The sequence below is a fragment of the Microtus pennsylvanicus genome, chromosome 1 (assembly GCF_037038515.1).
Source record: "Microtus pennsylvanicus isolate mMicPen1 chromosome 1, mMicPen1.hap1, whole genome shotgun sequence".
NCBI classification, from domain to species: domain Eukaryota; kingdom Metazoa; phylum Chordata; class Mammalia; order Rodentia; family Cricetidae; genus Microtus; species Microtus pennsylvanicus.
Window position 1 is genome coordinate 114,744,289 of NC_134579.1, and position 55,802 is coordinate 114,800,090.

The window sequence follows — 55,802 nt, forward strand, 5'->3', positions numbered from 1 at the left end:
AAAAGTCCTTGCCTTAGTGGGCTTTTACTTCAGTGCCAAGACGCAGAGAGCAGACAATGCAGATAAGTCAGAGGCAGCCGGGGGAAGTGCTCCGGTTCATAGCCGTGTTTGGAGCAGTCTTGGTACTTTAAAGACCTTCTGTGATGTTGTTTTTCTTAGACACATCTCTATATTAATAATCTTTTTATATGACCAGCTTTTAGTTTTGTTTTCTCAAACTTTCATTTCACTGATTTCTACCCTAGTATTTCCCTTTTATTTCTTATAGTTGGTTCTATTATTCTTCAATGTGTTATGTTGAATGTTTAACTTATCTTTTCCCCTATCTTTCTAGTTCCCGGATGAATTATTTAGAGCTGTGAGCTTCTTTCTGCTTGAAGGATCTCTTTAATTGTGTCTACCTGTTTTGACTTGTAGTGTTTTCATTATCTTTGGTTCTACTTTTTTCCAGGAATCGTTTAGCAATAACTTATAGGGGCTCCAAGTATTTTTTGAAATATGTCTTTTGAAAATTTATTTTTAGTTTCATTGAAATGTACTTGAAGAACCTGTCCTGTGCTATATTGAACACTGTGATGTACATGGCCTGATGCGTGACAGCCTATTTTTATAAATGCTCCATGTACGTCCTAGAAGAGAAAGTACATTCCTGGCAGGGTGCTGCATTCTCTGTGTATCTGTTATCTCGGAAGAGGCATGTTTGAGTCATTTATTCTGATAATCTTGCGTGTGTTTGTGTGTGTGTGTGTGGGGGGGTGACATTTAGGCAAAGAGAACAGCAAGGATGAAGGTCGTGAGCAGGGATGAGCTTGCTGTGCTCCAGGAACAGAGAGAGAATGAACTGAGCACAGTGGGCTAGGAAGGAAGCGGTGGTGCTCAGGCTCTGAGGGGTCATCAGTGGCCAGAGCGGGTGGGGCCTTGGAAGCCACGGTGTGGACTTTCGCCAGCAGATTCTTGACCGTTTACCAGGTGGCGCGCTAAGCACCTTGTGTATGCTTAACGTCAAGCATAAATCAAATCCATTTTATACAACAGAGAGAACATTTTGAGATTAAAAGAGCCCAAGAGGTTCTGTTTGGTCCAGTCTCTTCCTTTTGCAAATAGGAAAACTAAGATGAATTCTAGACAGGTTTCTGTAGTTCAGAGCAGAGCTCTGGATGGATAGCCCCCGTCTTTGGAATTTTATGAGCTCCAGACCATTCTGGGCCACATAGCAGGTTCTAGTCCAGCCTGGGTTAGATGGCAAGACCTTGTCTCTAAGGACAAAGAGTGGGTGTTCACAGTTTTCTCCAGATGCTACTGAAAGGAATCCGTCTCGTGAACGCTGTTGTCCCCTGACCTTCACACGTGTGTACACCATGGTACACGTCATGTGGGAATCTTCTGTTTTGTGTTGATTTCATTGGTTAAATAAAGAAACTGCCTTAGCCCTTTAATAGGACTGAAAATTAGATAGGCAGAGTAAACAGAACAGAATGCTGGGAGAAAGAAGCCAAGTCAGGTCAGTCGCCATGATTTTCCCACTCCAGACAGACGCAGGTTAAGATCTTCTCTGGTAAGCCGCCTCGTGGGGCTACACAGATTATTAGAAATGGGTTAGATCAATATGTAAGGGCTAGTCAATAAGAGGCTAGAACTAATGGGCCAAGCAGTGTTTAAATGAATACAGTTTCCGTGTAATTATTTCGGGTATAAAGCTAGCCGTGCGGGCAGCCGGGTGCCAGGAACATAGCCCGCCGCTCATATTACAACATACGTGTGCACCCAGTCACACACACACACACAAAGTAAAATAAAAATGTTAGGAAACAAGCAAATCACCAAGGGGTGGAGAGATGGCTCGGTAGTTAAAAGAGCTGGCTGCTCTTGAGAGAACCCAGGTTTGGTTCCCAGCACCCCATGGGAGCTGTCAAGTGGCTGGAACTCCAGTTCCAGGAAATCCAGCCCTGCTCACTTCTGGATGCATGTTCTGCTTCCACAGGCACCAGGCACACACATGGAGCACAAGGTATACATGCAAGGCAAATACCACATACGTTTTAAAAATGTAAAGGAAAACAAACGCAACAAAAACAAGGCTGGAAAGATGGCTAAATGGTTAAGAACACTTGCTATTTTTGCAGAGGACCTGGTTCGATTCCCAACACCCACGTGGTGGTTTACAACCATCGGTAACTCCAGCTCCACGGCATCTGACCCCTTCTTCTGACATCTGATGGCACCATGTACACATGCACACGCACACACACATGCACACACGTACATGCTCACCTACATATGCAGGCAAACACTGATCCATATAAAATGAAACAAACAACTCAGTGCTACAAAGTGCTCACATGTGCACACACGCTCAGCCAGAGGCACTTCTGCCCATCACTTTGGTCTTTTACCCAGGTTCTCCATGACACTGAAGTAAGTGCACCCAAAAGTCCTTCTACTGTCTTTTCTTTTTTAAATCATGACCTTAAACTGAGCGTCTTCAAGAATGGACTCCTTAACTCGGCATGCTCAGGAACAGACTCCTTAAGGGAGCATGCCTAGAAATAGGCCCAGCCCTGTGTGATGTGTATAGACCTCATGTTTTCTTTGTTCCACAAGGTTATTTATCACTTTGGAAATAACCCTGGTCTCCTTGCCTGCTGCAGGCAATACACCCTCCCATCTTTCATGCTCTGACTGTTATTTTGGTTTTACACTCACCAAGATGTGACTCCATTATGTTCGGTTACAGAGCCACTTTGCTTACAGGGATACAGTAGCCAGTCCAGGTGAACCTGAGCGAGCAAAACTACTCTTGTAACATGCAGGAGTCCTGGACTTTGTGGGCGGGTTCCGGGCACATCTGCTCACCTGCCTACTAGCCTGGCTCACGTTCAGGGAGCTGAACTCTGGACTTGGCCCTTAGTGCCCTGTCTGAGGAACTGCTGGATGAAGACCAAACCAGTACCTCAGGCAAGGTCCACCCCACAGTCCCACACCAACAAAGCCAAGAGTAAGGTTGGTACCTTCCCCACAACTGGTCTATCCCACCTCTGTAAGTACCTTCTCTGTCATTCCTAAAATGTCTGATTCTCCCCTTTTCCTGGCTTCCTGACCAAGGGATAGTTTCTAGTAGACTATTTCCAAATGAAATATGTTAATACGCAATATGCATAGTGTACAAGCAGAGCCAAGGCCAGGATTGAGGCTCAGAAGGAAAGATAACAAGATTCTGAAAAGAAAAGGAAGCCTAGGGGTGTTGCGAGGAGGGGCTGCTTGTTCGTCCCAGCTGCCCAGCTAGCTTAGCTTTGAAATAACTACACAGAAACTGTATTAATTAAATCACTACTTAGCCCATTAGCTCTAGTTTCTTATTGGCTAATTTTTACATCTTAATTTAACCCATTTCTATTAATCTGTGAATCGCCACGTGACAGTGGCTTACCGGGTAAAATTCCCAGTGTCTGACTCTGGCGGATCCATGGCGTCTCTCTTATTCTGCTTTCTTCCTCCCAGCATTCAGTTCTGTTTTCCCCGCCTACCCAAGTTTGCACTATCAAAAGGCCAAGACAGTTTCTTTATTCATTAAGCAATGAAAGCAACACATAGACAGAAGGACCTCCTACACCAAGAGGAAGAGGGTAGAAAGAGGAGGAGGAAGTAGTATCCTGTGAGTTGGAGGCTAGTCTGATCTACATAGTGAGTTCCTGTCTCAAAACAGAAAGAAAATCCCCTCCTTTCTTTGGGGTTTTTGTTTTGTTTTTCCTCCAAGACAGGTTTTATCTGTGTAGCCCTGGCTGTCTTGGAACTCACTCTGTAGACCAGGCTGGTCTCGAACTCACAGAGATCTGCCTGCCTCTTCCAAGTGCTAAGATTAAAGGTTTGTACCACTATAGCCCTGCCAGGTTGTTTTTACTTTAATTTTTTTATTTATTCTTTGAGAACTTTATACAATATATTAGATCAGATTCTTTCCCTTCCCCCAAACCTCCTGGATCCGGTTGTTTTTATTGGATTCGTTGCTTCAGCCCGAGGGTGTGTGCCTAGCAGAACTGATGACTCATAGAACAATTCTGCTTTCGTTTCTTTAGGGAACTATTAAACCCAAGTATTAGATTCCCAGAATTATTTGTCACACAACAGGTCATGATGGCACACATCCTGCAGTTTCAGCATTCAGGAGCTGGAGTCCTGAGGAGCTAGAGCTCAAGGCTAGCCTGGGCTACATAGCAACACCTGTCTTAAAAAACTAAGGACTCAGACTGGAGAGATGGCTCAGCAGTCAAGAGCTGCTGCCCTTGCAGAGGACCTGGGTTTAATTCCCATACACATATGGCAGCTCACACTGTCTGTAACTCCAATTCCAAAGAATGTGGCATCCTCACACAAACATGTGGGCAAAACATCAATGCACATAAAATAAAAATAAGTAAGTCTTTTTTTAAAAAAAAAACCTAAGGACTGGGGACTGGAGAGATGGCTCAGAAACTTGCAGGTCAAAAATATATTAAAAAGAAGAGCTGGGCAATGGTGATGCACACCTCTAATCCCAGCACTCAGAAGGCAGAGATAGGCGGGTCTCTGTGAGTTCAAGGCCAACAAGGTCCCAGGTTCCCTGAGATACCCTGTCTCAAGGGATACAGTGGAGAGTGATGACGCAGGATGTTCAGCATCAATCCTCTGGGCTCCATGAGCACCTGCGTGTGTATATGTGCCACATGAGCACACACAGAAAAACAAAAACTAAGGGCTAAGGATGCAGCTCAGGCATAGAATGTTTGTTCAGCACAATTTCGTTGACCTACACAAAACAAATCGGTATCAGAAAACTTAAATGAGAGCCTTTGTTAGATTTCTGGATATAAGAATCTGCTAACCTAGCCAGGCGGTGGTGGCGCACGCCTTTAATCCCAGCACTCGGGAGGCAGAGGCAGGAGGATCTCTGTGAGTTCGAGGCCAGCCTGGTCTACAAGAGCTAGTTCCAGGACAGGCTCCAAAACCACAGAGAAACCCTGTCTCGAAAAACAAAAAAAAAAAAACAAAAACAAAAAAAAAAAAAAAGAAGAAAAAAGAATCTGCTAACCTTTTCTGAAATCTCTCAGTGATTGAGTTTGTCCTTATCCATGATACATTCATATTCCAGTGAAGAGCTGGGCTATTCTTTATCTACCCAAATGTGTATTCAATGTTGTTTTGGTGGATTCTCTACAGTAACAGAACTTACAGAATGACTCTCTCCTATCTATCTATCTATCTATCTATCTATCTATCTATCTATCTATCTATCTATCTACCTATCTTCTATCTAATGTACATATGGGATCTATATGTCTATCTATCTATCACACATATGGGATCTATCTATCTAATGTACTTATGGGATCTATCTGTCTATATATCTATCTATCATACGCATGGGATCTATCTATCTATCTATCTATCTATCTATCTATCTATCTATCTATCTATCTAAGTTCTATCTAATGTACATATGGGATCTATATGTCTGTCTGTCTGTCTATCTATCTATCTATCTATCCATCCATCTATCTGATGTACATATGGGATCTATCTATCTATCTATCTATCTATCTATCTTACATATGGGATCTATCTAATGTACATATGGGATCTATCTATCTATCTATCTATCTATCTATCTATCTATCTATCTAATGTACATATGGGATCTATCTATCTGTCTATCTATCTAATGTACATATGGGATCTATCTATCTATCTAATGTACATATGGGATCTATCTATCGTACACATGGGATCTATCTATCTGATATACATATGGGAACTGTCTGTCTGTCTGTTTGTCTGTTTATCTATCTATCTATCTCCCCATCTATCTATCTGTACATATGGGATTGATTAGAATGACTTCCGGGCTGTGGTTCAGCTAACCCAACAATGGCTAGCTGAGAAAGGAAAGTCCCTGGGGGAGGAGACATCACTGAGAACTCTGGGATCACATGGCTGACTCATAAACCGCCTGGTGCCACTGACAGAAAGAGAGAGAAGAATCTGAAAATACTTTCAGAATATCTTTTGCTGGGCATGGCAGTGCACACCTTTAATCCCAGCACTTAGGAGGCAGAAAAGCAGACGCAAATGGATCTCTGTGAGGTCAGAGTTCCAGGACAGTCAGAGCTACACAGTATGATCAAACAAACAAACATCAAAAAAAAATCAATCAAATCTTTTCTTTTCTAAAGATTATTTAAAGATTATTTATTATGTTCAGTGTTCTGCCTGCAGGCCAGAAGAGGGCACCAAATCTCACTGTAGATGGTTGTGAGCTACCATGTGGTTGCTGGGAATTCAATTTTATGTAGTAATTTTTTTTCTTTCAGTACTAAGTCTTGAACCTGGGGCCCCAAAGTTTATCAAGTGAGGTCTAGCCTCAGCTTCAGAATGGCTTTTCATTTTTATGTGTGTGTGTGTATGTGTGTGTTGAGACAGAGTCTCATTATATTCCCCTGGCTGCTCTGGAGTTTTCTACGCAGACCAGGCTGGCCTCAGACTCAGAGATCTGCCTGTCTCTGTCTCTAAGTACTGGAAGATGTGTGCCACCATGCTCAAAGTGAGCTTTTAAATAGTAAATGTGATCTTATCAGGCTCTTGCTTACAACCCTTCATGGCTGATTTTAACAGAACGGCTTGCTGTCTGTGAAGAGCATCATGGTCCCTGTCCCAGAGCATCATGGTCCGTCCCGTGTGTCCCCCCCCCCCTGCAGGTCACATGCTGCTCAGCACAACTTAGAATGCTCCACCCTGCTCCACTCTATGCTCCTCTGCGTCGGTTAGCTAAACTGTTCCTTTCTCAGGTAGAACTCTCGATGTCCCCACATAGGTCAGATTTTCCCATTTATGACTTCAGAGCATCGCTTGCCTTCTGCAACCACAGGTTGCAAGTTCCCAGTGCTCAAATCATTGACCACTATCTATATTTATATCGATATCTATCTGTATCTCTATCTGTCTGTCTGTCTTTCCTCAGGAGGAGCAGCCTCATCTACTAGGAAAAATGAATGAAATCATTGAGACTCAGGACTCTTCTGGAAAAAAAAGAAAAGAAATCAAAGAGAAGACTTAAATAAATGAATTTAAATCAATTTTTATTACTAAAACAGTTAAGAAAACTTACATTGCCAACCTGAAATTAGGAAAGGCTTAGAAGATGGCTCCCTTGAAAGAGAGAAACAGATCCATCTCAAGTTTTGCATGAAGTCGCCATCTGTATCAAGAAGCATCTCTCCCTTCTGCCGGAAGAAGGCATGAGTACTGGGTAGTGGACAGAACCGAATGTATCTAACAGCAAGGAACTGGATCCTGCAAAATGGGCCCCAGACCATGGCATTACCTATGCAGTAAGATACACACATGGGCCCAGCTTCAGCAAGTGTCATTTTATACACAAAGTAGAGAGTTCCCCTCACCAGAGCACCAGCGACCAAAGCAGGAGAAAACACTGGGAAGACCCAGAGATTAGTGACTCACTGAGGCCTCCACAAGGTGACGTGAGGACACTAGGAAGGAGGCATCGGGACAAAGGCTGAGGCCACAGAACCGAATGCCTGTAGTATCCTTAGACTAAAAAGCTCAACTCTGAAGTCAAATACAGCCCACTTCTTAAACATATCTCCAAAAAGGTAGGAGAGATGAAAATCCAAGCTAGTGCAGCTGGTACGATCCCTGAGTTTAAAGCCAGATAAAACTCTGGGGTTAAAAAATAGGTTTCCTCCGTGCTGTTTTATAGCACTACAGGAGAAGTCTCTGTTTTCAAAAGTTACATCATGTTTTAGGGGATGGTCATGTGCCGGTGTTCGCATGTGGAAGTCAGAGGCAGCTTGTGGAAGTCGGTTCTCTCTGTCCACAGTGTGGCTCAGGCGGGCCCTGCAGCTGTCAGCAAGCACCGTCATTCATTAAGCCATCTCAGCCCCACCCCCTCAACTTACATCTATTGCCTCTAGCTTTTAAAAGCCTCACACTGTCTTGGAGTAGCCGTGAAGGCCTCAGACCATCCTCACAGTCTCTGTCCTGCACAAGGCAGGACCCCAAACCTGTGACTGTCCTCGCATATGCTCAGCAAGGGTAGAAGACAGCGAAGGGGACCGACTTTCTTCAAAAATTAAATTTATTTTATTATTAGTACGCGTGTGCAGCATGTGTGGAGGTCAGAGAACAACCTTTAGGAGCTGGTTCTCCACTGCCCCCACAGGCTCCAGGGGTTGAACTCAGGCCATCAGATCGGGTGGCAAGTTCTTCCCCCTCTGAGCCAGCTCTTTCTGTGGATGCTGTCCTCATGTTTGCGCAGAAAATAATGCTTTTACCCTCTAGCCCCTCTCCCCCCTCTTTTTAATGATTCCGATTATTTTATGCTTTTAAAGACGTAGTTTTGAAGCTGGAGAGTTGGCTCAGAGGTTAGGAGCCCTGGCCGCTATTGCAGAGGACTCAAGTTCAGTTCCCAGCATCCACCTGGTGGCTCACAACCGCCCGCCATTCTAGTTCCAGGGGATCTGACACCCTCTACTCACCCCAGACATCAGGCATGCACACGGTGCAGGAAAACACTCGAACATAAAAAAAAGGCATGGTCTTGCCATGAGGCCCAGGCTCGCCTGGAACTCCCAGCCTTCCTGCCTCGGCCTTCTGGGCACTGAAATCACTCTGCCCCTGGCCGTCTGGGCTGCCTTTGAAAGGAGCGCTCAGACAGCCTCCACACTCGAGTCCAGGACGTCAAAGACACAGAGGTGGCTTCTACCAGTCTCTGACAATAGTCACTTGGAACCCTCAGATAGCAATGAGGATCAGACTATACCTTGTATAAGTTAGATTTGATGGCTTCTAAATTGAGTTAATGAATCCTCTTACAACTGCCCAAGAGAGCATTGCATTTTGCAGCGACTCCAGGCCTCAATGTCCTCCTCTTGTCCCAGTCACCCGTTGCTGCGTGCCAAGCCCCCTCCCCTCAAACGTAAGACGGGAAGGTGTTCCTCTGGGTTGACTGCGCAGTTGGCGCTTAGCCTGTCCCCTGCAGTTTCAGTCCCACATTAGCAGGGTCTGGAATCACCTGAAGGGAGCTTCTCTCCACGTGTGGAAGCTGGGCTTAGAGGCGGTGAGCTGGCAGAGGCAGCTCGGGTTTCCCTACGGCAGAGGCACCACAGAGGCACCACGTACAGCCGACTCTCTACTTGGGCTGACTTCCCCTCAGCAAGAGGTCCAAGGACAGGAAGTGGAAGATGTTAGCCTCTTAAAACAAGGTCCCAGAATAGATGTAAGGACACACCCCCTACTGGGTGGAGCCCAGAGCTGCCTGTAATGGGGAGGGGAAAACAATGTCTTTGGGTCTTGAAGGTTGGTTTGGTTTGGGGAAGGGGATGACAGAGAATTGGTAGCCATCTATTTTATCTCTCAGGGCATTCTCAAATCCCAAAGGGTTTGTTTTTAGGGTTAGACCTTTGCATCCATGGAGCTATGTAAACTTTTACAAGACATCCACCTACATCGTCTCAGTCTTGTCTCAGGCTAGTTCAGGGAAAGCAGGCTGGGAAATGAGAAGCCTATGTAGACTTTAAAGCCCAGGCTCAGACTCCAGGCTCAGGTCCAGGTTCTCATCCCTGTAGAGAGGGCTTGTGCTCTTGCAGGTTGATCTAATCGGGGTCTTCAACACACAAAGAGCTTACACGGGAGGAAACCTGAGTTCCCTTTGTCTGAAAATGTGGCTCTCGGTCTGCAAAGAGAAGCTGCTCTGAGCCACCATAGTGTGACAGCCATGTCAGTAGGGATACTTGAAGCCACTGTACTGCCCCTCAGTCTTGGGGAACTCCTTCCGGATCCGCCAGCGGCAGCAACTGGGCAGGATGGCAAAGTCCGCCATGTCCTGGGAGCCGAAGCGCCAGACGGCATAGCACCTGTAGGCACAGTGTCGTAGGCGGCGGTTGGTGGCCTCGTCCTCCAGCACCAGCAAGGGCTCCTGGTAGAGCAGGAGGAGCTGCAGGGCCTGTCTGGACAGCACGAGCTTCCGGAAGAGCTCTGAGGTGGTGATGCAGGGTCCCGGCTTCCTGCGGCAGCATAACTCCTCCAGGGCCCTGCGATTCTCTGGGAGCCGTGACGGGAGGCAGTTTCCACACTGGCACCAGCCTGGGCTGTCCTTGGACCCGGGGGTCACCTCTCTACGCAGCAGCTGCACTTCCTCAGGATGTCCAGGAATGGGAGGTGAGTCGTGGAGAGAGAGGGACAGCCTAGACAGGTTCATGATATCCGCCTGAGGCCTCTGAAAAAGTCAAGGTTCCAGATCCTTCAACAACAGCAATCCCTTGGGTTTTAGGTTTGAAAGCTGTATCAACCTATGTAATCACATTTCCTATTACAGAGACTGGAGGAGCTATCACTTCTTTAACTGTATCAGGACTAGGCAGCTGCTTCTGCCCTTAGTATGTTACGAACCTCTTGTAAGACAAACGCTTGTCTTACAAGCTATGTCTGGAAAAGGAAATTCAGAAAAGCCAGGTATCAACTGGGACCTGGCCCCTTGCCCTGGCTGCCTTTGGAGGGTGTGTCTCCTCCTGGGTGCTTCCATCACTCCCAGACAGAGGACAGCCTCCCCCTTGGAAACAGATCTCGCTAGTTAATATGTTTCTTTGGTGACTGTTGTCTTCCAAGGGAAAGTAGGAAGGATGTTTACTTGTTACATACTGTGGGGCCTGGGGCAGTGCCCAGTACACAGCAGATGGTATCTGTTGACTCAGTCCTACTATTACCATGCCTGCCAGACTCTGCCATACTCATTCGTTAGCTCCTAAAGTTGCCGCAATTGTCATGCCTAGTCTATGTGGCATGCGCCTTTATTCTGGGTGAAGACCTGAGTCAAGTCATTCAAACCGCATAGTTCGAATACGTGAATGGTCGCAGGAGCACTATTTATGAAAGGCCGAAACAACCCCAGGATCCACCAACTAATGGGTAGAAAAACAAAAGGTGACCTAGGCAGGCAGTCTGTCTGTCCAGGAATCCTATTGAGCCACAACTCGACTGAAACAGCGGCAAACAGTCATGTGGATGAGCCTTGAAAGCACCGTGCTAACCGAAAGAAGTGTGACACAGGATCTCACAGCGTGTGACCCACCTTATGCAAATGTATAGAGCAGACAGACCAACAGGAAGTAGGCGAGTAGTTATGGGGCAGCTGGAAATGGGACGGGGCTACAGACGGAGTGGGGTTTCTTTCTGAGAAGATACAAGAGTTCTGGAGTTGGTGCCATTGGCTAGGTGGCACTGGAGCATACAGAACATCACTGAATTATGTCCCATCAAGTGGCAAACGTGTAGCGCCTCAAATACTAACTAGTTTTTGTTTTTTTTGAGACAGAGTATCTTGTAGCCCTGGTTGACCCCAAACACACTATCTAAGGCTGGCCTTGAACTCCTGATATTCCTGCCTGTACCTCACAAACACTGGAATTACAGGGATTTACTACCACACTCAGCCAAACAGTTCACTTTCTACCCAAATTCCTCAAGGACATTATAAGAAATGAGAATTTTGATCAGTTCCTCCCAAGATGAGATATAAAAATTCTAAATATTAACCAAATCTATGAATAAATACGAAGACTAGCACATCATATTAAAATGGAAAGTTGTAAGATAAGGAGCTGGCTTGGTGGGTAGAGTGCCTGTCACGCATGCATAAGGACCTGTGTTAGGTCCCCAGGGCTCACGTAAGAAGCCGCCCTGGGTGCACCTCAAGTCCCAGTGCCAAGGACACAGAGACAGGAGGCTTTCTGGAGCTCACTGGCCAGCCAGACCAGCAGAATTAGGGAGCTCCAGGTTCAGTAAGAGACACTGTCTCGAAACAGTAATGGCGGAGAGTTATTGGGGAAGACAAGTAGTTTCAACTTCTAGAGACCATAGACACTTACACACACATGCGTTCACACAAACATGCACACATGCCTACACGCATTCCTAGCTGTGGGGGAATATTAGATGAAGAAGTGTTGCATTTGTGTATGCTGTGGAACACTTGTTTGATGGTGCAGAGATGTGCTGCATTCTTTTATGTTGCATTTGTTTAACTCTGTGAAGCTGTGCTACTTTGCCTGCCTAAAACACCTGATTGGTCTAATAAAGAGATGAAGGGCCAATAGTGAGGCAGGAAAAAGGAGGCTGGCAGGCAGAGGGAATAAATAGGAGGAGAAATCTGGGAAGGGAAATCGAGGAGCAAGAGAAAGAGAGGAAAACCTCAGGCACCAGCCACCAGCTACACAGCAAGTCATGGAGTAAGAAGTCAAAAAAGGGCTCCAGAAATAGAGATAGACAAAAGTTCAGAGGCAAAGGGGAGTGGGATAATTTAAGTTAAGAAAAGCTGGCAAGAAACAAGCCAAACTAAAGCCAGGCATTCATAAGAAAGAATAAGCCTCTGTGTGTGTATTTATTTGGGAGCTGGGTGGTGGGCTCCCCAAACGTAAAAAAGTAAAAACAGCGGTAATGACGACAACACCTAGCCATGGTAACCAGTAAGTTCCAGCAGCTTAGAAAGCCGAGGATTCTCCCTGGCAGCTCACCAAGACTTTGTCCCGAAGTCACATGGGCTGTAGTTCTCAGTAGTACCACATCTGCCCAGATATTCAAGGTCCAGGATCCCCCAACTTAGATCAATCATTGAAATTCACCACATAGCAGGAAAAATATACCTCACAAATTATTTCAAGAGAAGAAAAAAAAATATTTTAAAATTCTACATCCATTTATGATTAAAAAAACAAGCTAAGCACAAAAGGGAATTTTCTTGAATCGAATAACTACATTGTTAAAACATTTACCAAAAACCTGTGGCAGAGACAAGCTGGCTGCTGAGATGGGAGATGAGGTAGAAGCCTGTGTTTCCCACACTGGTAGCCTAGCCAGGGCTGTGGCTGCTGGCTGGACCGAGGGTTCTTCCCCGAAGCCTCCAGGGGGAACCAGAGCCCTGCTAACACCTTAACCTCAGCCCGTTGGCTTCCAGACTGCAGTGCAAACCGGCTGTTTAACCACCCGGTTTGTGGTCACTGGTTGTGGCCACAGAAATCAATACAGCTGGCAAAGATGCCCAGTGACCGGAACCGTGGGGAACACAAATGCTTACAGCCCTTTGATTCTTGGTACCTTTTTTTTTTTTTTTTTAAATATTTATTTATTATGTGTACAATATTCTGTCTATGTATATGTCTGCAGGCCAGAAGAGGGCACCAGACCTCATTACAGATGGTTGTGAGCCACCATGTGGTTGCTGGGAATTGAACTCAGGACCTTTGGAAGAGCAGGCAATGCTCTTAACCACTGAGCCATCTCTCCAGCCCCTCTTGGTACCTTTTAACACTGAAACATATGCTGGCCGTGACTCAGGCAATCATCCAACAGATGTTTGCCATCATGGCATGATTAGCATTTGCCCCCACACTAGAAACTTCCCAAATGACCTTCCATGCTGGAATGGGTAATGTTTATGAAGCAGAAATTATACAAAAATGAGAATGAACTATCACCATATGCAATGTCAGATAACTCACTAAAAGTCTGAGTGACAGGTGTCAGACTTTCAACAGACTGTGTCCACTCAGAGTCTTTACTATACAACTCAATTTTCTTTAGCAGTAGGGTCTCATTGGGTTTCCCAGCCTGGTCTGAACTCCTGTGTCCAAGTGTTTTCCCTGTAACCTCTCGAGTGCTGGAACTACAGGTGTAGACAGCTGTACCTTGCTTGTACAGTTGGACTTTTATAAAAGTCTAGAATCAATCAAACCAATCCTTAAACTGGGTGTTGTGGCACACCTTTAATCCCAGCCCTACCCTCAGGATTCAGAAGCAAGTAGATCTCTATGAGTTCCAGTCCATCCAAAGCTGCATAGTGAGACTTTGCCTCAAAAGAACAATAACAAAAACCTGAAATCTAATCTTTAGATGTAGGATAAGGGACTGTTTACAAGGGAAGATGGCAATTCAGGAGAGGCATAAAAGGGACTTCTGGAATATTCAGTCTCTCCTCCTCTGGATAAATACTGCTAAATCCGGCTGGAGAGATGGCTCAGAGGTTAAGAGCACTGACTGCTCTTCCTGAGGTCCTGAGTTCAATTCCCAGCGACCACATGGTGGCTCACAACCATCTGTAATGAGACTGGTGTCCTCATATGGCCAGTAAGCATACAAACAGAACACTGTATACATAATAAACAAACAAATAAATAAATCTTTAAAAAAAAGATTTACTTAAAAAAAATACTGCTAAATCCCAGCACTCGGGAGGTGGAGGCAGGCAGATCTCTGTGAGTTCGAGGCCAGCCTGGTCTACAGAGTGAGTTCCAGGATAGCCAAGGCTACACAGAGAAACCCTGACTCAAAAAACAAATAACCAAACCAAACAAAACCCCAAAACTCTACTATGAGCTAGCTATCCCCCTAGTCCAAAACATATCATTTTAAATCATTTTATTAGATTTATTTTTGTGTGTATGCATGCTTGTGTGTGCATGTGTGAATGCCTGCGCACATGTACCACAGGAGATCAGAGACTAACGTGCCTAAACTGGTCCTTTCCTTCCCCATGACTCAGGTCATAGCCTTGGCAGCAATGGCTTCACCCTCAGAGCCATTTTACCCCCTCATCAGCTCCCAGACAACTAATTTTTCAATCTGGGTGCTGGTTCCGTGAGTATGTTCACTTCGTTAAAATTCATCAACTGTGATTTATATAACTATCTACAAGTGTTTATATTTAAGAGAAAAATCTCCTAAAAAAAGACGAAATGTTTTCACTTACTGGAACTTCTTGGCCTTTGACGACTTGCAGACTCTTCCCGAGCAGCTGCTGGTCCACCATGCGAATGTGGGGCTCGTCCACAAAGGACACATACTTTAACGTCTAGGAAAAGAAGGGTAAAAGTCTGCCCTGTGCAGGTTACAGGAATCGCCGGTGCTGACATACGTGATATCTGCTCACCTCACCGACCACATGACAAGCAAGCTAACAAGACCTAAAGGGGAGTCAGACACAGAATCCCACGTGCCCTAACTGGAGAGCCGTCCTGGCCGCAGTCCAGCGAGGCCCCAGCACAGTGTAATGGCCCATGCTGGGCTCTCCTGAGTTCAGTGTCCTTAGACGCTGGGGGCTGTGGTGTTGTCCTTAAATTGTTTATGTGTTTGTTAAATTTCACTCATATGAGTGGGGCCGTGTGGAGTTTTTAATTACAAAGGTAAACTAAACTCTCCCTTCCTCCCTCCCTCCCTTCTTCCTCCCTCCCTCTCTCCCTCCCTCCCTCCTTCTCTTCCTCCCTCTCTTCCTTCACTCCCCCCCCCACTCCTTTCTTCTCTCCTTATTTTCTTTTTTGAGGCAGTGTCTTATTCTCTAGTCTGGACTAGCCTCAAACCCGCCATCCTGCTGCCTCAGTCTACCCACTGCTGGGATTGCAGGCCAGTGCCACCACGCTGAGCTTGGCTGGACTTTTATTCCCATCATGAACATGAGGACAAGGGACAATAAACAATGAACTGTGCTTTCGACTGCTGGAAAAGGACGGCAATGCTCCCAGGGGGAAAATAAGTAACCTTCTTTCAAGGAGCCAGCAGTTTCTCCTGGGGAGCAGGCAAGTGAGTGGGGTGGACCCAACTCACAAAGTCCAAAGTAATAAAAATCAAAACAGGACAGGTGTGGCTTCTCCCCTACCTTAGGCTCTTGGCTAGAAGTCACCAGCACCCACTGCTGCCAGCACTCTTGTGTGGGTCCAGGACACACATGTGCATGTGTGTGTATCTATGTGTATGAAATGTACATGTGGAGACTGTACAGGCAGAGATTGCGTGTGCTGTTGTCTTTTTAGGCTATAAACTGGGAATCTTTTATTCACTTTGTGGACAAAGCATCTTGGATATCTGCTGATGTCATTACCTAAGCTGTTGTGACAAATTCAGAGGCCGGGCAGCCTCAGGCGCAATCCCAGCTCGACCATGTACTCTGTATGACTCCAGACAAAGTAGTGGCCAGTCTCAGTCTTTCCCGCCTCCCTCCCTCCGTTCATATGAGTGTGTGTGCGTGTTTTGTTTTTGGTTTTTTTTTTGAGACGAGGTTTTACTCTGTAGCCTAGACTAACCTTGAACTCGTGGCAATCCACCTGCCTCAGCGTCTCCAGCGCTAGGACATGAGGCACCACATCTAATTTTCCAGGTATGTTTGTTGCTCTTATCTCTAGGTTGACCTGGAACCCTTATTCTTCTTGCCTCGGCCTTCTGTGCAATGAAATTAATAACCTCACTGTTTTCAGAGAGTGATGTGTGTGTGTATTTAAGTAGCCAACGGCTTTATTTTCTTCCTTGCTAATAATACCTGAGTGAGGAGAATTGTTTACTACGGCGTCTTTCGCCATTCATCCAGTGGACATTGGGTAGATGTTGTTCTTCCTGTTAGTTATTCATTTATTTAGCACTACTGGGGATCGAACCCAGGCCTCACACATGGAGCAAATGCTCTATTTCTAAACTAGTTTTTGATTATTAATTTAACAAACATTATCAATAATTTAACGAAATTTAGTGACCCATCCTAACACATGTACTATGTGCATCTTGTGTAAAGGTTTCTCTAAAAATGTATGGAGAAATGGAAAACCCAGGATATTAAACACTCCTATTTAAATATTATTATCACTGCCAAATGATTTGTTCTCTGAAGCCATTGTATTATATGGGGTCAGAAAGGGACTGTGCCAATTTAATAAATGACAAAAGCCAGAACATAAAAAATTGCCTTCCTTGTATTTCTAGTTTCTCCATTTTTGCTTCTTTTCTTTCTCAAAACCAAAGAACTCATCAGAGAGACAGCTGTTTGGGGTTATCAAGGAACCTACCCACTTAGGGATGAATGATCTATGTTTTTAGCTACCTAGAGGAATCTGTGTGTGTGTGTGGGGGGGTGTCTAACAGGAGCAGTATGCCTTACCGACTTCGGCTCCATGACCAGTTCATACTTCTTCCTGTAGTAGTACTCATTGACCGCACAGAATTCACAGCACTTACAGCAGGGGTAGACGCCGGACCTGCAGAAGGCGCTTGAGTATGTGTTGATGAGCAAGTCGATGAATACAGTGGCCTGTGGACCGCAAACACCACGCCAGTGAGACCTCTCCCACCAAATCAACATTTTTTCTTCTCTCTCTCTCTCTCTCTCTCTCTCTCTCTCTCTCTCTCTCTCTCTTTCTTTCGTTTTGTTGTTATTTCCAAGTGTTTCAATACTGGGTCTCACCGTGTAGACCAGGCTAGCCTCAAGCTCACAGAGATCCCCCTGCTTCAGTCTCCCAAGTGCTAGGGTTAAAGCTGTGCACACCACTGCCCAGCCTGAATCACTTTCGTTAAGGATGGGGAAGAGAATCTCTTACCAAGCCAAAGTAGGACAGTGTGGATCCAATGTACACAACCAGCTGGATGATGTCAAATTTTCCTCCCTGAAACAGAGCGGGAAGTGTTACTCAGCTGAACTCAGACCTGGCCCTTCTCTTGTTAACTTTCAGTCGGTGCAGAAGACGGTGAAGGCACTGAGGCACACATTCGAGTGCTCAACTGTCACAGAGACCACAAGACATCATGTGTCCCTTTTCTGTCATCTAGAATGCTCTAGAGAGATGTGGTCAGTAAGGGGAGAACCTCCACATGAGATGAGGGTTTCAGACACACTCTCCCATAGTGTGGGATAACTTGGGGAGTAGATATGTCCACACCCATATGGGTTCTTATTGGTCTCTGCAAGGTCCACTCTCAGTGGCCTTTCCATTCGCTCAGTTACATTTTATTAGTTCTTGTCCCTTCCTTCCTCCTTATGTATTTTGAGACAGAGTCTTAGTTATGTAGCCTTTCCTGGCCTGGAATTTGGTGAGTAGACCATGCTGCCCACAATCCCTGGAATCCTCCTCTCTTTACCTCCAGTATTGAGATTACAGGCACGCATGCACTGCCATGCCCAGCCTTTTCCCTGAATTCTGGAGGGTCTGCATTGAGTTCCTCATGCTTGCCCTTCACCCTCTGAGTCATTTCTCTAGCTCAGTATTAAAGTATCTGAACGTTGAATATTAGAGCTAGGTGTAGTGGTGCACACCTAAAATCCCAGCATTTAGAAGGATGAGGCAGGAGGATTGAAAATTCGAGGCTTTGTAGCAAAAGCCTGGCCCAGAAAAAAAGTCAAACAAAGGTTGGATATTTGAATTTTTCCTCAGTTATATTCCATGTTTTTTTCAGATGGTTTGTTCATCAGGAGAAACCCAAATGCATTTCTTCCTCCTGTCATTCCACAAGTGAATTACACGGAGCCAACTCCTGATTGTGGCCGCTAGCTTTCATGCCTCACTGCATCCACAATTAGACAGTCACAGGAAGGAGAGACTTACCGTGCCAAAAACCAGGATGTCAAAGCGGATCCCGAAGGCTTTGATCAGTGTCCGCTTTTCCACATTGTTTTCCTTATAGTACTTGGCGTATCTATGGAAGAAAAGCAGCCACATTTACAACAGTATCGCTGAACGTGCTGGTATTTTCTGGGGAGAAAGAGCAAACCAGCAGCCAATCCAGTCTTCCTCATCGGCTTTTGATGCCTGCACAGTTGGCAGAAGAGAGAGTACAGTCCAGCCCTCGAATTACTCTCTGACCAATTGGAACCAAAGAGCGTCCTCAGGTTACCTCACCTGCTTCCACCATCACAGAGGAACAAAAATTGGCTTTTAGTTTCCTATGAAAACATCCAACTTTTTTTTTTTTTTTGGTTTTTCGAGACAGGGTTTCTCTGTGGTTTTGGAGCCTGTCCTGGAACTAGCTCTGTAGACCAGGCTGGTCTCGAACTCACAGAGATCCGCCTGCCTCTGCCTCCCAAGTGCTGGGATTAAAGGCGTGCGCCACCACCGCCCGGCTGAAAACATCCAACTTTTAAGGCAATATAAGATCAACAATAAGCAAAGAAACGTTAAAGAGTAATTCCAGGCAATGTGTTTATTTCTCTTTTTTTATTTTTAGACATGGTCTCTTTTTATGTAGCCCTGGCTTCCTGGAACTCGTTATGTAAACCAAGCCAACTCAGAGATCTGCCTGCCTCCAACTGCTGGTGTTAAAGGTGTATGCCATCATGGCAGACTTTTATCGCCCTGTCTCCCTCTGTTCTGGTCTTTTAAGACTGGGTTTCTCTGTAGCCCTGGCTGTCCTGGAACTCACTCTGTAGACCAGGCTAGCCTTGAACTCAGAGATTCTCCTGCCTCTGCCTCCCAAGTGCTGACAGGCATGGAAGGAGAGTGAGCCTCAGCCCTCTACTGCCTACCGGGGAGAGTTCAAGGATCTCCATAACTGTGCTGTCTTAGATCCTGCACTCGTCTCTCTGCCAGTCATTAGCCACACAGGCAAACCGAAGGTCATCTTGTGTGAGCCTATGAAGGCCACATCCAAACCTTCAGGCCAATTCTGGCTACCCTGCCATCGCCTTGTCTCTCTAATTCTCATAGCAGCCAGAATTTCTCTATCCTCAGGCACACAGAGGCCTGTAGGACCAGGGCCAGACACAGTTCACGAAAGTTCTTGTAGCCCAGTGCCTGATGACAGTGTTCAAACCAGCAGCTCTCAGCCCTCTCCCCAGCCTGCCTCTCCCTTCCTCACAATATGGGCCTTCCCTTCCCCCAGCTCTTCTCTTGCAGCCCTGGGTGGGGTGGTCTGCTCCCATCCTCTGGGATTTGTGGGCTTTAGACTTAAGTCCGGTGACAGTGACTTCTCCATGTCAATCCCCTTGAGCTAACCTGTCACAAATCACAACCACCCCAAACAGGTACAGAAGCTAAATGTGTGTGTTTGTGTGTGTGTGACATTTTATTTTTCATAAATAATCAGGAAGATTTAAAACTACATGTTTAGCAGGACATGGTGGTACATACTGAAGAGTTCAAGAATAAGAATATAAAAATATAGATTCCAAAAACAAGTAGAAATAAAAAAAATATAAAGTTGTAGACCTAGGAGAATGAGAGCGGCTGTCAGCAGCTTTCTCAGCAGCTTAAGGATTGACGGTTAACAGTGGGCTACTCCACTTTACAACCCATAGCTCTATTTGCGAGGCTGAAGCGGCCTCTGCAATCTTAGGGTTACTCAGCAAACTGAGGATCAGCTTTTAGATACCCCCAGCCACTCGTGACCAGCAACTGATGTGAGCTGAGTTAACTTTTAAATGATGGGATGTACGTGACTTTTTGGTTGTGCATTTTCCATACCCTTCCCTGCAGTGCCAGGGGAGGTGCAGAGCCTTGGTAAACACTGACAAGGAACGCCAGGGAAAACAATGGACTAGATACAAACACTAGCCTAACTGAAAAACTCTGTTAATGGAAACTGCAAAGAAGCACAATTTATATCTGATTTTTACCTTGAGATTTAAAAATTCCTTTGTTCATGCCTAATGCTTGCTATAAAAGGAGGGGTTTGAAAACCAGCCTTTGCCACAGCCTTACAAGTCCATCTCTGGCTGTGCTCTCAGCTAGCTGATAAGCTTTTTGAGCCCCATGGAGATTTATTTTTTTATGTTTTTTCCTGAAACAAAGTTTGCCTCTGTTTTATTACACCTTGGTGGCCTGTCCCCATCTTTGCACGACCCCCATGAACCCAACAAAACCTATTATCTCCACACTTGGAAGACTGAGGCAGGATTGCTTTGAATTTAAGGACAGCCTGGGCTACACAAGGAATTCAAGGCTAGCTTGGACTGTATAGTCAAAGCCTGCCTCAAAAAAGCAAAAGAAAACAGCAACTAAACAATACAGTCCAACGTGTTACAATAAAACCACAAACCTCAGAAGGCCTGAGTCTCTCTGTCCTTTATAGGTGGATCTTACATAAAAACACATTTTTTTCTGAGTTGTTCACATCCTGTTTCCGGGTGTAGGAAGAGAAGAAAACAGAAGACAGATGCTCCGCCAGAACATCACCCGGAAGAGCCCAGATCCTTCCTGTGAAAAGTCCTCAAAACCGGAGACTAAAGCCAGGTGGTGCTGGTGCACGCGTAATCCCATCACTCAGGAGGCAGAGGCAGGAGGATCTCTGTGAGTTTTAGGCCAGCCTGATTACATAGCAAGTTCCAGGACAGCCAGGGAAACCCTGTCTTGAAAAACCAAACCAAACTAAACCAACCAACCAAACAGAAAACCGAACTCCCTGAGACCGAATCAGCCAATCTCAGGCACTTCGGTGCCTGCTTCTAGCCAAGGGGTTCCCCTTGTCTTGAATCTGATTGTTTCATTCGAGACCGGCCCCTCCTTCCTGCTCTGTGGAATGACTCACTTTCCAACACACAAGCCAGCATGCGTCAGCACTCCATGCTTGTGGTTGTTCTTCCTGGGAAAATTAATTTTGTAAGTACTTGGATTTCTGCTTCCGGGCTCCTGCCATTGTAAATCACTACAGAGGCAAGGATTATGCGGGGAGACTTTTCTGAAGGGGGGCCTCTGGGCCTGAATGCCATAGACGGGTTTCAAAAGGTCTGAGAAGCTCTAGGAGTCTGTGTCAGTACAGGCAGCTGGGAGGTCAAGGAGGAACCCTGGACAAGAATGTTTTTCTGCCCCTAATGGATTCAATAGTGGACCCCAAGAAGATAGGTCCAAGCCCCTGACCCCAGGCTGTCACTGTGAATTTGATCTTATTTGGAAACATGGTTTTGCAAATGTCAAGAAGAGCTTTCCCTGCTTCTGGGCAATCCTGCATCCCCTGGTTAGCAGCATCCCTATAAACTAAAGGGATGGAAATGAGACTCAAAGACCATAGAGAAACCACTCAGGGATGAAAGCAGAGATTGGAGTGGTTCAGCTGTAAGGTGAGCGATTCCTGGAGCTGACAGAGCAGGAGAAGCAAGAGAAGACCTCCCCCCCACCCCCAAGCCTTCAGAGAAGACAAGGCCCTCTGACTCCCCTCTGGCCTTAAGCTGTTTGTGGCAATCTGTTTCAGTAGCCACAGGAAACTAATCCTTATCCATACATGCTCTGGACCTGAGAAATGGTTTTTTTTTGTTTTTTGTTTTTGTTTTGTTTTGTTTTGTTTTCCGAGACAGGATTTCTTTGTAGCTTTGGAGCCTGTCCTGGAACTAGCTCTTGTAGACCTTGAACTCACAGAGATCCACCTGCCTTTGCCTCCCAAGTGCTGGGATTAAAGGCGGGCGCCACCACCGCCTGACCTGAGAAATACATCTTATACCCCAGTATCACACACATAAATCAGTGAGGATTAGGGCTAGGCTTACCAGAGGAGGATCTTCTGTGTGTCCTCTTTATTGAGTGTGTGTGCTGTGCATGTGTGTGTGTGTGTGTGTGTGTGTGTGTGTGTGTGTGTGTGTGTAGACCAGGGGGCTGTATCAGGAATCTCTCTCCACCACTCCCTATTTTATTTGGTCAGACATGGTCTCTCCCTGAATCTGCTGCTCACTGGCTTGGCTGGACTGCCTACCCAGCAAGCCAGGCATTCTCCTGTCTCTGCTTGCCCAGCACTGGGATATGAGGCAAACACCACAAGGCCTGGCTTTTTACATGGGTGCCAGCGAGCCGAGCTTACGTCCTCTTGCCTGCACAGCAAGCTCTTTACTGACTGAGCCATTGCTTCAGCCCCCATAAATCTTTTTTCTTGAGGACAAAGTTATATAATGTGAACTCTTTAACTTCCTGTAAAAAAGAAAGCTATATTTTCCCAAATTCCTCATATAGCCTGTAATTTCCTTCTCTTTTGTGATGCTGTTTGAAAATAACTTGTTCTCTTGCCTATCAGAGCTCCACAATTTATTTTTGGCCAAAGAGTTCTCCTGGTGCTCATTCAACAACAAATTTGCTAACATTCTATTCTAAAAGAAAACTGACGTCATAACCCTTCAGGCCTCTGGAGAGCTCGATCCCACCAGGGGCGGATGTTCTCAGGTTCGGCTCAGAGAACAGGAGGACATTGGCCAATGTCTGATTGGTACATTGCCCTGCATGCTTTGGCTGACTGCTAAATAAAAATGCCCAGGACAGTCGGGGGACCATTCATCGTGTCCTCTCTTTCTTGCCAATGGCCACGGCCTCTTCAGAACCTCGTCCTATCCAGCGAGGGTAATCAAACAGTGACCTGCACCGAGAGCCTCTTCCTGAGCCCGGGATGAAACGCCGCTGACCCAGAGCAGTGATGCTGAATCAAGGCTCTCTAACCCGGATCTCCACAGGGGCCAGGCATAAAAGATGCAAGTCACATTGAAGGACATAAAGAAGTGGCAAGGGCAGTGACACCGCCAAAGCCACATACACACTCTCCCCAGCTCCAGCCAATGCTGTCACACGGCATATGGGCCCAGTGTTATTTAAAGTTTTTAAACTCTGTGTTAAATGCTTCAGCTTTTCAGGAAAAAGAGGAAGCCAGATGTTTGTGTAGAATATCACAAGGTTTAAAATATTCTACAGGTACAAAGAACTAAATGGATAATATAATGATAAATAAATATCAATATGTAGTATGCTGTATAATTAATATATAATATTAATATGTTATAATAATTGATAAATACATAAATAAATAAAAGTCTCCAGGGGACCTTGTTCCAGTGTGGGTGTTTGCTAAGTTGGGGTGAGGAGGCTCTGTGATGCTCTGCACCATGCCAAGCACCCAGGCGGGTTCCAGAAGGGAGCTCTGAGGATAGGCGTCTGCGTCGGCAGTGTTCGGATTCGAGTGCACAGCAGAGTGCCACGGAGACTTGTGAAGACACAGACCACAGGCCACTGCTGTCCAGTCTGAATCGGGAGGTCTAGGCCGGGCCCGGGAATGTGCATTCTGAGTCACTGTGTGGTGCTGGTACTGAGTGCTGCACTTTGAGAATTGCTAGTCTAGACTGCATGGGAAAGGGCCTCACAGATGTGAGTTTATTTCCCAAGTTTCTTCTCAGAGCCCAGGCTCCTGTCCTCCCTCTTAACTAGAAAGGGGAGCCATGCCTGCAGGGTCCCTGCCTCCTGCTTGGAGAGGCTTCCCAGGCCACATCTTCCTATCACAGTAACTTGCTCGATTTTTCCAGAGCACTTTGCCCCCATTCGAAATGCTCTAGTTAGATTTACCTGTGTGCTCTATTGAGATATCATTTACGTATCTCACAATGCATGAGTCTTAAGGGTTCTGTTCAATGGTTTGTTTGTTTGGAGGCAAGGTTTCTCTAAGTAGCTCTGACTAGCTTGGGACTTGTTGATGCACCAGGCTGTCCTCAAACTCACAGAGATCCACCTGCCTCTGCTGTGTGCTGGGATTAAAGACATGCACCACCACGCCTAGTAATGGGTTTTGAAGTGGTTTCCCCCTTCCGTCATCTGGATTCTGTCTGGGGCTTGAGCTCAGCCACTGGGCATAGCAGCACACACCCTTCATGCTGAGCCCTCCCAACAGCCCACGTTTTGCCTATTGAACATCATCTAAATGGCATCAAGTCACGTGGCACATACCACTTAGGTCGACCTTTCAACCCAACGTCTGTAGATAATACCTGTAACTCTCCCAGGTATCCCATGTATCGATACTTGGTTCCTTTCTTATTCGTACTGAGTAGCTCTCCACTGCACACATACCCTGCAGGGTGGCCATTCCTCTGTGCTTGACATTTGGCTTCCCAGGGTTTTTTTTTTTTTTTTGCTGCTATAAGCAAGACTACTATGAATATTTGTGTACAAAGTTTCTTTTGCTTGATTTTTAAAAATTTTATTTACTTTTTAAACAGAGCGAATATAGATTCTTTAAGAAAAAATGAGAGACTTCCTGAGAGTGGGAGGGACCCCAGGGGAATTCTTTTGCATTATGTTTTTTTTAAAGTTTTCATTTCTTGGTTTTATTTTTATTTTTTTAATTTATTTATTTATTATGTAGACAATATTCTGTCTGTGTGTATGCCTGCAGGCCAGAAGAGGGCACCAGACCCCATTACAGATGGTTGTGAGCCACCATGTTGGGTTTTGGGAATCAAAACTGGGTCTTCTCAAAGAGCAGCCAGTGCTCTTAACTGATGAGCCATCTCTCCATCCCGTTTTATAAAATTTTAGCCATTCTCTCACTTTTTTCAATTTTAACATTATTTAGTGTGTGTGTGTGTGTGCATGCATGTGTACACGCATACACATGGCCTACATGTGTAAGTTAGAGGACAGCTTGTGAGAGCCAGTTCTGTCCTTCCACTGCGTGTGTTCTGAGGATCAAACCAAGGTCTCTGTGCTTAGCAGCAAGCACCCTTCCCCACTGAGCCATCTTCTTTGGCCCACAGATTTATCTTATTGTGGTTTTAATGTGCATTTCCCTAATGACTAACAATGTTGTTTTATTTACTTACGTTTTTGCCAGTGTGCCGCTATTGGTATATAGCAGCTACCTTGTCTTTTCTATTTGCTTGTTCTGCCCATGGGCACATGTGGTACTGTTACCTGAAGTTGTAGCCAGGGATCAAGGACTTATTGGTATACTTGTCATCCAGGCGGCGGAAGCTGTATTTGGGACGACAGCGATGGGACCAGCTGTCCAAGTTACAGTCCCAGTAGATCTCAATGCCCATGATTCCTCCCTTGGGGGAAAAGCAACAACAAGAGTCACGAAGCCTGTTAGGGGGTTATGCCATCATCAAACACTGTCCCACTCAGTAATATCCTCTTGAGGAAGATTTTCTCTCTGTGGGGAAATACTCATTAAAAGGTTTCAGTGCAACCGGGCAGTGGTAGTGCGTGTCTTTAATCCCAGAACTTGGGAGGCAGAGGCAGGCGCATCTCTGAGTTCGAGGCCAGCCTGGTCTACAGAGCAAGTTCCAGGACAGCCAGGGCTACACAGAGAACCCTATCTCGAAACAAAAAAATAAGTGGGGGAAGGGACCCTCAAGCAATAAGTGAACGCAAGAAGCACCAGTGGGGAAGGTAGAAATGCAAGCACGCATCCTTCCCTGCACCTGCTGTTGACACCGCATTCAGCTCTGATGCTGGACTCCTGCTCCAGGCACAGAAGCAAACGTGTGGTCTTTTAAGTTGGCACATTAGTGGTGATTTGTTCCTGCAGCCACAGGAGAAACACACCAAGTAGCTTTCTCAGGACCCTGGGATTCCCTGAAGCACTGGGTATGGTTTACCACATACAAATAAAGTGAGCCGTGACTTTAGGAGCCAGACCGTCGGCCTCTCCCACCGGACACTGTTATTTGTCATTTGACAACCTCGACCCCTTGACACACGTATAAATGCTCCACCAACCTGAATTGCTACCTCTGAAAAGTTCTCTCCTGCTTCTTGGAAGATGTCCCCTAGCCGGAAAATGGGACACTGAGGGTTCTGAGTCTTATGGAAGGTACAAGGGATCTTCAGATCTGGAAAAATGTTTTTCCTGTGCAGAATGGCAAAGAAACAGATGTTTTAACAACCATCTCTCTAAAGGGAAGACCAATGCCTGCTAAGTAGTGCTTGCTGATTACCGGGGTGTAAATGCTTCCATCACTGCTGGTGTCAAGCTCCCAATGGGACACTGTTGAACTTGACATTGATCTACTACCAACAGGTCCATTGCTCATCGACATGAGCTGTGTGGCAGCTCCCCTGTCCCCTGCGGACCCTTGTAGAATGTCCTCTTACATTGTGTCATGAACAATCTTTGTGACCAACAGCATATTGCAGAATTGGTTGGGTATCACTTCCAAAGACTGTGGCTTCCATCTCAGTTACCCTTGCTCATCCACTATGCAGACGATTTGCTCTGGTGATGCAGCCACCATGTCCTAAGGATACTCCCACAGTCCTTGGGTGAGATGACCATGGTGCTGCCTCAGTCACATGGGTAAGGCTGGGAAAGGACTCAGCCCTAAGCAAACCTAGAGCCAACAGAAGCTCTCACTGACAGCTCTAGAAAGACCATGAACCAGAACCACCCAGCAGAGACACTGCCAGATTCCCGATCCACAGATGTGAGAGGGATAAAGCTCTTGTAATTTCCAGGCTCCCTAGGTTTGGGATCTTTTGTTCCACGGCCTAGATAACTGATGCATACCGCCAGGCGTTTGCGATGCTTACGTCGTATAGTTGTGGCCGGGGAAGTCAATATTGTTCTTGATGAGTACAGTGAAGTTTTCAGCGCTTCCCAAGAGTGCAGGCCTGAGAGAGAAGAACAAAGAGTCCATGGGACAGAGGGTATGGTTTTGTGCTTTTGAGTGAAGAGAAATGAATACAGCAAAATTCTCCGTAAAACCTGTAGCTTCCCCCAGAAGCCTTCACCCTCCTTGAGACCCCCATGGCAATTATGGTGTCACGTCCAACACTGACACAATTGCATGTCCGCTGTTGTGCGGTGACGTGTTACCATCTGACAAGACACATGCCACTAGCTGATTACCATGCCGTAAATGCTCCCACTGTGGCTGGTGTCGAGCCCCCATCCACCAGTAAACTTGAAACCGAGACCGAATGAGCACAACTGGCCTTTAGTCAGCGCCAGTCAGCTCTTGAGCAGCCATGTTTGAGGCTTCCTGGATCGGCCTGAAGTCCCTGCAAGGCTGAATGGCAATTTATTTAGGTATGCCCAGCCTTTATCACAGGACCACACACAGTTATCGATATCATTCATTCATTCATTCATTCACCAGAGGTGCTGGGTAGCCTTTAGTTCTACACTGAGTTAGAGGAACCAAAATTCCAGGCCACAGGAAGGCCACCCACCCACCCACCAGCCTGCCAGCCACTCATTAGCAAATAATTATGCCACTGGACAGGGAGCAGGGCCCTGGGATACAGTGATGAACAAGACCACCAGCAATTGGTAATCTATGAAAGATGAGACAGGCTGAAGGTTCAAAAACAAAAACAAGTGCCAAGTGGTGGTAGCACACACCTTCAATCTCAGCACTCGGGAGGCAGAGGCAGGTGGATCTCTGTGAGTTCGAGGTCAGCCTGGTCTACTTAGAGAGTCTGAGGCTAGCCAAAGCTACAAAGTGAAACCCTGTCTACAGAGCAAGTTCCAGGACAATCTGGGCTACACAGAGAACCCTGTCTTGAGAAACAAAACAAGCAAACAAAAAGAGATATTTTAAACTTCATGCTTTGGGTAGACAGTGCTTCTATTCGAGACATGAGTTATTAAATAAAAATTTAAATGAAAATCTCAGTACCAGATGTGGGATACTTCCCTATGGGATTGGTTCCTATCACACAGAGTTGATAAGACTGTATTTCTGAAGTCATAACACACTTGAAGGACATGAGGGAATCAAGCTGGAACTGGGGTTTTCTTCCTTGCCCTCTAGTGCTGGAAAATGCTAGTCAGGCCACTGGGGGAGAAAAGCCATCAATGGTATTTTTTAAAAATACCATACTTAATTTTAAAAAAGGGTTTGGGGGACCATGAAGGTTGAAGAAGAAAAGTATTTGAGGAAGAGACCCAAGGAGAGTGTGTGTGTGTGTGTGGGGGGGGGAATCTGAGTTAGATATAATCAAAATACATTATATATACAGTATGTATGAAAGCGTCAGAGTAAGTTTTAAAAATATATGTGCGTATATAAAGAATAAGTAAAGGAAGTCTAAGAGTCAGAGGCTGCAGGATCCTCTCACTTGACATTTGTAGCCTTCTACTTTGAATTACAGCTTTCTCTGCATGTCTCGTCTCTTCTGGCGCAGAGCAAGAGGCTGGGGAGCCACTCCCTGTCTGGCCACCTGATGTTTTAGATTTTATGTCATATGAAGTGACACACAAGGGAAGTCACTGAAGAGTGCCAAGTTCTTGGTGGCTGTGTTGGATGAACCATCTCACCTGGTTCACATACCACAAGAGGAGACGGTTTGTCCAATTGTGTCAAAATGTGCTTTATGCCTGTAATCCTAGAACTCAGGAGGCTGAGGCAGGAGGATTACAAGATGCAGCCAGCTTCAACTCCACAGTGAGACCTTGCCTCAAAAAGTAAGAATAAAAGTGACCGCAGGTATTGTGACGCACACCTTGAATCCCAGCATGCAGGAAGCAGAGGCAGGCAGATCTCTGTGAGCTTGAGGCTAGCCTGGTCTACTTAGAGAGTTCGAGGCTAGCCAAAGCTACAAAGTAAAACCCCGTCTCAAAGACAATGGCAATAAAAACAGCAGAAAGAATGAAAAATAAAGCTCGGGACCGGCATGTGGAGACACACGGTGTTCATCTGAGGAATGAGTTGGTGGCAGAGCTGAAAGTGACAATCACAAACTCCTGTGTGAATCCAAGTGGTGCTGTGGCGGAGTCCAGGGTCTCACCCACAGCATAGTACCTTCTGCACACAGAAACTTCCCGACCTAGAAGTGAAACTGCTCTGACAACCGAAGGCCGAAGGGCGGTACTTCCTCCTGCCTGCACCCTGGCAGTGGAAGGCAGGATGGACCTTGGCCTAAATCGGCTTGGCCAGCCTTCTCTCTGTCCCACATACAGAGTGCTCCTGAGGCTGCTTGGTCTGGGAAGTCTTAAAGGGAAATGGATATTGAGATTAAAATTAGGGCCAGTGAGGTGGCTCATGGCGTAAAGGTGCTTGCCGCTAAGCCTGGTGGGACCCACATGGTGGAAAGAAAGAACAAGTTTCTGCAGGCTGTCTTCTGAGGTCCTGATGCACGTGACAGCTCACAAGCACCCACATATATGGGCAAGCAAATATAAACGCAAATAAGTATAAAATAGAAACATACATTTATTTATTTATTCATTTTTGGGTTTTCAACATAGGGTTTCTTTGTGTAGCCCTGGCTGTCCTCAAACTCACTCTGTAGACCAGGCTGGCCTCGAACTCTCAAACTCATAGAAACCCACCTGTCTTTGCCTCTTGATTGCTAGGATTAAAGGCACGTGCTGCCACCTCCACCCAGCAAATGTATTTTCTTTTTTTTTTTTCACAGACCAAGCCTTGACCTTTATTAAAAAAGCCGCACGTTTATTTCACTTTCTGACTCTGCGCTTGTGCCTTCAACACTTTCACAACAATTTTCTGCTCCTCAATAAGGAAAGCCCGCTTGTTCCTGTCACGGACACACTTGGCACACATGGAGCCACCATAGGCCCGGCTGACATGCTTCTTTGTCTTACACAATCTCATGAGGACTTTCGGTCTCACGCACGAACCCCTCGGAGTCGGCCTGGGCACACACCGCATGCTGATTTAGGTGCTTTTCCAACCTTCTTGGTGTAAAGGTAAACAATCCTGTTGTCAGGGGTTCGAAATAGCCTAGTTTTGTTGGAGGCTGTGTTGTAGGAGAGCCTACGACGATATGTCAAACGCTGGACCATCCTGAGTGCCTCTAAGCACCGTCCCCGGAAGAGTAGCAAATGTATTTTCAATTAAAATTCCATTCCTTATTTTATGTGTTTAGTCACCACAGGTAGCTGGCAGCTGCCATGTTGGACACCATGGGTACCAAACATTCCCATCACTGAAGAAAGTTCTATTGGACAGAGATGGTCTAGAACCACTGTACTTCTAGGAGCAGGCTGTCTCTCTGTCTCTCTCCCCTTCCCCCACTCTGTTATATGCATGGGTATATAGGTGCTCAGTTCTCAGACTGCTCATGTGTGGAGGGTAGCAGTTGGTAGCACTCTCCACCTTATGCTTTGAAGCAGAGTCTCTCGCTGAGCCCGGAGCTCACCAATTTGGCTAGACTAGCTGAACCGCACCCCAACTCTGCCTCCTCAGCTGGGACTACCGTGTCTGTTGCTACACCTGCTATTTGTGTTGGTCCTCAGGCTTGCAGGACAGACAATTTACGCCTGATCCACCTCCCCAGCTCGGCTTCTTCATATTCTTTGTCATTTCCTATGAGCACGGATGGATCAGAGCAAACCCTTCCATGGCTCTTGGGGAGGGTTTCCAGAGCAGCCGTGATGGCAGGGCGACCTAAGGGTGTTCCAGGTCACGGCTTCATGCCAGCTGGCTCAGGCCGACTATAACATATCAAGGCTGGCATAGCCTCCCCAGAGATGGCAGAGAAGTCTCCAAGCCGGGACTTTCGGAGAAGCCCAGCAGCCCTGGAAAGGCCACTCCTGGCACTGCCAAGGCCACTGTTTGTGCCCCCCACCATGGAACTCACCGGGGGGCCTCTTTCCCCTCCTCAGCGGGACACCAGGCAAAGATCTCACAGGTCTTCCGGTTCTTATCATACTGTACACACTTGCCAGTCTGGATTCCTACAAGTTTTAAGGGGTTGAAGAACCACAGATGTGAATGACCCAGAAGAGAAATATCTCTAGGCGGTACCGTGTACTAAGTCCACGCAGAGACACTACACTCTGAAGCCCAAGCAGCTCCCTCTTCTGTGAACCCCACCCTCATCACACATGCCCTTCACGTCAAACAGAACACTTGACAATAAATCCTTAGAGAGGCCCAAAGACAGCACAGGGGGCTAGAGTCTGCCTGCCCTTTTGTTTTGTTTTGAGGGAGAGATGCCTGAGAGGAGAGTTCTGCATTCAATGGATACTCTACATGAACTAAAGTATGGCTTTTCATGTGGCATCTGGGTGCCTCCGGGGGCACACGGCTCACCTGGGGATGTGTACAGCCACATGATGAGCTTGGGAACATCTTTATGAAGTGTCAGAAAGAGACCTGATCAAGGGCAAGCCACCTTACAATGATCTCCGTGGCTACTCGCATACACATGTTATACAGTGGAACCAACACTCAGCTGCTTTCCCGAGTGTGAGTGTGGACACTGTGACCACTGGTGACTCTTCCTTGTTTTGAGACAGGGTCTCTCTATTTAAGCTCTGGCTGACCTGGAACTTGCTATGTAGACAAGGCTGGCCTCGAACTCACAGAGATCCACCTCTGCCCCATGAGTGCTGGGATTAAAGACCTGCCCTACCAGACCCGAGTCTTATGTCTTTTAAAATTAAAACTCGAGGCAATGTCTCTTTGCAAGGTTGGGGCTGTAGCTCAATGGTAGAGTGCTTACCCAGCCTGCAACAAGGCCTGGGTTTGATCTCCAGTATCAAGAAAGAAAAGAAAAAAAAAGCAAAAAGGAGGGAGGAAAAGAAGGACAAGTAAATGAGAAAGTTAAACTCCCAGATTCTTGGAAGTTCAAATTTCCTGCCTTTGGGGAAGTCCCAACAATTAGACCCTGAATCCACATCTCTCACTGGGGTATTCAAGTCACACTTATAGGCTTCTGCTGGTCTGCTGGGGACAAATCAGGGAACAGACAGCCTGACCTGTGATTTGGTGGTGACCTGTGAAAGGCAACTGCCAGAGGCTAAGGACTCGAAACTGGACATCATGAATGCCACAAAGACGCCAGTCCACCCCCCTTAGCAGTCCAGAGAAAGACACAGAAGAGTACCTTTGCTTTGCGGGTCCATCCATCCCTTTATACAGTCTCTGTCGGATTTACATTTTGCGCTGGGGCTGGTGGGAAACTGCGGGAGGAAAGGCAGTAGAGCAGAGAATGAGCATTGCGTCACCAAGGTACCACAAAGCCCTGCGCACCGGTGGTCACTGCGGCATCCGGGCGCCAGGAAGCGAAAACAGACCAAATCCATCAGTGTGGGACAGGATAAAGAAAAGGTGGTTCGTTCATATGTGGAGCGTGTGCGTGTGCATGCGTGCGTGTGTGTATGCCAGAGGTCAATGTCAGCTATCTTTTTCTGTCACCTTCTGTTTTGTTTTTTGAGACAGGCGTCCCACTAAGGCTGTAGCTCCCCTATTTGGCTGGGCTGGCAGGTCGAGCATCAAGGTAGATAGGGAATCCACCCATCCGCCTCCCCAGGACTAGGACCATAGGTGCGCACAGCTTCAGTGTGTATGCCGGGGATCAAACTCGGATCCTCATGCGTGAATGGCAAGCACTTTAATGACTGACTCGTTTTCCCAGCCCCCATATGTGGAGCCTTGGTCTGCCAGGTCCTGACACATGCTACGCCATGGACCAACTTCAAAACAGTGTGAAAGGTGCCAGACACAAGAGGCCGTGTCCGGTACGGTTCTATGTATAGGGATGTCCTAGATAGACGAATCCCCAGAGAGGGAAGGCAGACTGGTTGTCCATGGCTGTGGGGAGAGAGAGATTAGTCACTAATGGGGACAGTTTGTTTTGGGTGTCAAAGTTTCCTGGGGGGGGGGTAAGAAATGTTCTGGAATTAGGTGATTATGATGATGGTCTGCATGATGTTGCAAAATAAAAATCACCAAATTTTCCTCGTTTGTATAGTGGTGAAAAAAAGAAAAAGAAGAAAAAAAAGAAAAAAAAAATCACCAAATTGTGTATTTGGAAGCCATTGGTTTTAGAGTGTATGGATTTTATCTCAAAAACAAGACTAAATAGAAATGTGAACAGCAGACATCACGACAGCCAGGAGGCACTCTTGGGGACGGCTTTTGGGGTAGAGAGTAGGTGGCCCTGCCACCACAGGACTGAGAAGCTGACAGATAGCAAGGTGTAGCAGGCCACATGGGAAGAGAGGACACGCCAGCACACTCCTGCCTGAAGAAAATGGGTCAGCTGTGTCTGGGGCTGAAGGACAGAATAAGGGAAGAGAGAAGAGAGGACTGGTTTGGGTGTTTGACTTCATGCAGCAGGTTGAATGGTGAGTCTTAAGAACAAACACATGCGGGCAGGGCCTCTGCTCCTTGTCACCCGGGCATTTGTTTAGTTTAGTTTGTTTGTTTTTGAGACAGGGTTTCTCTGTGTAGCCCTGGCTGTCCTGGAACTCACTCCGTAGACCAGGCTGGCCTCGAACTCACAAAGACCCACCCGCCTCTGCCTCCCGAGTGCTGGCTCGTTCATGTCTTTTTATATCAGGACGAGGCTCTAGATACCCTTGGGTTCTGTGAGAGCGTTACCTTGGCCGAGTCATTTCACTTCCTCTAAGCTGTGTTTGACCGTCTGTTAAAGGAGGGTAAAGTGCTTTGTCTTATATGGATGCTAAGAAGGTGGAAAGATGGCTTAGCATGTAGTCCTTGCTCAGTGAATAGTTCCCACGGTTTTCAGACTCAGTTTCTCTTTACTGCCTGGATTGCTTTCTTTCTGTGGCCTACCAGGACCCTGGGTTCTTCTCTTGGTAACCCCTAAATTCAATTATGAATCTTCTAACTGAAAATCCTCGGTCACATCCCTATAGCCTAACTACCAGCCTGACTCATAACAGGTCTTTATCATCATCATATGAATGAATGAATGATGTACTTTGGCTCTTGGGTGGTTGTGTAATTTTCATTATCAGCAATGAAAGGAACTCCCAGGAAAGAAGATACACCAATTCTATTTTTTTTTCCTCTAAAAGAATTCTAACACTAGTTTTTTGATTGCTGCATGGGTTGGGGAGGTTCTCGATCTTTTTCCTGGCCCATAGATAAGTGGTTCCCTCGCTGTGTAGCTGGGCCCGTGTGTGATCACAGAACTAACATGGTGCCAGCTCTGGGCTTATGTCTTCTTCTGCCTTCTTGGCTCTAGGGTCTCTGAATGCAGTTTGGAAAGTTGGTCGCTCTTTTGGAGGAGGCACGCGGGAAGACCCCAAGAAGAGAAAAACTCTTGAGAGTCCCTGAAAGTGAAGAGGTGCCCAGCACTGAGCCTCTAAATGATGCTAACATGCTAATGGCAGCTGCTTTGCAGCCGCAGCTCTGAAAGAACAAGGCAAATCAGCCACCCAGCCGAGCTCAGCCCACCACAGAACTGAAGACTAAACCAAACAGGTGCGCGGGGCGTTTAAAGAGCTGGAACAAAAGCTGGGCGGTGGTGGCGCACGCCTTTAATCCCAGCACTTGGGAGGCAGAGGCAGGCGGATCTCTGTGAGTTCGAGGCCAGCCTGGTCTAGAAGAGCTAGTTCCAGGACAGGAGCCAAAAAGCTATGGAGAAACCCTGTCTCAAAAAAAAAAAAAGCTGGAACAATCCATACATAATCTGGTGCACACTAGGGCTCAGTCACATTTACTGAGATGATCAGAGATACTGGGGGTATTGACCTGCAAAGAGGGGAGGCACAAGGCCAGGTGGAATGACCCAGGCCAGACTGCAGTATAGGCTAAACTCCCCTCCCCAGGGTCCTGTGGTGCCCCCCAGGCTGGCAGCACCCCATGGAGGCTCCAGTGAAATGTGAAATAAATCACACACGAGCCAGGAATCATGCTGTGAGCTGCACAGAAAGCCTGTGAAGGCAAGAGCGGGTATTCACACAGGCCCGCCCTTAGACTGGGGCAAGCAAAGAGCTCTTTAACAGAATGCATCTCCCCTGACCACTCAGAGAGGGTCCCCTACTCACCTCGGGACAAAGCTTCTGTTCTTGGCCTTCTGACTTGAGGAAGTTTGTCATCACAAAGAACGAGTTCCCCTGCAGAGAGAAATGGAAGAGCAAAGGCGGGGCCTGGGGGAGCAGAACTCCTTAAGCTAAGTGCCTGCCGGGGGCGAGTCTTTGTACTCTTCGAAGCCTCTAGAAATCAGCCGCGGGCAGCACGGACTTTGCCAAGGGCTTAACATCAAAGCTGCAGGAGCTGTCTCACCAGGCAAGGGGGAGCAGCGGAACTTTCAAATGTGGGGAGCAGTCATTTTCCGAGCCAACCTCACAAGCAGCTGCACCAGTTTTCCCACAGTAAAATCCCATTGAGACTCTGGAGAGCTGGGGAAGTGGAGGTGGGGTGTGGGCTGCACCCTGGGCAAGCTGTTCGCATTTCTCAGGGCTTAATGGAAGGCCACCGGGCTTCCCACTACCTGGGCAATCAGTGGCTTTTATGGTTTCTAGCTAGAAACAAATAGCAGCTTGGGCCTGATGGTTTTGCCAAGTGCTCTGGCTCCCCAGGGTTGCAAATGGGCTCTTTTGTTCCTCCCACCCCCGTCTGTTCCTAACTTCTCGGCCCCTCTTTTATTTCTCCTTTTTTGGCTAAGTGCTTCGCAGACTCAGCTAGCCACACAGCTCTCCGCGACCTGCACCTTTTCTCTTTGTCACAAACCCTCTCTTTAGAAAGAGAGGTGGTTTAGAAACCACCTCCTGGGGATCTTTTCAATGCTAAAAGGTCACACCAGCCGCGCAGAAGACAAGCGCTCCGCCCTTCTGAATCCTGGCTGCGCCTGCCGCGCCGTGGCCCTGCCTCTCAAGCCACTCGCGCTCCAGCGCCAGCGAATCAGACCGCATTTGGAATGTGCCAGGAGGCGCTGCTATTTCGGGCAGCCCGGTAGGACTTGATAAAGCAAAGACGCATCTTCTTTGAGCTGCTGGATGTGACCCAGTTTGGCAATTTTTAGGTTTTCTCAGTTGGGATTTTCGCAGGTTTTAAATAGGGCCAACGTTTTTCATTTCTGTTGAGACAGGGTATTATGTATTCCAGGCTGGCCTCATACTCACTAAGCAGCTGAGGGTGACCTTGAACTCCCAATTCTCCATCCTTGACCTCCTGGGGCTACGGGCTTATACTGCCACAGGTTTTAGGTGGCACTAGAGATTGAACCCAGGGTTTTGTGCATGTTAGTCAAGCATTCTACCGTTTGAGCTACATCCCTAGACCCTAACCAACTTTTTTTTTAAATGAGGCTCTAGGCCCCTAAGTATTGGGAGAGGCAGCGGCCAGGGATGAGTCCTGGAGTCAGCTGCCTGGTGCTCACCTGCAAAGGGAAGGTGTAGTCAGCAGTGTCAAAGATGTTGCGCTGTGACTTCATCTCCCCACCCTCCGCGACGTTCTCTGTCACCTCTGCAATCCCTTTGACCTTGGTATGCACGGAGCTGATAACAGGCTCCTTCCGCTGGTACAGCTTGTCACTCACCAAAGCAAAGCTGAGGACAGATGAAGAACAGTGGTTTTCTCAAAACCTCGGGCAGTGGTTTGGGCTGCAGCCTCTGGGGTAGGGGTAGTGGGAGCAGCTTTCGTTCTCAGCCTGCTTGCCCAGCGACCTGCTTCCTCGTGCCTCTCCCTCTCTGCAAACCGGGACCAGCAGCTGCACCTCTCCCCATCTCCCTTAGTATTACCCACTGTAGGCAGAATTTCGACTCAGTCCCATTCTTGGGTGGCTGAATGGCTCTGCCCCAGGGTTCAGTAACACCTCAGCTCTGCTTGCTCTTATTTCAGGTCATTGGGTTTTTGTTTTGTTTTGTTTTTTTGAGACAGGGTCTCTCTATGTAGTCTTGGTTGTCCTGGTATAGACCAGGATGGCCTTTGAACTCACAGAGATCCTCCTGCCTCTGCCGCTCAAATGCCGGGATTCAAGGTGTGCACTGCCACACCCAGCAGGTCTTCTCATTTATAAGAACTCTACAGGACAGATGGACAGTTGCTGGGGAGGAGAAATGGGGAACGGCAGTTAATAAGTACTTTATTTCCTTTAAAGATGACAAAAATATGTTGGCGGATAAAGGCATTTCCTATATAATACTGAGCACGTGTTAAATAGCATCTGTCTGTTCACTTACAAATAAGCCCTTTATTCCTTTCTCTTTAAGAGGTCAGTTTTATGCTATACGAACTTTACCTTGATAGGTAAGATAAAAATCACACACCCCTTTAATCCCAGCACTCAGGAGGCAGAGGCAGGTGGATCTCTGTGAGTTTGAGGGCCGGCTGGTCTACAGAGTGAGTTCTGGGACAGCCATGGCTACTCGCAATGATGTCTACTGGGGGGAGAGAGTGGGATGAAGGATGAGTTTGCAGGGAGTGGAGCTGGATTAGTATGCTTTGCTTCGTCAGTTGCACGGTAGCACGTAGGTCTTACTTTATGCACCATACATGTTAGCGTTTCTTCAACTGTGATTAAAGAAGAAAGAAATTGGTCCAGAGAGATGGCTCAGTGAGTTAAGACACTTGTGACAAGACAAATAAAGCTTGCCTGGAGATCAGAGAGTAAAACAGTCACATTTGTCAGCCATACTGGTCAGGCAGTGGCAGCACACACCTTTAATCCCAGTAGCCACACTAGGTAGCCATAGAGGCCGGGCGGTGGTGGTGCCCGCCTTTAATTCCAGCACTAGAAAGGAATATAAGACTGGAGGAGACAGATCTCACACACAGTCTCATTCTGAGATTCCTGGAGGCAGGATCGCCATTTTGGTCTGAGGTAGAGGTAAGAACCAGTGGCTGCCTGCTTTGCTTTTCTGACCTTTAGGCTGAACCCCAATATCTGTCTCTGGGCTTTTATTATCTTATCTGTGCTATAACTGACGGCCTGGGTTTGATGCCCAGAACCCACATGATGATGAGAGGAGAGAACTAACTTCCAAAAGTTGTTCTCTGACCTTTTCCTGCTCAGCATGGCACCCACACAAAATGCAAACAGTTAACTAAAAATGTGCTGGTGCTGGAAACCGAGATTCAGGACCCACTCAGCACGTGCGGTGCAGTGTTGGGTAGAACGCTGCAGGCAGAAACAATTACAAGTGTTCAGCCTCACTCCAGCCTCAAAACGCAAGCAAAACACTTGCAACAGCCTCCCAGAAGAACACGTGCTTAGTTGTTCGGTGGGGAGCTCAGCCTGATGCACCGTATCCCTTCTAGAATATGCAACTCAGGATCAGCTTACTAGAGTCCAGCCCTGTCAGTTATGAAGGCTTTGCAAACATATGGACCTTTGTATCATAAGGAACATGAAAATTCTTTTTTGTTTCATTTGTTTTGGTTTTCAAGACAGGGTTTCTCTGCATAGCTTTGGCTGTCCTGAAACTCACTCTGTAGACCAGGCTGGCCACAAGCTCACAGAGATCTGCCTGCCTCTGCCTCCCAAGGGCTGGGATTCACCACTGCCGCCCTATGAACATGACAATTCTATTAACACTTCCTAGAGATGCATTGAAAGAGAAAAGAGGCAGAGACTGCAGTATCTTCCGCTTTAGGAAGAGCAGTCTAGTGGCCAATCTAGTCACAAACTCTTGACCTTGTGCGATGACTCAAGAGAAGCCAGGCTTCCCCTGGGTCATGGGTTCAGTCACAATTCTCTAATCTCTAACTCTGATGACTCTAAGAAACTGATGGGCAACGCATCCAGGTGTATTCAAAGCCAGCAGCCTCTGGAGCAAGCACAGTATTAAGGAGCCAGATATCTAGCTGAGCCTGGTAGAGTAGGTAAGACTGAGAAGTGGGGAAGGAAGAGTTGGAAAACATGGCAGGCACAAGAGACCTGCAGCAGGAGAGGCCAGGGCCCTCCAGAGACCCTTGCAGACCAGTCTGGCCAGAGAGGAGGCAATAGAGGAGCCCGGATAGAGGGGAGGTGGAGAGCTTTGGGGCCATGGAGCCCTGAGACTGGCTCTCACCTAACTCACCAAATGTAGATACAGAGGATCACCAGAAAAGTGTTCTTCAGAGTCCCAATCCATACGCTGTGGATTTGAAGGACTTTCACAGATTTGTAGCTGCATAACTGGACCACTGGCACCATGGTGAGAAGGTTCTCTGAGCTCCCCAGGAAGGAAGTGCTTCTCAGCAAAGTCTACCTATCTCCTATGAGGAATGCCTAAGTTCCGAGCAAAGGTAACTCTGAGGTGAAAGACAAGCTCTGAGGAGACCTGCCTTAACGTTTGTTTAATGTACCACTAGCCTGGGGCCTCGCTCCTGCCTTTGCTGCCTGTACATCCTCACTCATGTTGCCAGGAGCATTCGTAGGAGCCTCTTCTCCCAGCAAAGGCACTTGCTCTGCCTGAGGAGAAACGCCAGGTCAAAGGGCAGGCACATTTATGGCTCAGTTCTTTGGGTCAAACTACAGAAGTCTGCATTGTTTCACGCAAAGCAAACCTGTACACCCTGCCTTTCACAAAAGTCTTGATGGACACAGGGCATGGTCATATGGCGTGGCTGAGACAGTGAGGGGTCTAGGTGGCACCTCGGGCATCGGCACAGAGATGAGGATAGACGCAATAGTGAGAAGCCCTCTGAAGGAGAAGGACACCGAATGGAACTGCGACGTGATTACACAAAGAAGGGGGCCAGGCAGGCTTTCCCTGCGGTTGCGAGCTGGTCCAGTGCAGGTGACTTGACGGTGACGGTGGTGGTTTTTCATTTATGCCACCACTTTCCCACTTCCCCCATCTCTTTTCCATCGCATTTAAATACAATGTCTCATCTTAAAAATAAACTCTCCCCCCATCTTGCATTCTCCCAGCACTGTGTAGGGTCTGACTCCTCCTAGCATCACGCAGGGCCTGGCTCCTCCCGTGGAGCCCCGACTTTTGAAAGAGTGAGTCACCACATCCATTTCCGCACCTCCATTCACTCCTCCACCCACTCCAGTCTGGCTCCCCCCCCCCCCCACTTCTCCAGTGCTGCCCTGCCAACTCACTCTCTTCCAAGTCCAGCAGACATGCTGCAGCTGTCATGGCCGACTCTGGTGACCACGGTCCACTTCCTTCTCGTTCTTCCCTCAGCCTTGAGAAGCCTGCGTTCTCCTGGCCTCTCCATCTCAGAATCGCTCAGAAACTTCTGCATCTCCCTGCCCCTTGAATGTTGGTACCACTTAGGGCTCTGTTCCAAGATTCTTGCTTTCATTTTCCTGCTGATCAGTTGAAGATGTCCGTGGCTCCAACCACCATCTGTCTATAGACTGGTGATAGGTAATCTATCCTAATGCTCTGAAAGCAAATACCTACACAATCAGTATGCACAGTTATGAGCCTCATACCATTCAAACTCAAAGCCTTAAGCTCTGAACTTAGCCTTTGACCCCGATTGTTTTTTTCTCCTGAACTCACTAATTCCAGAAAGGTATCCACCAACTTCTCATCAGTGGCCCAAGTCAGAAGTGAGGCACATTCTTGACCCATTCTCTCCATAAGGGTCATACATGGTTCATTTATGAAAGCTGCCCAGGCAGCCAACCCCTCTGCTCCATGGAGCCCCAGAAGAGGCTTCTGGGTGGCCTAGTGCATACCCACGGCTTCCGGTGTCCACGGGCTGGTGCTAGTGTCTCCGAGGGGAGGCCCAGGGGACTCGCTCATCCATCCTCCTCCTCACACATTTGTTAAACTACATGTCCTATCACTTGAGCTGTGCAATGGAGTGCAATCCTTCCACTTGGGTGGTAGCAGGTAGCAGTAGGAGGTCAGTTGTTCAGAGTCAGGTGCAGCTACAAGTAGAGGTACTAGAAACCCTGTCTCAGAAAAACGAAATTAAAGAAATTCGACTATTTTATCTCCCTGGTATTACTGATATTGCTAGGCTCCACCTATCCTCCATCACTGTCATCTCCTTAATATAGATCACCATCAGCTCACAGCTGGGTGATCCAATACTGTTTGATCTCCCTCCGGACCTGGTCCTGTCCCCTCAGCTCTCCAGTCTGAGCATGAACTCTGAATGAGATGTCCAAGTTCATTGTCAGCTCTGCCTCTGCCTGGCTATATGACTTTGGTCACCAAAGAGATTTGTAAAGTCATATGATCTGTTACATGTCCGAAGACCGTTCACTTGGATACTACACAGTCAGGAAGCAGACTGCTCTAGGAAAAAGGTGTCTATGGACCATTGTGAACTCACAAACCCACAGTCCTTCTCGGCGGCAACCAGGCACCAGGACCTCAGCTGCAGCTGTTCCCTAAATGAGCCGGATCCCACCAGTTCCCCCATCCTGTAGCATGTTCCCAAGGGTGGCCAATCCTGATCTCTGGCAATGGTACCTTATCAAGGAAGAGTCTAGACACATGACCGAGGACTTTGAGATATGAGATTACTAGGTTATTTGGATGAGTTCCAAGCACCCACGTGTCCCTGTCAAAGAGGCAGAGAGCAGCCTGACAACGCATGCAGAGAAAAGGAGGCATTCTGAAAACGCAGCAAATAGGGAACAGAAGAGGCTGCCTCCTCTTCATGTTTTCCAGCACCCTCAAGATAAAGCTCAATTCTGTCCACAGGCTGGGCACTGCTGGTTTCTGCAGTCCCCTGGGCCTCCCTTCTGAGACACGGAAACATCAGCCAGATGCTGTTAAACCATAGCCCAGTGCTGTGTTAACAGCCAGGGAGGCTGGGCTGGAGTGGACACCAGGAGCCATGGGTGTGCACCAGTCGTCCCAGAAGCCTCTGCTGTGGCACCATGGAGCGCAGGGGCTGGCTGCCTGGGCAGCTTTCATAAATCTAAAAAGAAGGGGATTGTGTTCTCTTTCTTTCTTTCTTTCTTTCTTTCTTTCTTTCTTTCTTTCTTTCTTTCTTTCCTCTTCTTTTTTTTCTTTTTGAGATTATGTGTTTCAGATTTTGTTTTTACATTTTGGGGCTAGACACAAATAAAAAAATATCACACTGGAAGTAGACAGAACATTCTAGCTGCTTGCTCAGTATCTCTACCAGTCCTGACCTCTCTTTGCTGTTGCATGGGTCAGACAAAAGCGTCCTTATCCTCAGGACGCTGGACCATCTCTCACCATAGCAGGTCCATCTCAACTTGGTCCACATCTCTCAAACATTCTAGCTCACCCGGGTGACTTCAGCAGTTTCTTAGTGGTGCTTGTACCCCATTCTTGTTGTACCACAAGACCCATTCCCCTGCACAGTGTCACTGGAGCCTTTAGATACAGCAGTCAGATGGTTCCACTCCCCAGCGGTAGACAGGCTCTTCAGAGAATCACAGTGGAGCTCTTACCGCCCTGGCTCCTGCTCCTCCCTCCTCCCTCGTGTCTGTCTTCCCTGCCCCTCTGGTTTGTTATCTCAGTCTTTGCAGCTACCGGCCTTTGGGTCCTATGTGTCACGTGGCCAGATTCTTCTCCTACAGGGGTCTCCTCCTGAGTAGGCCTTTCTAATCCTCCAGCTGCCCGAACCCTATCAAATCATCCAGGGCCAAGGTGATGAACAGTACGGTTCGTGTCTCCTGGAGCCGTAGAGACTGCACCTGGCTTGGGTTCAGGGTGTGGTATCTTCTCCACCTCCCTCATCACACCTGGCATCACAGGAGAGGCCAGTCTTCCAGGTGAGAGGCTACCCTTTGGGGAACAGCCAGTCAGCCTGGGATTCCAATTTAAATACCATACATAAAGTACAGGCACATCCTCTCCCCAACAAAGGACAGCCTGGGGCTTCAAAGGCCAACACCGTGTGCTGCTGGTGGAGGTGGGCTGGACCAGGGGGAGAAGCTGCCATAAGTGAAATAAGCCCTCCCAGTTCTTTGTCGGCCACTGAAATATTTCTGAGATCCATCTCCGGGAAAGAGGAAACAAAATTCACAGTAGAAAGCAAATATCTTTTACCTCTCTGCACCGAAGCATCCTGTGTCTTCTCAGAATATGGAATAAAATTCAAGATGGTGACATTACAGATGGCTTGGTTCAAACAGTAGCTCCCTGGTCATAGCAAACCAGAAAGAATAGCACTAGTGGGAACCAGCGGTTGCTGTGGGCTCCTGCTGGGACTGAGGAAGGGGCTAGCCTTGGCAATAGCCAGAAGCATAGTCACCACAGCTCTTTCAGGGATGAGGCTATACAGATGAAACAGAACTGCAAACAAGTCCCAAACTCCTGGAGATTTCTGACTTGTTTATTATTTTTATGTATGCGTGTGTACCTTCATGAGTTTATGTGTGTCCTGTGTGTGCAGAAGCCTGCCAAGGCCACAAGGTTTCAGACCCCCCGGAACCGGAGTTACAGGTTATTATGAGCCATTGTGTAGATGCTGGGAACTGAACCCAGGTCGTCTGTAAAAGCAGTTAGCGTTCTTAATCTCCAAGTCACCTCTCCACCACAATCTCTGGCTTTTGAAATGACGTTATAATAAATGTTCTGTTTTTGCCTGCCAACCTTCCTCTATTCTCTTTTTCTTTCTCTCTCTCTCTTTCCCTCTCTCTCTTCCTCCTTACTTTTAACTGCGGGTAACTACACTATTGAAATCGCTCTCTCCTGTGGCATCTGCGGGCATTTAACACGTGCAAGACTTGAGTCCACCACATGAAAGGAAAGAGTTAATGTTTTTAAATATTATTTATTTATTTATTTATTTAACTTTTTGAGACAGGGTCTCACTATCTAGCCCTGACTGACCTGGAACTTGCTCTGTAGATCAAGCTGTCCTTGACTCACAGAGATCCATCTGCCTCTGCCTCTGCCTCTGCCTCCCCAGTGCTGGGATTAAAGGCGTGCGCCTCCACACCCAGCTGATTTACTTATTTTTATTTTATGTCTACGGTGTGCTCTGCCTGCACTTACATGTGTGCAGCTGGTGTGTGCAGTACCCCTGGAGGCACTGGGTTTCCCTGGAACTGGAGTCACAGGTGGTCGCCAGCCACCAGGTGGGTGCTGGGAACTGAACCAAGGTTCTTAATCATTGAGCCATCTCTCCAGGGCTGGAACTAAGTATTATGAAGTCTTTTCAGAGTTGTCTGACTGATCTGCTTTGAAGGAGTCGTGTGCTGGACAGGGGTAGTGGTGTACACTTTTCATCCCATCTCTAGGCAGAGGCAGGCTGGTTCCAGGCAGGCCAGGGCTACACAGTGAGACCCTATTGCTAAATAAATAAAACAAGGAACTGTGTACTGGACCTAATAATGCCACAAAGTCACATCGCCGGAAGAACTGTGACACCACCCATGTACTGACACACAATGAACATTTACTAACCAGTACTCTCTGCCGTATTGGTCCTGCGCTAGCTGGCAAAGGAGCACCTAATATTGTAATTTGGGCATATGTCTTGTCAATTATATTTACTGGATAGTAAATACACAGAGCAAATATTAGCACCCCTAATAATAATAACCAATTATAAGCCAAATGAGGACTTGCAAAGTGATATATAGTTCCCTAATAGCTTTGTTATTAGCTCACTTAATAGTCTCAATCATGATTGTTCCCTTTTTATAGATGAGAAAACTAAGATCCACAGAACCAAGGAGGTTGGGGAAATGACTCAGTTGGTAAAATGCTTGTCACAAGAGCACGAAGACCCACAACCTCACATGAAGGCCAGGTTTGGTGGCAAGCACAGTGCTGGTAAATCAGAGAGAAGGAAGCCCCTGGAGCTAATTGGCCACCAGCCCAGCCAGATGGGTGAGCTCGGGTTTAGGAAGAGATCCAGTCTCAAACTGTAAAATAGAGAGTAGTCCAAGAACAGATCTAAATATCAACTATAACATCCACACACATCTGTGTGCACACGCACGTATGGATGGACAAGTTCAAAAATATGCACATGAGAGAGAGACAGACAGACAGACAGAGAGAGCGAGAGAGAAAGCGCGAGAGAGCGAGAGAGAGAGAGAGAGAGAGAGAGAGAGAGAGAGAGAGAGAGAGAAGGTTTCTGAATCCACATTTCTACATATCAAACCCAAGCATGGTTATGGTTACTATGAGACTCAAAATAGAGGATGGATATAAAATACTCCTTATGCTCACGAAGATGGTTTTTTAGAAATGGCTACCAGATATGGTTCACTTGCATCACAGCCATGATAAGGAATGCACTTCTTCTCCTCTAGTTGTCCAGAGGTTGTATGAACTAACACACAGAAACAGAAGCAGGCTGGTTAAGTGATTTGGCCGAGAAGATGTATCCAGGATTATAAAACAGGCCCCCTTTGAGCTGGAGAAGACAAGCATAAAGACCCAAATTCAACTTGCTGCAACCTTGTAAAAATTGAGCATAGCAGCAGGTGCCTGTAATCCCAGCACCAGGGAGGTAGAGGAGGATCCAGGCACTCAGTGGCCAGCCAATCAGAGCTTCAGGTTCTGGGACGAGAGCTATGAGGAAGTTGATCTCTGGCCTCCACACACACTCACGGGCCACGCTCCCGCTCAGTAAACCACAGCACGCCACACGCTGTGTCAAAAGCTCCATCATTAGCATAGTTAGAGAAACACAAGTCAGAACCACATTGAGCAACCACTTCACAGCTGCGAGGTTAGTTACGATCAGAAAGCCACAGTGTCGAGTGTTGGTGAGGATCCGAGAGCGGAACCCCGACACTCGGTGCTGTGGATAGGTGAAGCTGCTGTGCCAAACAGTCCGGCAGTGCCTCTCAGGGTGGCGTGCAGTCGCTGCCGTGAGATCCAACAAGGCCCCTTCGAGGTAAACCCAGCAGAAATGAGGACATAGGTCCAGATGACAAAATTAGGAAGAACCCAACGTCCATCATCTGATGAATGGATAAGTAAAAGCAGTTTATATACAGGGGACTGTAATCCAGCCATCGAGCGCATACAGCAATAACACACGTGATAACGGAAACGAACGCGGACCGAATGCTATGAGATTCTGTTTATATGAAATGTCAAAAACAGGTGAATCCATAGGAACTAAGGGACAGAGGTGAGGTTGAAAATGATGGCAGAAGCCGGGCGATGGTGGCGCACGCCTTTAATCCCAGCACTCGGGAGGCAGAGGCAGGCGGATCTCTGTGAGTTCGAGACCAGCCTGGTCTACAGAGCTAGTTCCAGGACAGGCTCCAAAGCCACAGAGAAACCCTGTCTCGAAAAACCAAAAAAAAAAAAAAAAAAAGAAAAGAAAAGAAAAAAAGAAAATGATGGCAGAAGGTGGAGATTCCTTTTGGGTTGATGAAAATTCATCATTTTTTTCCCCTCGGTTTTTCAAGACAGAGTTTCTCTGTGTAGCCCTGGCTGTCCTAGAACTCACTTTGTAGACCAGACTGGCCTTGAACTCAAAGATCCACCTACCTCTGCCTCCACGCCTGGCTGAAAAAGTTCTAAACTTATTTATTTGTCTATTTATTTATTTACTGCCATTCAGCTCAGTGAACACACTGAAAGCCACGGATATGGACACTGTAAGTCAGGGAAAGTCCAAGGTACACACCGTAACTTCATAAACTGTTTTAAAAGGCCCCCTTGGTGCTCTAAAATGACATTTCCAAGCCTGGCTCTATGTTTCCTAAGCACAAGGATGACTCAGACTCACCTGGGGAAATCCCCACCTCCTCTCTGGGAGCCCAGGGTGTTGGTCTGTGTCTCCCAGGTTCCTCAGGCATGCCCTGCCCTGCTCATCCCGGCAGGCCTCTGCCGCAGTTGAAAAAACGGAAGGGAGGCCGATAGCCTGCTACCCTTCCTTTGTGGCTTCCTCGGCTGCAGCCAAGGGCAGCTTCTTCCTACTGTTTCCTCCCAGGCGCTGTTGAGAGCGTGTTTCAGATTTAACAACCACATGGAATCTAGCAAGTGCACCAGCAGCTGTGCCTGGGGGTGATGGTGCTGTCCAGTGCTGCTGAGATCGGTCCATCCCACGCCCCACTTACCTAACATAAGAAAAGACGATCACATGCAAGACCCACTTAACGGTGCCATAATTCACACTCTGGATCCGGGTGACTTTGTTTGTCTCATACTGCAAGACGTCATTCCAGCTGCAGCAAGCCGGCATGGTGGCAGGCTCGCTCTCTGTTCAGGCTGGATATTGGCTAGACCCTCCCAGGCTAGACCACAGCAAAGACCCAGGTAGGAACAGTCAAAGAAAACGTTTCTTAGCAGGAACATTTAACTTCCAGTTCCTCCAGTGACTGCCGTGGGGGCGGGTCCTGGCAGCTGCCCCAAATGTGAGTGGAATAAACAAGAAGCAAGTCTTACAGGCCTGGCTGGCAGATGACCCCGCCCTGCCATCCTCCCCCAGACGCCCGCACAAAGATGGTGTTCAGAAGATGGGCATTTTTTAAATTCCCCCTCCCCCTTTTCTTTTGTTCTTTTGAACCCATCCCACTTGGGAGAAAGCGGGCTGCCCTTCAGAAGTCATAAGACCCTGTGTGACTCAGAGAGGGGCCTAGATACTTCCATCGCGTCTAGCCCATTAAGACACATCCATTTTGGTTTCTCTTGTTTGTTTGCAACAGGCTCCCAAGCATCCAGGCTGGCCTCAGATTTGCTGTTTTACCCAAGGATGGCCTTGAACTTCTGACCCTCCCACTCCCACCTCCTGAGTGCTGGGATTATAGGAATGCGGTACCACACCTCACAGAAATTGCCTGTTTGTTTTCTACAACCCTTTGTTCAGTCCATGCGTAGACGTGCAGGTGCGCGGGGTAAATGAATGGCAGCTTTTGTCCTTCCCCACTCCTGGCAATACGCAGAGGATGGTGGGCGGGATCAGATTCAGTATGGGAAGACTATATAAACACTGCATCTTGCTCCATCCTCTGGATCCTGTCCTGCACCGTACCCTAGGCGGTCAACCCATGACTTGGGCCAGCCAGTGGCAGACCACCAAGAGCAAAGCTACCGCCCAGCAGAAGTCGCTCTCTTGACCATGCCTGACCGAGACCAGCTGCTGGAAGACCGAGGATGTTGCCAGACAGAAGAGTAGGGTTCCGAGGAAAGTGGAGTTGATTTTTTTGGTTTGGATTTTGTTCGTTTTTGTTTTGTTTTGAAACAGGGTCTCATGTAACTAATTCAGGCTTCTTTTGAACTTCCTAAGCAATTGAGACTGACCCTGAACTCCTAATCTAAATTCTGGGATTACAGTGGTGAGCTACCATGCCTGGGCTGAAACCCCACTGGGCAGGCTGAAGGAAAGCATGGTGGATAAAATGGGCAGCTTCCGACACGGGTTGCACAGCAGAGCCAAGACCCCGCGTAACAGACATGATTGGCATTGAACAATGCACCTGTGGAGCCCTGTGTCTGAGGCTCTGTGGATATGGCAGCTGTTTCTCTGCCTCAAGACTTAGGATCCTCCAGGCACAAGTGGACTGCTTCATTCTGAGAGTCTGACGTCAGAGGACAGTGCTCCTCCTGGAGAAAGAAGCAAGGGTGGCTGGGGTGTTATGGCTCGCTAGCTAGAAAGAGCAGAAAAGAATCTTCTCTGCAGCCAGCTCGACCTACTGCTGTCTTTCCATGGCGATAACTGGTCAGGCAGATCCACACGTTTCCAGTCTGAGCTTGTACTTTCTCTTTCCTATGATCTCCATCAAGGCTGCTGCCCCCACCCCTGCAGGCTTCAGTTCAAGAGACTGGCAGGCAGGGAGGCCGGGCGAGTGTCCCAGCCCTCTCCATTCAGAGGCTTACTTGGGAGCTCTGGCTTTATCCTTTAGGCTTGGGAGTGGTAAGGGCTTCTCTTTGTTGCCAGCCACGGGTAGCACACCATCTGCTTTCTCCTAATTCTGTCTCCACCTTTGTTCTGCTATTGGTTTCTTTGAGGATGTCAATCACATTACCAAAACTCTAAGGAATATAGCAGTCTTTATCTGTAAATAGAATAGATGGGGCCAGTGAGATGGTAAAGCTGCTTGCCACCAAGCCTGATGACCTGAGTTCAATCCCCAGTACCCAAATAATAGGAGAGAACTAACTCCATTAAATTGTATACATACACAGACACACACATATGCAGGAATGGTCAATCACACACACACACACAAACACACACACACACACACACACACACACACTCCAAAGATGAATGTAACAAAAATTTTAAATAGCAGATATACAAGGTTCCCATTAGGGCAGTAAAGTCTGGTGGTTAGAACTATATATAAAAATATATAAAGCCAGAAACTGAATATATATACATACATGTATATATATATGATTATATATATATATATGATTATATATATTTGAAATCAATTCTGTGGCTTTGGATAGTTCTGTTCATGTTATTTATTCATTTATTCATTCCTAGGAGCACAAAGAACTAGTGGATATAGCAATGAATATGTGTTAAGTCCAAAATTGTCCATTCACTAAAGAATGGATCAAGAAAACATGGCATGCTGGGCAGTGGTGGCATACACCTTTAATCCAAGCACTCGGGAGGCAGAGGCAGATGGATCTCTGTGAGTTTGAGACCAGCCTGGTCTACAAGAGCTAGTTCCAGGACAGGCTCCATAGTGTAACATGAGGGCCTGCATGTTGGGTTTTCTGTCCTGCCACCAGGTCCCACAGCTGTTTATCCCCAAAGAAAATCACACAGAGGTCTCCAGAAGATTATAAAGTGATTGTCCCATTAGCTCAGGCTTCTTATTAGCTCTTGTAGCTTATATTAACCCATTATTCTTATCTGTGTTAGCCACATGGCTCGGTACCTTTTTTAGCAGGGTAGGTCACATCTTGCTTCTCCAATGGTTGGAAGCCCATTCCTCCCAGTCCTAGAATTCTCTTGTTCTCATCATCCCACCTCTACTTCCTGTCTGGTGGACCTGCCTATGCTTCCTGCCTGGCCAATCAGCGTTTAGTTAAAACATGATTGACAGAATACAGACAATTATCCCACACCACCAAAGCTACAGAGAAACCCTGTCTCAAAAACCAAAAACAAAACAAAAAAAACATGGCACATCCAGATGATGAAAGAGTATTCAGCCATAAAAAGGGATAAAGAACAGATATGTGCTGTAACTTGGATGAGCCTTTGGGGATGTGAAAGAAAACAGAAAAAAAGCTACATCTCATAATTCAATTTCCAGATATTCCTGGAACAGCAAATCATTCTACATTTTCTTTACTCCACCCACTGAATATCGCCCATGGGTATTCCATGGTCTTTCCTTTCTTTGGTGTTCTATATTTTAGCCACCACCCCACCCCATGAATGCTGTTGTCTTGGTTAGGGTTTTATTGCTATGAAGAGACACCATGACCACGGCAAATCTTATAAAGGAAAACATTTAACTGGGGCTGGCTTACAGTTCAGAGGTTCAGTCCATTTTCACCTTGACAGGAAGTATGGTGGTGCACAGGCAGACACGGGAGAAATATCCGAAAGTTCTACATCTGGATCAGCAGGCAACAGGAATAGCGAGAGACACTGGGTCTGTCTTGAGCATTTGAGACCTCAAAGCCCACCCCCAGTGACACACTTCCTCCCAGAAGGTTACACCTCCCATAGTGCTACTTCCTGGAGGCTAAGCTTTCAAATCTGTGAGCCCACGGGGCCATTCCTTTTCATGCCACCACAGCTGTTCTCAATAAGATTACTACCACTTCTCAGTGGCCAGATTTGCTGAACATATGTGTATTCTTTATTTTGCTTGGCCCCTCGAACTCATTCAGCAGCATGGTTACTTATTTGGTACTTCTGGGAATAAATTCTCCCCTTGATTTCTATGACACCCCTGGTCACATGATATCCCTCTGGGGCTCTTAACATGCCATGACTCTCTTCTCACACATCAGATCCAGCACTTCTATGTTTCTGTCGGCACAGGGCAGACTGTGCAGCCATTACAAAGCACCCTCTTGGCTTCAAATAACGGTTTCTTTCTCGTCTGTGCTACGCATCCAACGCTAAGGGAACAGCCTTTAACTTTTGAGTGAGAACTCTGGAGTTCTTGAAGCAGCAATTACAGACTGGCCTAGAAACAAAGCACTCACTGCTGCTCGTCAGGCATTGGTCAAAATGATCACTTGGTTCCGACCATCCGCTAGGAGCCATGAAGCTCAGTGCTGCTCTGCGTCCTTGGTGGATGCAGAAACAGAAGCCGCAGAACTATTTGTTGAATAGTTTTGATGACTACAGCACTCCGTCAGTCCTTCCATCCGTCTGTCCCTCTCTCCCTTCCTCCCTCCCCATATGTTGTTTTAAGAATTACAAAAACCGACCGACGGTGTTGGCGCATATCTTTAATCCCAGCACTTGGGAGGCAGAGGAGGAGGATCTCTGTGAGTTCGAGGCCAACCTGGTCTACAGAGCGAGTTCCAGGACAGGCTTCAAAGCTACAGAGAAACCCTGTCTCGAAAAACAAAAGTAAATAAATAAATTACAAAAAGCCAGGGTCTGGAAAGATGATTCTACAGTTAAGAGCAGTTGCTGATTCTCCAGACAACACAATTTCAGTTCCCAAAAACCACGTTGGATGGATTACCACTGTCTGTAACTCCAGCTGCAAGAGATCTGACCCTCTTCTGACCTCTGTAGGCACTTGCATGCACAGTTGTGTACATACAAGCAGACACACGTAAAAATAAACCTTTAATTTAAAAAAAACCACCAAAGTTTGTACCTGGGATGTGGCTCGGTGGTAGAGAGCTTAAATAGTTTGTGTGAGCCCTTTGTTTGTCTCCAGCAGGGCTTTCTTGTTTCTTTTCTTTCTTTGTAAAAAAATTCATTATTGTTTATCTGTTTTGATTTTTTGAGACAATTTTCTCTGTGTAGCCCTGGCTGTACTGGAACTCATTCTGTAGACCAGCCTGACCTCGAACTCACAGAGATCCACCTGCCTCTGCCTCTGGAGTGCTGGGATAAAAGGTATGCGCCACCAGCCAGTTATAGGAGTTGATCTTAATGGGAGATATGCAGGCACAGGAAAGCTGCAGAAGGGGGGGAGTTAAGATGTTAGCATTGGAGCCTTTCAGAGAATACGCCAGCTAGAGAGGAACACGGCCATTGGGATCTGTTTGTGAACTAGAAAGCCTGGTTGTGATGTAAACAGGAGTTGTAGAAGTTAAAGGGTGTGCGTGTGTGGTGTGTGTGTGTGTGTGTGCGGTGTGTGTGTATGTGTGTGTGTGGTGTGCATTATGTGTGGTGTGTAGGTGTCTGGTTACAAGTTGCTGAAAGCCCAGTTTCTTTAGGGGAAGCTAGGGGAGGGGTTTTCTCTGAGAAACAGATTGACTGCGATGCTAGCAGGAGTCAGAATCTCCCTGCAGCTATGAGTGTCGAAAATGCGGCCCAATTTCCTGAGAACTCTTAGACCAGAAACTAAAATTTCCCTGTCCTGAGGCTGCTCTTTCAGTTCCATTCCGCTGGGCTGCGTCGTTCTGTCTCTCTGGCACCCACTGGGTGTCTATGACATGGGATTTCTCTGCTTCTCAGAAATCATCACACACACACACACACACACACACACAGACACACACACACGGTTCTTATTCAAGTGCAAGTCCAGATCCACTGGATTCCAGGATCCCAGGAGAGTAAATCTGGTTGGTTCTGCTACCTCTCCCTGATCCATCAGCTATGCCTGTGGGCAGGGCCACAGGACCTTCCAAAAGAGGGAAATGAAAGATAGTTGTGCTGGGTGGTGGTGGCGCATACCTTTAATCCCTATGAGTTTGAGGTCAGCCTGGTCTACAAGAGCTAGTGCCAGGACAGGATCCAAAGCTACAGAGAAACTCTGTCTCAAAAAACCAAAAGAGAGAAAGAAAGAAAGAAAGAAAGAAAGAAAGAAAGAAAGAAAGAAAGAAAGAAAGAAAGAAAGAAAAGGGTGGGGCAAGGTGAGAGTTGTTGTGCTTCTCAGAATAGACCCGAGGCCGGGACACCCCAGGTCCCCTCTTGAGGAGAACAGCTCTGTGGCCTGTCTAAGCCACCTCCCAGGACGGTAAGGCTGCATGCCCACCAGCAGGGACTAGCCCTTGACTGCTTCTGCTTTCCCTCCCCCCAACCTCTGCCCTACTTCTCCATTATCTTTCCTGTTGTCCCTCCCCAAACAAACTACTGGCTCTAAAACCCTTGCTGGTGTGTGTGTCTTATGTGACGTAAGAGTCTGGGAACCTCGGTGCAGCAACGAGTAAGGCCAACAGTGGGGACCTGCAGCAGCCGGAGGACACCAGACCATGAGAAGAGGCAAGTGGGAAGGGAGGAGGAGAGGAGGCACTGCGCTCCCAGAAGCCATAGAAAGAACTAGTGGTTATAGACCGTAAGAGCAGGGACGGAGCTAGGTCGTTAAGCAACACTAGATAAACTGTGGAACAGGACAGGGCCATGGCCTGAGCAGGGTGGGAGTGGGAGCCATATGTAGGACTCAAGCACCCAGCATCTGGGGAGAAAGAACTTGCTTCAAGCAGAATCTGGGGAGGACTGGCCAGCCAAGTGGTGTGGCGGTGGCTGGAGACAGGGACTGTCGTCCTTGAACTCATCAGGTTCGAGGTGTTTAGCTGAAGGAAGTGAGGTGGGATCACCAGAAGCAAACTGGGTCAGCTACACAAGACGGGATTCTTTCTCTTTAGATGCTTGCTTTTGGCATCGAGGAGAAAACATAATTGGTCATGCTTTGCAGTAGCTCAGCCAATGACGTCATCACCGATGCCTCCATCTCCCTGTCTAGTGCTGGATTCTCCTCCTTAGTTCAGGTTCTTTGTTCCTGTCAACACTGACGTGGCTTCGCATAGATGACGAGAGTCTCTCCCTGTCCCTCAGCACAGTTCGCTGTGGCTGCTGAAAACGATGCCAAGTGGTACCTTCCCCTCTCCGTGTCTCCACGGCATCTGGTGATGAATGGGCCCTCTTGGCTTCCGCTCCTTCTCACCCCCGAATTCAGATGAATTAGAGCCTGCTACTCTGATGGCAGAGGCTAGGAGGAAACTCTGGATTTAAACATGCTTTTCCTTAAATAAATAAATACGCTTTTCACTGAGTTCCCAGCCTCTCCCACATGCAGCTGTTTTTAAAAATAAAATAAAATAAAAGCTTGAAGCATTCAGTTACACTAACCACATGTGCCTAGTGGATCCCCTTTTAGAGAGAAGGGGTCCGTCGGGAGGAAGAGGAGTGTCATGATAGGTCTGTGATGAAGGGGAAGGCGGTCCCAGGTCAGGGAGCCTCTGCATCTGGGAGGCAGAGTAGCCTAGGGGGTGGGGAGGGGAAGACACAGGACTGGGTGGCGGGATGGGAGAGCAGAAGATTCCGTTGTTGCTATGGTGAAGGAGGGGAGAGAGTCAACAAGGAGAACAAGAATTCCAGGGTGGTGTTGAAAACTGGAGCTCATGAATTTGTATTGCAACAGTCTGGGTGACTGCACAGGTGACGGGTTGGGCCTTCCCCCCAGTACCACCCAGCCACCCCTCAGTGCTTGCCAACGGGTCAAGGGACCCTTAGGACTTGTAGCTGTTGGTACCATCCGGGTGTTATGGGCATCTACGGTGGTTCCTGAAGCTGTGAGCACAGCCCTAGGAACAGATCTGCTTCTCTTTATACATCCCTGGCTGTCCTGGAACCCCTGTGTAGACCAGGCTGGTCTTGAACTCACAGAGATCCACCTGCCTTTTCCTCCTGAGTACTGGGATTAAAGATGTGTGCTACCACGCCTGGTTTTTCATTTTATTTTGTGTTTGAGACAGGGTCTAAAGTACCTCAGCCTACCCTCAAACTCCCTATGAAACTGGGGATAACTGCAAATTTTTGACGCTCTGAGGTCCCACCTCCCAAGCACTAGAATTCTAGGCATGTGCCACCACATTAAGCTTGACTTTATTTTTATTGGCACATGTCGATGTAGGCCAGTGCACGTGTGTGGAGATCATAGGACAGCCTGTGGGAGTTGATCCTTTCCTTCTAGCATGTGGGTCTGAGGAACAAACGCAGGTCATCAGACTTGGTGGCAAACCTCTTTACCCACCGAGGATCTTGCCCCATCAAGCCATCTTGCCTCGAATTATGTTCAGGTATACATTAAATAAACACTCTTTGTTATCAACCATCATCAACATCTGTTTTAGTCTATTACTGTTATAATAGCAAAATACCTGGGATTAGCAATTTATAAAGTCCAAGGTCATGGTGCCTGCATCTGCTTGGCATCTCAGGAGGGCCTTTGGCTGCATCAAGTCGTGGTAGAGGGCATCACATGGTCAAAAAGCAAGTGTACGTCTTAGCTCTCTCCCTGACTCTTGCTATCAGCATCTTTCTATGTCGGCAAACTGACCTCGACTCCTGACCCTCCTGTCTCAGCCTGGTAAATGCTGAGATTACAAGTAGGAGCCTCCATACCTAACTGTTTTGTTTTGTTAAGACAGGGTCTCACTCTGCAGTCCGCCTTGGCTTCACTGTGTAGCCCAGGCTGGCTTTGAACTTGGGACAGTCCTGTCTCAGTCTCCTGAGTGCTGAGGTGACAGGTGTGAGCCAACACACCCAGCTCCGACCTTTAATTCCTTGCGGTATAAATAGCTCCTAGATGAATTGCTGGACCATATGGTAATTCTATATTTAAGCTTCTGTGGACTGGTGGTGCTGTTTTTTGTTTAATCTACCAGAATATCCACACATGCCTGACAGCACCTCCTTT

At 47.3% G+C, this 55,802-nt stretch overlaps 1 protein-coding gene and 1 pseudogene across 2 annotated transcripts; both read right to left on the reverse strand.

Annotated features, from left to right (window-relative positions):
• Positions 1-7,089: 7,089 nt before the first annotated feature.
• On the reverse strand, positions 7,090-47,407 carry P2rx7 (purinergic receptor P2X 7). Of its 2 annotated transcripts, none has more exons than XM_075979801.1 (13): positions 47,109-47,407; positions 36,579-36,747; positions 35,245-35,313; positions 32,331-32,406; positions 31,080-31,176; positions 27,063-27,143; positions 26,253-26,382; positions 25,443-25,579; positions 18,402-18,492; positions 17,400-17,465; positions 16,964-17,113; positions 14,792-14,893; positions 7,090-10,267 (listed from the first exon to the last, which is right to left on the reverse strand). In XM_075979801.1, the coding sequence occupies exons 1-13, from the start codon at positions 47,231-47,233 to the stop codon at positions 9,770-9,772; spliced, it is 1,791 nt and encodes a 596-aa protein (XP_075835916.1). In that variant the 5' UTR covers positions 47,234-47,407; the 3' UTR covers positions 7,090-9,769. The 2 variants fall into 2 exon arrangements, with proteins under 2 accessions (XP_075835916.1, XP_075835926.1); XM_075979811.1 differs by lacking the exon at positions 47,109-47,407 and adding an exon at positions 46,778-47,045.
• Positions 29,873-30,348, reverse strand: LOC142854372 (large ribosomal subunit protein eL34-like; annotated as a pseudogene).
• Positions 47,408-55,802: the final 8,395 nt, after the last annotated feature.

Excerpts from the sequence above, each read along its gene's own strand:
- P2rx7 (XM_075979801.1), bottom strand. The coding sequence starts at position 47,233 with ATGCCGGCTTGCTGCAGCTGGAATGACGTCTTGCAGTATGAGACAAAC. Across the intron at positions 26,383-27,062 it reads CCCGGCCACAACTATACGAC|GAAAAACATTTTTCCAGATC; the intron begins GTAAGCATCGCA and ends CATTCTGCACAG. Across the intron at positions 25,580-26,252 it reads TTTCAGAGGTAGCAATTCAG|GGAGGAATCATGGGCATTGA; the intron begins GTTGGTGGAGCA and ends TTTTCCCCCAAG.